This window comes from Salvia hispanica, chromosome 4 (assembly GCF_029641045.1).
Source record: "Salvia hispanica isolate PSC_SH4W2 chromosome 4, Shi_PSC_v1, whole genome shotgun sequence".
In the NCBI taxonomy this organism is placed as follows: domain Eukaryota; kingdom Viridiplantae; phylum Streptophyta; class Magnoliopsida; order Lamiales; family Lamiaceae; genus Salvia; species Salvia hispanica.
Window position 1 is genome coordinate 22,623,416 of NC_142695.1, and position 62,567 is coordinate 22,685,982.

Genomic DNA, 62,567 nt, shown 5'->3' on the forward strand with positions numbered 1-62,567 from the left:
ATTGCAAATTACTAATGTAAATATATTTTATTTTTCGATAATTTGAATTAACACTAATTTGAATGTAAATATATTTTATCTATACAGCCAAGAAAAAAACTATATTTACGTGTTAGAAAAACAAATAGAATAATAGGCTCAATGAGTTTGCGACTTAGTAAAATGTGTGGTCCATTATGAATATTAGTAAAATAACAAATGTGATATTTGTTGGTGGACGAACGAAAATGACCAAATGAGACAATTATTGGTGGACAGAGACAATATATATGTATATTAGTAGTATATAATCAAAGGTGCGAAGGCAAAAAAAAATAAAGTAAGCTGCAGCAACTAAGAAGGTAAGGTTGTGCAATTCAATATCATCTTGCTTGCACTTCATCAGAGAAGTGAAGATTTTCGTACCTCGCAAGATGATCATCTTTTGGTTTTTACAGCTTATATATCAAATATATTTTCTGTATATATCGTTCGTAGCAGGTTTCCTTGCCTCTTTTCTCTAACACTAGAGTGTTATAAACGAACTAGCTTTAGTTTAAAGCTGTGGTGCATCAATATGATTGGAGTTTTACTATCGCGTAGGTGAACCCTGCCGATGTTATTATCTTGGAAGGGATTCTTGTTCTTCATGATTCTCGTGTACGTGATCTTATGAACATGAAGATCTTTGTTGATACAGGTTCTTTGCTTTCTGCTTTTTGTAGCTTTCATCCTCTTCAAAATTTAGCTTAAACGATGTGAGATATATTATATGAAAAGGCAAATTTGTAGTTCAAATTTCATTTATTTCTCTCCAATACAATGATATTGATCTTCCAGTTATCTGATGAATAAACCTTCATCAGTGCAGATTCCGATGTTCGTCTGGGAAGGAGGCTACGTCGTGACACTGTCGAGAGGGGAAGAAACGTGGAGAATGTCCTCGATCAAGTTAGTATCGTCACACCATCTCTATTCAAGTCCAATGAGGAAAAAGAGCCATCTTAACTTGTTTGTTGCCCCCTTTGCAGTATGCTAAGTTTGTAAAGCCAAGCTTTGATGAGTTCATACTCCCATCGATGAAATACGCGGACGTTATAATTCCTCGAGGGGCAGACAATGAAGTTGCAATCGACTTGATAGTGCAACACATTCGTACAAAGCTTGGCCAACATGATCTCTGCAAATTCTATTCCAATGTTTTTGTTATATACTCGACTTTCCAGGTTGGTTCCCAATTCCCGGAGTTCATTCTTAGACATGATTATTACTCCCTACAAACAAAGCATGTTATGGCGTAGATACGAGGGATGCACACGCTTGTGAGGGATGCAAAAACTACCAAGCATGATTTCGTCTTCTATGCAGATCGCCTCATTCGTTTAGTAATATTCCGTTCTAATATAAATATTCTAGTACTATTAGTTAGAAATTGATAAATAATATAGTATCGTTTAATGTTGAAGGTTGTGGAACATGGGCTCGGGCACCTTCCATTCAGTGAAAAACAGATCACTACTCCTACAGGATCAGTGTACACTGGGGTCGTCTTCTGTGAAAGATTGTGTGGCGTCTCAATTATCAGAAGGTACATTATTGATCATCCAATACTACTAGTTAGTTTGGTTCATAATGATTCATCCATTGCATCAGTGGGGAGAGCATGGAGAACGCGTTGCGGGCGTGTTGTAAAGGCATCAAAATCGGCAAAATCCTAATCCATGGAGATGGCAACGCCGGTACAAAGGTAAGGGTAACACAGTACTATATTTGAATATATATTTTGAACGATGAGTAGAAAATTGAAAAATAAAAAATTGCAGGAGCTGATATATGAAAAGCTACCAAAAGACATCTCGACTCGGCATGTCCTATTGCTGGACCCTGTTCTGGCCTCAGGTAAGTATTTCACCAAAAAGAGAAGATAAATATAAATAAATAAATAACCATCTTGTCAAACAGGGAATTCAGCAGTGAAAGCAATATCTGTGTTGGTGAGCAAGGGTGTTCCAGAGTCCAACATAATATTCCTTAATTTAATTGCAGTGAGTTAGTTTTATGTTTTATCTATGTAGTATAAATAGAGTGGAACTGAATTGATTAATATATAGAAAAGAAAATGAATAAAATGGTGGGTGCAGTCTCCAGAAGGAATACATGCAATGTGCAAGAAATATCCAAAGGTGAAGATAGTGACGTCAGAGATAGATAGAGGGCTGAATAAAGAGCTGCGAGTGATACCAGGCATGGGAGAGTTCGGTGATCGTTATTTTGGAACCGCCAATAAACGCCCTTCTACATGACATATCTACAAATCCATCCTATTTTCATTTTTCACATAGGACTACATTTTTTTATTCTATTTAAATACGATATTTATTTTTCTATGGCCAAATAAATTACATCACTTCTTATTTTGCCGCTACTTGTAAAATTATGTTCCCTCCCTGTCTTTTTTTTTTTTTTTTTTCTCATACCATTTTATGTTTAATCATACAGTCATACTAGTAGTATTTTATCAAAATTATGCATTAACCTCATAATACTTTATTAATAATTTATACTACCTGCGTTCATAAGAATAATATTAGTAATAGACAACATGAGTTTTAATACAAAATTTGTAAATTAAGAAAAAGTAAAAAAATAAATAAAATATTATTATTAAAAAAATTAGATGCACCACTTAAAAAGTGAAACACACTATAAATAGATAAGAGACTAATTTTTGTGAATGATCCAAAATGAAAAAACATAATCCATTTTTTTATGGATAAAGATAATATAAAATTAATAAATATAACAAGATGTGCTTATAGATATATTTAGATATTAACTAAATGGAGTATTAATTATTGAATACAAAATTACAACTTGAAAATTACTGAATGAACATACTATAATAACATTCTAACTTAAATTAAATTATAGTATAAGAATACAGGATTGATATGCCGAGAGCTCCTAGTGAGCACCAGCTTAAGCGCCTAGCACATCATTAAATTTTTGTTAATTTTTTTAATTAATTTCTCTCTGCTCTTACCTACATGTACGTTCTTCTTGAAGTTTTACTCCCCTAAAATTCTACCTGAGCCCTGAATATTAACCTCTGAAAAAAATCTCTCTACTATTTCTTCAAAATCTCATTATCGCCGAATCCAATTATTCAACAATGAATTATCTGAGAAATTTCAAAATTGTTTATCAAGATTCAACAACTATTTATCGATTTCACCCAAACACGGGAGACCATAATCAGTATCTCCTCAGAATTGGGCATTGAAAAAGGAAAATGAAAAAATTCCCTAAAAATTGTGCCTTCCGATTGGCGGTAGTATCAAATAAATTGGATGGTTGGGTCCTTTTCTAGTCACTCATTTCCGGCGCTATCATCAATTTCGTTGAAGTGGGTTAGAAATTTGCTGAATGTTTATCCTTTTTGCAGTACCTTTCGATTGATAAAAACAAAAGAATTGGAAGAGGAGAAAAACTTGAAAAAAGACGAAGAGATTTTTTGCAAATTGGTTGGGCAGGGATAATATTTGGAATAGCTTTTGATTTTCATAGAACGAATCTCAAAATTGAAAAAGAGGAGCATGGAAATGTTGGCCAATTTCGTACAAGAAAAAAATTTGAGAAGAGCTGACGTGGAATGGGGAGCTCAAATATCATATCAATTCTCAAGGATACCAAATATGTATTGATATAATATTATACATTTTCCTCTTTTGGTCATTTTTTTCAGGAGATTTTTGCAAAAGAGGTTAGTAACAAATCCATCATTTCTCTAATCCTCTCAGAAAAAACAAAACTCATTTCTTGAGGGGTCAACTTGTGATCTTCTAGAATTTGTTTATGTTCTTAAGTTCTTTCGTTTGTTTATGTTTCTTATTAATAAAACTTTATTTCATCATGTTTTACACTTGAGAGAAGTTTATTCACAACACCAATAAGCTTAAATCCTGAATATATCTATCAAAGGTACTGATCATTCATAACTTAACTACTTCAAATGAACAATGCTACTATAAGCTTTTCAAGATTGATTTTTTCCTTCAAAGTAAACAAACCACATCGCCCATGTGTATAAAGAAAAGAAAACTGATTTCCCACCCATAAAAAGTAAACGGAAACGAGGAAGATCCCCCCTTCTGCCTACTTTGAAACTGAATAAAATCTCACTCACTCTATTGCTAGCATGCTTTCGTCTTTCTTTTCTTCGTCTTTGGGGCACTGCATGTTGGATCGGTATCGGGATCGGTTTCAAGCGACATTCGCTTGGTCCTGCATGGGGAAAAAATACCAGCGAGTATAATTAAGCAGGGAAGAAAGAAGCAACTCAACCATAGGAAAATCAAGGCCAAGCCGCTGGGTTCACTGCCCGTCATCAAGCTGCCTCTGTCCTTCATGTCCCGGAAGAAAAAAGATTTTGGAACGAAGGTGTTATACGTACCCATTGGATAGTTCGCTAGCTTCGTGCTCAGCCTCTTCATCTCCAGCATCTGACAAAAGAAACCACATTATAAGTTGGAAATCAAAGAATTCAGAATTTTGTACTCGTGTGAAGAATCAAACAAATTTCACAAAACACAACATTTGAGTAGTGGCTTATGTTATATTCACACAACTACTAAATCAAATAAAAATTCAAGGTTGTGTTGTGTCTTTCCAACATAGTGTATACATTTCTTATTAATTTTATGCAATGTGACATGCTTTAGGAGAGTCAACTATTAAGACTAATTCTCTCCCTCAGTAACCATCAGTAGTAGATAGCTGATGGCTAAGCTTCAAATTTCTTAAGCATTAGCTATTTTCAAATTTCAAGCATTTTTCATATCCAGAATTTCTGTCATGAAACTCTTCGATCAAATCCAAAACACTTCACATTATTAACAAAAGCCACCAACAGAAAAGGCGTACCTTCTTGAACATCATCATCATCCTCTGGTGCTGATTCCGAACCGTCGCTCCATCTATCGCCCCCGTCATCCTGGTCCCATCGTTCTCCTTCTGGAGGCATCCAAAAGTCATCTTCTTCTGAATCACTACTCTTGCCTGCAGAATCCCTCACTTCATTTACAATCTCATCAACATTTTTCTCCTCTTTCTTATTCTTTTTCTTCTTTTCCTTCTTTTTCTTCTTCTTATTCTTCTCCTTCTTCAAACTCCCATCTTCGTTCTTCTTTGTTTTTGTTCCCTCTTTATCATCATCCGGATTTCCCTCCACCCCATTCGGAATTTCTTTCTCGGACTCAAATTTCTCTGATCACATAATACACACAAACATCATTAAACCATCCAACTTTTACTAATTTCTCCCCATTTCACATATTCTCAAGAAAATATAGGTAATACACAAACCTAGCATGTTGAGAAATCGTTTCCCACTCATATGCTTCCATATATGCTCCTCCGATTTATTAATCGAAAGCCCAGTCAATTTGCACTCTAATTTAGAACTACAAAAGAAAAGAAATTTCAATTCATCAATAATTTCAGAAACCTAATCAATCAAAATTAAGTCACTTTCCCCACCATTGTCAAATTTGAGCCAATTCAGCACATAAACAAACTGATACAATTCAATTCCATCTTCCTAAGGTGAACCCTAATCCAATTCAAAATTTAGGTATTTCATCATAAAAACAATTTGATATGAAATACAAACCCACCTTCTGAGCTGAACTCTATTCCAAACAGATACACAGCTTTTTCCACCCCGAAAAATTAACAATTCAACAACAACAAAAAAACAAATCAAAATTGAAGCAGCTGAAAATAAGCTGACTAAATTGAAAAACAAAATACCTGGAAAGGGGGTCCTGTCGGAACATATTGAGCGGAGGTTTGCTGCGAGCGAGGGCGGCATTAATGAGGCCAAGCCGACAGTGCTTGGACACAGCGTAGGCTTCTCTGGCGTGGGCAGGAAGCTCATGGCCGGTCTCCACGCATTTGAAGCGGCCGTTTTCGAGCTTCTTGAACTTAGGCTTGCCGAGCAAATTGAAGCCCTCTTTCGGCTCCTCGGATTTATGGTTTTCTCCACCTTTCTTCTTCCCCATTCTTCAAAAACAAACTGTAAATTGAAATTAGGGCAAAGCAGATTATTATTTAAGTTAGGGAAACCTGAAACGCGAAAACATGTCTTTGGGCTTATTGGGCTGGATCGGGTATTCATATTGGGCTAGCAGCGCTTTTGTGTGATTATTTTTTATGTTTGAAAATTCATCATAATTACGTATTTCCATCTCTCCTTCTCCCACAAAATTTATCGCATTTCACTTTTTATTATTTTTAGCAGTGGACTTAGATTCCACTAAAAATAAAATTTCTTTCCTTTTTCGTATGCCCCTTGAAAGTATAAACATTCACTTTTTAGGAAATTTCTTTCTCTATTGAGGTGGGACCGTTTTCCACTAACACATTTTTCTTTCTATCTTTCTCTTACTTTAGCAATTTCGTATTAAAATCCATGCCGTTTCAAAAGTTCCTATTTTTATAGCATTGAAAATGAAATACATGACGTACTTGCATAATTAGTACACCATCCGTCCCTAATAATTTTCACCATTTGACCTGACACAGGTTTTAAGAATTGTAATAAAAAGTGGGTCAAAAGAGTTAGTGGAATGTGAGTTATATTTTTATATACTCCCTCCGTCCCAAGAAAGATGAACCCTTTTCTGGACGGCACGAGAATTATGCAACTTTATTTTGTGTTTGAAGTGGAGAGAGTAAAGTAAGCGAGGGGGAATAAAATAGAGACAAATGTGTTTTTAGTTTTAGTAAAGAGTCATCTTGATTTAAACAAACTAAAATGTAAAGTGGTTCATCTTGAGCAGGACAGAGGGAGTGTTAATTTTATTTTATGATAAAATGTGAATGAAAATGAGTTAGTGAAATATGGGGTCTACTACCAAAAATAGTAAAAGTGAAAAGTAATAAAAGTAAAGGGTGAAATTTTTTTTAGAATGGACAAAAATGAAAATGAAGGACAAATTTTCAAAGACCAATGGAGTATTTGCCGAAACAGGTTGTCAGTATTAGAATGTAGTACCACAGAACTGTCTTAAAATAATTTTTTGGTCCTAAGTATAAAAAAGTGAAAAATGACCTCATTCATAAATAAATTTAATGTTAGAGGTTAATGGTGCTATTTTATTTTATAGGGGTCTGTGGTGGAAGTTCAAGAAAAGTTAGGAGTTAATCATGTATTCACTCTTTTTTTTTTTTATATTATCATGTCTACTATTATCATGATTCATGAGCTAATCTCCCCTACCAAATACTATGACTTAATATTAACCATTAGGTTAGCTTAATCGAGTTTTCACAATTGAATTCTAAAAGAAGAAAAAGAAGCACTATGCTTCCAAAATCAATTACATTACTCTACAGCTAATACAAAACTGAAATCAAAGTGAATAGACCAGACCTTGTTTTAGTTACTCTCAGCTTATACATATGACGCTAAATAGATACATTAGGCGTGGCGTCTTTCTCTCACACAAACACCATACTTTACAATGATAATTATATCATATAATCACTGACGACATCCATCCGGAAGGGCAACAACCCTGTGGAACGGCACCAACCGTTTAGGCAAAGATCCATCCTCTTCATCGTCCTCGAATTGCACAACGTAACTGTCAATAGCCAAGAACAAAGTTTGATGATTCAGAATCACATTCCATCCCAAGAAGAGGGGAAAGAAGAGGTGCAGAACTACTTACTCGTCAATTTTCCTCTGTACAATCGAGAGCATTGTGTTTTGTATGTGAAAAGCAATAGTTAGTTCACTCTGTTTTATAGCTAAATAAATGTCTTCTTCAATGAGCAGCAACAAATACCTTACGAGTCTGGTATACAGTTGCTTTATATAGCGCCGTGGTCTCTGGATAAACTGCCAAAACATGTCTACCGCTAGGAAAGTCGGGGATGTTTGATAGATCGCTCCGTTTAGGGAAAGGTATGATATGTGACATAGGCAGTTTATATTTTCTGAGAGCAGAAAGCAGAAACTGTTAGCTGTCACAGAGTCATATAGTTAATGTCTCACAACTCAGTAATGAGATTCAACCAGTGATTTCGTTACTAAACAAATGAGATTTTGACTTCAATCAGTGAATAGAGTTCTTCACAAAGCAGTTGATGGGGGTTATTTGCATATGTAAAAAATTTAGTCAGCAAATGCAATATTAGTCTTCAGAAGTAATTACAACCTTCACAATTTTATTATGAAGTAATGGTCAAATTATACAGTAATTAGGGATATTGGTCTCTAAATTAACTAATCTATATTTTTAGAGATTTCCTAAGAGAAGAAATTTCAAAAATATCAGTTCTCATGTTAAAATCAACGGCAATTAGTGAGCCAATTTAACTCCTATACTAAGAAGAGAAATCTAAAATAAAACTAAATTATAAAAGAAAAGATGTTATGCAGAAATTTTCCAATTGTCATGTAGAGTATACACTGTAAAATTAGGAAGGCATTTACCTCTGCACGGTACTCTCTTCATCTTCACCTGGGTCCTCGTCCAGCACTTCGAATCTACATGAATTAAATTATGACATGCAAACAGAATATAAATTAATGTACTTTCTCAAAAAAGGCAAACTTCCTTTGAACCCAGTAAATTAATGATAAAGAAGAGCTGTGCAAAGGTGGACACTTACTCTCTTGTTTCCTTGTCAAAATGGATTACTTTAACCACAAACCACTCATCCTTTCCAGAATTCTCTTGAGTGATCCTGGCTGCCACCTAAATCAATCGGAGGCAAGAAGAGTCATTAGCATGTCGAGACCATAGTAATAATAATACCATGAGAATAGCAAGACTGGAAAGGGCAATAATCATCCAAAATCGATAAGGAAAATTAACAAGATAATGAGGATGGAGAGTGTAAGCTGGGCACGTACTTGTTCACCCTTCAAACTCGCCAAAGACTCCAGGTGACTTCTCCTTGAAGGAGATAGCCTCGGGACTTCCGAATCAGCCTTTACCCTCTTCTTTTTCTGCTCACTACCTTCTGTGATACATGAAGTTCTTAAGTTATATTGATGGGTATAGGATGTCTGAATGGACAAAAATATACAAATATGAAATGTGAGTTAACGTTCTCTCTATTACTTGTGTTTATTTCTTCTACCAATTGATAAAAATCTATGATATGCCTAGCTTTGTCCGACTAGTTACAGCTTTCGCAATCATCACATCTTGAATGACAAAGAGATATTATTGAGATTATGTTTTGGAGGGGTACAAACCTATCCGTCTCCGATGCTGTCCTTGAGTTCCAGAAGGCATTAATGCATCCAGTTGTCCTAACAATTGACTGGAAATACTGCAAGAACAACGATAGATGAGCTGAGATATCTAGAGTTTTTAGATAAGCGGTTAGTTATTATCTGTACAAATGCCAAAAAAAGTCATTGCTCATGGGTTAGGCGTATAGCTGCAGAATACTCTTACAAGATGAAATTACTAACTTTAGAAGCATCTTTGGCTTAAGCCATTATGTTCATATAAACTTTTGGAACTGAAACTATAAACTTGGAAAATGAGAACGTCGCTTTACCATTCAAACGTACCTCACTTCACTCTCTGACAACTCTTTGGCTTGGATATACAACATCTTAAGCTTTGATAGGGAAGAGTCACCAGCCTTTTCAACCACCTCCGGACCTGCTTGCATAACATAAAAGTGGAAAAAGGTCAATGCAGGGTTACTGGATGATAATCAACTATAAATAATGTTTTTCTCCCTATAGACATTCGTATGTGGAAATTATCATTCTCTTTTATCAGATTGTATGCTAAAAATTTGATAAGCTTCTTCCTCGACATTATCACAATTCATACCCATGTGTTCACCTTATTCACTGTGAACTAAAATAAGGCATGGAATACACAAGGAACCACATTAGAATCAGTCACCAAAACAAGTGCATCCTCTGAAAGCTGGTACTGCAACTTAGAATCAGATTTTGTGCATAATCCAACATATAGAACATAATTGGGGATCAGCTGTATAAATAATAATTTTCCACATAAACATACACAAGCTTTAACATAATAACTCCCTCTTTCCTTATACACATGACACTCACCACATGCAGAAGGGCATTTCATTACACAAAAACAACGGATCATATCCATCTGAAAAACCTTCGACCACTATCCACACAACATAAATTAAGTAATCATTTCATAGTTTGAAACAACCCAAGCTCTTAATCAAGATCAAAGCTCATGTGAACTCAACTCATTGCCTTATCAGATCAAGCTCTCCCCTTAAATATGATAGCTCAACTTGATCTAACTCATAATCAAACAACAGTTAAACAAAGCACACGTAAAAACAAGTTCAACATTTCACGCCTTAACCCAATACCAATCCATCCAAAAATCCTTCGACCACTATTCACACAACATAAATTAAGTAATCATTTCAAACTTTTATAGTTAGAACTACCCAAGCTCTCAATCCAGATCAAAGCTCATCTGTACTAAACTCATTGCCTTATCAGATCAAGCTCTCCCCTTAAAAATGTTAGCTCAACTTGAGCTAACCGATAATCAAGCAACAGTTAAACAAAGCAGGCGCAAAAAAAGTTCCAACATTTCACGCCTGAACTCAATACCAATCCAATCCCAAAACAAGCTATTTAGCTAAAAATTTCGAACTCAACACCATTCTGGGCTTATCTGCTACCCACACAGCCAAAATTCACCAAACAGAAAAGCTCGACAAGTGTCAGCAACTTCCAAATCAAAGAAAAAACACGCATGTAACCGAAACGATAAACAATACAATTATAATCATCATTAACTCCCACAGTCCACGCTTAATTGTGCTAATCAAAATCTCTAATTAAAGATAAACCAGTAAAAAAGGTTCTGATCAAAATTAACGGTCCAATCGAGAATGACTAAAAACAAATTACTACTATCAAAATGCAAACGATAATTCCGAACTCCTAGAAGACTCACAAGAAATCAGCTTCTTGTGCATCTTATTGATCTCGATAAGCACTTCCTCCTGCTCTTTCCTCAGCCGATCGAGCTCCTTCGAGCTATCGAGTATTCCGGCAATGTCCGGCGACGACATCGTTCCGAGTAAACACGGAGATCGCGCTTAATGAGTAAATCTGACGAATGCAATGCAAGCAATCTGATTTTTGATCAGCTTCCACAGATTTTTGAGGAATGCAAGCAATCTGACGAATTTCAGCTGCTCGAGAAATTCTGGAATTTATTTTTTTTTGAAAAAGCAATTTTAAAATTCTCCCTAAATGAGTAAATTTTTAATTTATGAATTTGGGAGATTTTGTTTGGGTTAGAGTTCAAGACTTTAAGTAATTAATTTGAGGGAATCGTCAAACATCAATGTGTAAGAGGCTACCACGTGGCACCTCGCTTGACGTTGACTAGTCAAACCAATTTTAATTATGTCTTGTGGATATACAAAATTTATTTAATCCATACATCGAGAATGTAGTGTAACATCGATCTGACATATTGCATTTTAAGAATATTTAGTGAATGTATATTCAACGAATAGAATAATTAAAAAGGGTCACTCTATATAAAAATGTGTGATTTTTAAGAAATAAAAAGTTTTAATTTCACAATCCATATGTTAAATTCCAAATTAGTAGGTACATAATTGATGTTATAAACAATTACGGTATTAGTATAATAGGAGTATTTTGTTACATGGAAGTACTACTATACTGGAAGTATGATTTGAATAATGTGGTCTTTCATTGAACATGTTCAATAATCTCAAATAAATGTCAAATTTGAAATTGTTTTTCCGATGTACTAACTTGTAATAAATATAAAATAAGCCAGCAGGTAGGGGTTGGAATACGGGTATATGTGGATACCCGATCCAAAAAATACCGGGTATCCAAACCCGAAAATCATCAAAATGTCTATCCAAAACCCGCCTTGATATATTTTCGGGTACTCCAATACCCACCCCGGGTATCCATATCCGACGTATCGGGTATCCAAATACCCGACTATTTACATGTGTTAATAATTAATAAAAAAATTAAATTTTATATATTAATAGAAATATAGAAATATCTAAATTGACTAATATCTTTAATGTTTCATTTATTTTGTAGTATAAAACTAAAAAAAAATGGATCACTTTTATTTTAAAGTATAAGATTATATTTAATGCAAAATGGCTAAACCTAATTTAAAATATGCTTTAAATAATAAATTGGATATTCAGGTAATACCCGATACCCATTCGGGTTATCCAATACCCGATTTATCTCATATTTCAATACTCAATCCCACACCCAATCCCATAAAATTGGATATTGGGTATCCAAATCCGGCAGATATTGGGTCGGGTACGGGTAAATCCAATACCCGATATCCGTATTCCCACCCCTACCAGCAGGGGCAGCACAAATCACAATTGACAACGGAAGGGCAGATCTTGCTACAATGAGTCTGAGTTCAAATCTCAATGCGGTCGTGTAGTTACTTCCATTTCTCATGCACAAGGTGAGGCCTTGAGAGATGGGCTTCTGGTAGCCAGTGAGTTAAGGTCTCCTCCTTAACAGACTACTGCGTACCCTGATTAACCCCCTCACATGATGTCGGGTCGGAGTGTGGGGGGCCGCTAAGGCGATAGAAACGCTTTTTTGCTGCAATAGATGTAAAATACAAAGAGAATGGCGCCGGTATTAGTATTCAATAGGAGTGTTAACAAATGTGTACATAATCCTATACTTCGTGCAAGAAGCGAGTAAAGAAGATTGTTATAGGTACTCCGTGTCCAAAAGTTATGTACCAACATAGTTGGGACAGAGGGAGTATAATATTTAAGAATAGATATTTACTGAGTTAAATGGAGAAAATATAATAATCGACGAAAGAGGAACAATAAGATAAATAAAGAGAAAAAGAAATAAAATTATAAGAATAACTAATGTGCAAAATATATTACTATAAGTTTGTATTGGGGTTATTAATGGGAATGTAAGCTAGAGTATTAAATTGAAAGTTGAGTATGTTAAAATTAATAAATATTTTATTATTTTGAACTCAAATCCTTTGCAGTTGTAATGCCCCGAACTCTTTAAAACGGGTGACGCTACCAAAATACTAAAATTCTAATTTCTTTTATTTTTAAAATTCAGAATTTAAATGAAAATAAGAAAAATGGAAACGATTTTATAAACTTAAAAGAAAAATTATCATTGACATATTTTTTTTATATATATAAAACAATTAAAAGAACATTAATAAGAATATACTACAACATCGGAAATATGTGTATATAGATATCTATGCCAAAATGTATCACTATGTTAAAAATATAGATATTTCATCTGTCAATGATGATTTTTCTTTTAAGTTTATAAAATCGTTTCCATTTTTCTTATTTCCATTTAAATTCTGAATTTTAAAAGTAAAAGAAATTAGAATTTTAGTATTTTGGTAGCGTCATCCGTTTTAAAGAGTTCTGGGCGTTACAACAGTGCTACCAATCACGCCATAAACCATACTAATCAAAACAATAAAATTATGTATCAAATGACATTAATATGATATAGAATACATAATAATAAATTGATCATATCTGTAAAAAAAAATATATGTTCAAATATAGAAATTATAGTATTTATTAATAATTAAATGATGATCAATAACATGATAAGAACTTAAAAATTATGAAGTAACATATAACAAAACAAAATAATTTGATACGCAATAATGTAGAACAAACAATATCATTTTGATGAAATTCTTTATTAATACCATTTGATCAATATAATAAATGACTTGAAGGCTAGTATTAAAATTGAATAAATCAATACAATGCCGGGCTCAACATTAATGATTTCATTGACAATAATATAAAGAATCCACTCCTTTTCACCTACCAATCAATAAAAGCATCAATCACTACAACTACACAAAACCAATTACTCAATTTCATCTTCTCCAAAACCAACTCCATTTGTCAAACATTCTCTTTGTCGAGAACAACAAGAAAACAATGGCTAAATCAACAAAGAATGTATCCTTATATGATGAGATTCCAGAATTCTTCACAGTATTTCCCTAACATGAGCAATTAAAAATGGTAGTATGTATTTGTTAATCATCAATATATTCTAAGAAAGATCTTTTGAGATAGCATATTATTTTTATTGCAATTTGTTTTGTACTTCAATTTTTTTTCTCTAATAAATTCCTTGTATAATCTGGATGCACAAAATATAATTACTTTTATGTTGAATGATAGAACAGATCTTTCCAAGATGCTTTCAAAGATTATTTGGATACAAGATTGGACCAACATGCACATTAGAAGATAGATTTGCAAATCTTGGGAAACAAAAAGTCACATCAACTTCAACCGGAAAATTATGTTTGGATGATGAATGTGAGAAGTTTCAATTGCTAGAAAATAAGAATGATGTTTTTTGGTATACTCATATTTGCATTTAATTGGATTTTAATTGTTGCATTTTTGTAATTTTAGACTTGATAAATTATCACACCCGATCCCTCTGACGTAAACTCTTTTACTGAATAAATTTAAAATTTAAAACAACCAACCCACATGGCAAATACATAAAACACCAATATTAGATAAATTCAAAAATCAACATTTATATATTTCATATTTCAAAATATTTTGAAGTAGTAGTGGGATCCTCTCACCACTCTATATTCCATGCATTCATATAAATGCAAAATGATGAGAAAAAGGTTGCCACAACATGCTAACCATCGACCAAGAAATTACGTGGAGTTTGTATAACTCACGTCAATCAAAACATCACTAATATCATACTACTAAATTTATTAGTGGTTAATATGAGTCACGACTCAGTATAGATAAACTCTTATTATTCTATGATAGATCAAGTCTGGTATCTGTTCAGGATACCTCAGTAATTTCACTCATAGATCCATCTGTAACTTAATCAAAAGGTCCCCGTGTAATTTTGACCCGTAGGTTCCCCTGTAATTTTGACCCGTAGTTCTCTTCGTATTTTGTCTCATATGCAACAATACTAGTTTTTCATTTCATCAATTCCAAATTAAACTTTTTTATTTATTGAAAAATTTTAACCACAAACATCACGGGATAATCAAATTTATTTAGTAGCTTCAATTATATTTTATATTCCTCTCACGAGAGAATTGACAAGTATGCATGTAATATATCCCCCATCTTTCTGGATTTATCACTTTGGTATTAGTTAGCAATACGGCAATACCTCCCACAAAATATTCGTATTCTTGAACTTTAACGAGTAACTTGGAAAAAATAAGGATACTCATTATTATACAACCAAAATTTATATAAGTCAGAAACTAGGAGACTATGTTATTAGAGTTTATATACTAGTATATGTGTATATGAGTAATTTATGTAAATTTTTTAATTTTAACTATATATCTTTACAATTGTTAATTATGTAAAATTTTATATGTTAATGAAATTCACATTGCCATTGAGTAAGTATAGTACAGTATATAATAAAATTAATTTAAAAAATAAAAAATTGAAAGGAAGGATATAAGACTGAACTTATGTTGCGCATCAAAAGTTCAGTCATATAACCTTTCTTTGAATTTTTATCGTCATTAGTGCATATTGAAATGATAAGTGAGAATTTTTATGGACCATGAATATTTTAAAAGAAATAAAAAGATCCAGTCTCTTTTATGCATGCTATGAGAAATGCTACTAACATCACATTCTCAATTATGTCGTGTGAAATTTACTATTGGTTATGATTAAGATGTCTGTGTACACATGATCAATATGTTACCATTTCTTTTATGAGGCAAGCTATGTTTAATTTACAAAATATATTAAAATTATAAATTTGATTATTCATTACTAATTAAATAGTAGCAGTAACTTATTTAATTTTATGCTATTTATGAAGTTAACAATTTGGAATGTATATTAAAATAAACATAAATACATATAACAAAAATAATAAAATAAATTTAATGTGAAAATGCTTATCGTATTTGTACATGAAGCAGCAAGGAAGATGAGCAACATTAATCAGATCCATTACTAAAAGAGATATTGGTCTCTAAAACCATACTTTGCCTAAAATTTAATATTTTTCATAAACTTTGACATTGGTTTTAATATCACAAACTTTGCATTTTGTTTGGTACTTCCCAAACTCACTCAAATAAGATATTTTCATCAAAATCTTATTTTACGTAGGCAATCGTGATACGTTTTATGATATTTTAAACCATTTTTTAAGTTCATAACATGTACGATAAACACGTTGAAAACCACGTTGATTTAACTGAATATGATAAAAAAAGCCTCGTAAGTTAGTCAAATATATTAATAGACATGCCGTGGAAAATACCAAACAAAGTGCAAAGTTTGTGATACTCCTATTATATACCAATTTTAAAAGTTCGTGGAAAAGAGGAATGATGTGCTGCGCGGCTTTATATGAGCGCTATTTAAGCGACTGCTGATGTGGCATTGACATAATTATTTTTTGTTTTACACTGTATTAGTAATTCTTTCGTTTTCTCCCACAACAAGGCCACAAACACGAATTCTGTTCTTCAGCCCTGGACATATTCTGAAAATTTTATTCTAATTGAGATGTTCATTCTTCTATCATTCTATGCAAAACAATTAAATTAATAAGTCATTTCGTTCCGATGAGTTTTATCTATCGGAAAATCTCGCCAAAACGAGAAACCAATTCAGTAGTACTCTTCTTCTACTTTCTCTGCAAATTCTCCATTTTCTATGCAATAAAAAAGCAATATCTCTTTCATTCTTGTTCAGAAAGAATGAGAAAATTTTCATTTTGGCAGTGAAAAATAATTGTAGAAATTTTAGGAATGATTCAATATCACCACATTCATTCTTTTTTTGTTTCTTTTTTAAATTCAGGAAAATTCGAAAATAAAAAAATTAAAAAAAATATTGTAATTTTCAAATTTTGTATTTTTCAATATGGTAATAAAAATTGAAAATTAAAAATAAAAACAAAAAATAAAAATACTCCATAGGATTTCAATTATGTATTTTTCGTATTTTCGGATGTTGTAATTTTCATGGTTTTTAATGATTTAATGAATTATTAGTATTAATTTAATGTTTCAATGAAATATTAATTGAATTTGTTGGAAATAAAAATAAAAAATAAAATTCAATGAATAGTTAATGAATGAAATGGTTAAGAGATGGAGGGATACATATGCTGTTTCTTAGATACGAGCTGAGGTGAAAGTATAGTGAAACTTATGAATAGTGAAGAGATAATAAGAGATAAGGAAGTGGATAGTCTAACCTATTTGTGGGGCTACTAATTAATTATACAAATCGCGGGGGATATATTGTAATTAACCAAACTGTTAAACCCCACCTAAAAACCCCCGAACTCCAATTCAATCGCGGCCGGTTTTCAATTCCCGGAAATTTGAATCAAAATGATGTCTGTTTATACTAGAAATCTTCGAAATCAATGTCTCAGAACCCTTTCTTCCCTCCTCCTCAATCAAAGGTAAATGAATTTTGTGTAATTTCTCCAAAAATTTCTCATTTTTTTGTTAAGAGTTGTGCATATATCCGATCAATTGAACTTTTCCATTTTGCTCAGGGTTGATGTCATCACGAGAAGCAGTTTTGCTGCAATTTCGACGCCTGGATTCAGCAATGTGAGCTGTGAATCGTCTTCGGCGCCGACAATATGGAGCAGTTTTGACGGAGCGCGGCGTTTCTCGTCGAAGAGTATGAGGAGTAAAGTGGAGAAGCGGATGCAGCGGGAGTCGGGCAAAACCCTAAGGGAAATTCGGAGGGCGAAAAAATTGAGGAAGAAATTGATGACTGATGAAGAACGCCTCATATACAATCTTAGAAGGGTATGCTATTACTACTGATTTCTACTACTAGTTTTTCTTTTTGGTCATTTTCTGTGTCAAGACTGGTTCTTTGATGGTGAAATGGGATAGCTTGCTTTAGTAGTTATTGGAATTTAGTTGATTAGTTTGAGTTCTCCTTTTTGATCCATTCATTTGGATATGTGAAATGAATCACTATTTGTAGCTGCTTAAATTGCTAGTGCAATGTTGGAGTGAAGAAACGAATGGTGAACTTGGATAACAATTACTACCTCCGTTATTGAAAAATAGAAACTTTTGAAACAACACGATTTAATCCCCAATTGGTAAAAGTAAGGGAAAAGAATTGGTAAAGTAGGAGAGAATGAGAGAAAAATGGGTACAGTAAGGGAGAGGGGGAGAAAAAGTAGTGAAAGTAATGCTAGTGGATTGTGGGGTCCACTTCCTAATATAGAAAGTTTAAAATGTTTCTGTATTTAAGAGACGGACCAAAAGGGAAATAGTTTCTATTTTTAGGAGACGGAGGTAGTATGTCTTTATATTCGATTTTCAGACACTGCACAACAATGTCTTTACATTTACTCGTATATGTTCAAAGGTGTATTAATCTTTTTTGGTGACTCGTTCTTGTTTCCGATTGGGCTTTGTTGTTGTCTCTTGTTGCTTAGCATCTTCTTCATTTAATAGAAGTGGTGCTGTTTTTTTTAATATAATTGCAAGCATTGAGTTCTCTATTTGCTGCTTGTTTTTCTCCTTTAATATTTAGAAGCTGAATATTTCACCATTTTGCTTCATGTTTTGACTAGTCCAGGCAAAGAAAAAGGTGGCTTTGCTTCTTCAGAAGCTGAAAAAGTACGAACTACCAGAGCTTCCGCTTCCTCGTCATGATCCCGAGTTGTTCACTGCAGAGCAGTTGCAGGCATACAAGAAGATTGGTTTCAGAAATAAGAACTATGTCCCTGTTGGTGTTCGCGGTGTCTTTGGAGGAGTTGTTCAGAACATGCACCTTCACTGGAAATTCCATGAGACGGTCCAAGTTTGTTGTGATAATTTCCCCAAGGAAAAGATTAAAGAGATGGCATCCATGCTCACAAGATTAAGTGGAGGGATTGTCGTGAATGTACACAATGTGAAAACCATTATCATGTTTCGTGGCAGAAACTATCGCCAACCTAAGAACTTGATACCTATCAACACCCTCACGAAAAGGAAGGTGAGGTGTAATCTTCCTCAATATTGGCATCTGCAAACAAATTTAAAGAGTGTAGAATAAATATGTTGAATCCTAATTACTCGTATTTTTTACATTGCAGGCATTATTCAAGGCACGATTTGAACAGGCCCTTGAATCTCAGAAGCTTAACATAAAAAAGATAGAACAAGAGCTCCGCAGGAAGGGTGTGAATCCTGATGACCCAGTTGCCATGGCTAGCATCCAAAGAGTGGCTTCGACTTTTTTCAATGCTATTGATAAGAGAGAGGGAAGTCCCTACGTCTTTCGAGAGGACAAGACAACACAAGTGGCATCTGAGGAGAGCTTTCAGCAGCCGCAAGATGCTGGTGGTGATAGTGATCAGGAGGAGCTCGACCGATTCATTGCAGAGATAGAAGATGCGGCTGATAAAGAATGGGCTGAGGAGGAATCAGCAGAGAAGGAAGAGCTTAACCGGATAAGATACTGGAATAGAGAAGATTTTGGTGGTAGATACCAAAGATTTGAAGGTATCAGAAATGAGTACTTGGGTAATGAAACGAAGGATAGGATGAAATACAGGGATCAAAGGCGTAGGGGGAGAGCCTCTGACAATGAGGTTGAAGGTGATGATGATGGGTTTGAATCTGATGGCATTGGAGAAGTGGTTCGTGGGAGTTATGAGGATGACTCTGATGAATCTAATGGGGAGAGATATCAGCGTAGCAACGCTGGTAGAGCCAACAGCAGGGGTTTTGGTAGAAATGAAATGAAACCCAATGGTAGGAAGAATCAACATACTGTTCAAGAACACGCATTAAGTGATTTGGAAGATATAACGTGGGATCCGGAGGGCGAAGGGCGAGACCTGAGGGATTCAAGAACATCAAATCGTCAGAGTGGGAGCATTAGTAACGTCAATAACTTTGAACAGACTGAGACGAACAGAAGATCGCATAGAGGCACTCCAGCAACGTCGAAAGGCAGTGCTTTTGATCGAGATCCATTTAGCGAATCGGAGCTAGCAGAATGGGAATCAGATGCTACATCAGGAGATGATGAAGGCAGCAAATAAACTACGATAAATTATACTACTAGAATCAGATAACTCAAGAATGTTGGGTGAAATTTGAACTTGTGGCAGCTTCTGATAACTCCTCATGATGCAAGGTTAAAGGATATTTTGAACTTCTTATTTTCCTTGTCGAAAAGGAACAAACTGATTGGAGGTTCATGATATGCCAGCGGTGGAGAAGGGCGGTGGCTCGCCGTTGCAGTGGACAATTTGTTCGTTGTTGCTGCTTCTCAACAGGTAGGAATTGGGGATGAGTGGAACTGTTGATGTGGAATTTTTATTTATCAAATATTTTTCTGGATTTTACCACATGTTAATTAACCGAAGCCTAGCAAGATGGAGCTTAATGCTCCATGTGCTATCTTTTATGTGGTGAAATAGTTTCAAAAAACTTTAGTGGGCGTTAAGATTCACTTTGTCTAAATAGATTCAATCTTTTACTCCCTAGTATCTTTTCTTAGTTTTGTTTATCCAACAAAAGTATATGCTTATTTAGTTTTTGGGTTCTATATAACAAGTACCTCCTTCATTATCAATCGCAATTTATACAGAGAATATTCGCACAAGTATTCCTTCAAATATAACCATATGGGATATTTGATGGTGACCGCATGGAATATATTTTTCTCACAGCACATGAACATTAAATATGGGATATTTAATGGTTATGTCATGGAAACATTTGGAAATGAGAACATCAATGAAAGCACCAATTGTTAGACGCCTTCAAAACTGAGAAGAAAGCGAAAAAACTAAACTCAAGGAGGCATTTCTAACTTCCAATTCATACATAATAACTAGACTCAATGAAGATAAAGATTGCATAAAAAATAGTTAACTAAATTAAATACTCCTATATGCTAACTAAAACAAAATTAAGAAGATATGTTGGAGACTATCTTGGGCGAGATTTCTAGCTCGAGGGTCCTATCATCTACCCTCAACCACTCTCCCTTACACAGTTCCCGGGCAAGAGGTACTTGTACTCCTCCGCATTCTCGAGAAGGAAAGTGGGCAGATGAACGGCCGAGTGTGAGTGAGGAATCGGGCCCATCTTCCCGATGATCTCCCTAAACGTGTACTCCTCCGGTAGCATATCATACAAATCAGCCCCTTTGCATATCAGTTCCTGAATCCTTTTATGGCTGAGGTAGTGCGAAAATCTCACTCGATCCGTGTGGCTATAAGCCTTCATCTTGAACACGAAATCGCTTATGTAACGAAAGCAGAAGCTGCAGTGCCACCCAGCGTCCGCCAGGAGGAGGTCCGCCTGGCGGTAATGAGCATACCTCGTCTCCCCCCTCCGGTACCTATGCACCGAGGCCCTCCAGCTCCGGAGATCATACAAAAATTCATATGAATAGACATAGTTTTTCAACTGGAGGTGGAGAACTTGAGGAATGTCATCACACCATCTCAGTAGATCAATGGTGTGCCTGCTCGGAATCTCATCAACGTCCGACATGATGAGGAGGTCGTCATCTCCTATCCCCGCGAGCCTCAGGAGCTGGTCGAGCGCCAGCCTTTGGTACGCCTCCTCAACGAAGGGGTTCTCGCCTCTCATGAACCTTCCCCCAATCATGTTGTAGTTGAGCCGGGGCTCAACAAATTTGAACTTGTCCCGGTTCAAGGCGAAGTTGAGGGGCTTGGGGAGGGCTGTGAAGGTGGAGTTGGACTCGAGCAGGACGAATTGTGACACATACGGATGCAACTCCTTCCATCGGATCATGAGCATGTCGACCTCGTTGCTGAAGAGGACAGCATCGTATACGCGCCTAGGGAAGTCCCGGATGCCCCAGCCGTGGAGCTTGCATAGAGTCTCCATGGAGACGTTGTCGGTGTAGTAGTGAGTTAGGGTTGTGAAGGGCTTGGGAGGGGAGTCCCACAATGGCCGGACGAAGTAGGTTAGCTTTTGGCCGTGGATGTATATGCCAATCATGCCGGAGGGGATCACTAGACATAGCAACAGCACTACAAATATCCACCGGATTCTTGACATGATCAACACTACTTCTTGATGAATACACAACACATTTAACAATATAAATGCAACTTGTTGATTCTTAAATATCAAGAGATTGGTAATGCTGAGCTCCTTATATGACCACACACCCTCGTCATTAATTTTTCTACATTATTTTGTACTAATAAAGTGGTCGAGTGGTATGGGTCAGTCCATCCTAAACTAAATGGTCAGAGGATCTGTCACTGTCTTTGGGCATGAAGCAGTCTTAAATCCTTGGACTAACTGTCCTATCCATCGAGATGACTACAAATTAGCGCAGAAAATAGGCACTGAGCCTGCCAGTGGATATCCTTGGTAATTACCAAAAATAAATCTATTGAGCTTACATCAAGATTATATGTTCTCATAAAGATCGAATGTATAATTATTCGCACAATTTTTTGCAGCATGAAATTTTCTGGTGAACGAATAAGCATTCAATTAAATCTCATACTTAAACTATTGCCCAATCTTAATGCTTATGTGGTGAAATAGTTTTGGAAAAACATTAGTCAATTGGTCAACTGGTCTAATTAAGTAAATTGAATATATTATTCCCTCCACGAAAATTGTATCTCCTTCACTGTCAATCGCAATTTATACAAATATGAAATATTCGCACAAATACTATTCTTCGGTATAACAGGATTTTGTGGACCTGCATTTCACCCAATTGTGGCCTAAGATAATATTACGTGGTGGAGTATTTATGTCAGATATAAGAACTAACATATATTGGTTTAAGACAATAATATTGTGGTGGACTATTTTTAACGTTGTACAAGAATGCGATATATTTGAATGATTATTTCATAGATTTTTTTTAAAAAAAAAAAGTGAACTACGTTTAGTTCCTATGGAATATAGTTCTCACCCAACACATTCCTATAGGAAAATATCATCCACCGGTAGTATTTAATTTAATCACGAATGAGTTTATTTGGGTCTACAACACACTCCTAGCTCCTGAAGAGCATTTTTGTCCGTCACTATTTTTATTGTTTCGGCTTTTGCTTCTATTTTTCTTTTGCTTAGCTAGATACTTTATTTATAATTAAATTAATTTTTACTATGATTTCGGTATTTATCTCATGAACTCTTATTCGGTTGTCAATCCATGTATTACTAGTATATTCCTTTATCAATACATAGTTAAATTTAGCTACAAGTCGTTTTGCATTATAAATCCATTCACTCACGTTATTTTTTTTATATTATTCATTCGGGTGGAACTTTATTCTATAGTTTATTAATCTTCACTCACTCTGGCATATTATTGTTGATGCGTGTTCGCAATTTTTGTACAATATTAAATATCTAAAAGATTTTAATCAACATTTATGGGCTTTTTTTAAAAAAGAAATTTTTATATTTTTTGTTTATCATGCGTATTAATTTGATGTTATATAACCTAAAATAAATACCATGAATCGTGCATCACAAGTGAAACAATAGTTTATAAATAAAAGAAAAGTAGAGGAGCAGCCACCAACTTTATTTGCATATCAGAAATCCTAGGCCAAGGTAAAATATCATGCCTTGATAAATAGACTCACTCTACAATGTAAGCATCAAAGATTCAATAAAACAAATGAACAGAAACATCGTTGATGAAAGCAAGCAAACCACACCATCCACAGCCCGAATCCGGCCACATCGTTAAACGAGAGAGGTCTTCCAAATCAGAGCAAAGATGGATATGTCTAGCTCTTCTCTAAAGATCATCCACCTACACTAGTCCCCTTCTCGTCTCCCTTGCCCCGTTGCACAGTCAGTGCTCGCCCTCTTCAAGAATCCGAGGCTTCCACCCTCAACCACTCTCCCTTATGCAGTTCCCGGGCAAAAGGTACTTGTACTCGTCTGCATTCTCCAGCAGGAACGCGGGGAGATGAACAGCTGAGTAAGAGTGAGGAATCGGGCCCATTTTCCCGATGATCTCTCTAAACGTGTACTCCTCCGGTAGCATATCATACAAATCAGCACCTTTGCATATCAGTTCTTGAATCCTTCTGGGGCTGAGGAAGTGAGAGAATCTCACTCGATCCGTGTGGCTATAAGCCTTCATCTTGAACACGAAATCGCTTATGTAACGAAAGCAGAAGCTGCAGTGCCACCCAGAGTCCGCCAAGAGGAGGTCCCCTTGGCGGTAATGAGCATACCTCGTCTTCCCCCTTTGGTACCTATGGACTGAGGCCCTCCAGCTCCGGAGATCATACAAGAACTCGAACGAGTAGACATAATTCTTCAACTGGAGGTGGAGAACCGGAGGAATGTTGTCACACCATCTCAGTAGATCTATGGTGTGCCTGCTAGGGATCTCATCAACGTCCGACATGACAAGGAGGTCGTCGTCTTCTATCCCAGCAATCCTCAGCAGCTGGTCTAGGGCCAGCCTCTGGTATGCCTCCTCAATGAAGGGGTTCTCGCCTTTCTTGAACCTCCCACCAATCATGCCATAAGTCAGCCTAGGCTTAACGAATTTGAACTTGTCCCGGTTCAAGTCAAAGTTGAGGGGCTTCGGGAGGGCTGTGAAGGTGGAGTTCGACTCGAGCAGCACAAATTGTGATATGTAAGGATGCATCTCCTTCCACCGGATCTTGAGCATGTCGACCTCGTTGCTGAAGAGGACAGCATCATAGACGCGCCTAGGGAAGTCCCGAACGCCCCACCCGTGAAGCCTGCATAGAGTCTCCATCGACACATTCTCGTGGTAGTAGTGAGTTAAGGTTATGAAGGGCTTCGGAGGGGACTCCCACAACGGCCGGAGGAAATAGGTTATCTTTTGGCCGTGGAGGTATATGCCAATTATGCCGGAGGGAATGACTAGACATAGGAAGAGCAAGGCCCTCAAATCGAGCCCTAGAAATGACCACCGGACTCTCGACATGCTCAAAAGTGCAGGCTGCATATTGAAAAGCAAGAATTTCTTGATGAATTCGGGAGATTAGTGCACAACACTTTATTTGTTAACAATATGCACAATTGTGGATTCTTTTCTACAGGAAAAATGAAAACATATACTCATATAATCAAGTAAGCCACAAAGCATATAAAAATGCAAATCATGATATTGCATTGCACATTTGCTTATTTCTTAACAATTTGAATTATTTATGGATTCTCCCCAATAGCAACAATGCCATCCTATATATTCATTATAATCAGCAACAAAAACAAAGCATTTATGTTTATAATAGGGGATGATGTTGATATTGCACAACACATTTGTATGCCATCATATATTCATAATTTCATATAACCAACAAAACAAGCCACCTCTTTTTGTTAAAAGGGCACATCTTGAAGATTATATTGCACAACACATTTGCTTATTTCCCAACAGCAAAAATGCCATTTTCAGCAATGTACACTCATAAAGCTAATTCAAGAACAGTTGTACCTCAAAATATCATTGAAAAAACACATAAAGATTGCACCCACAAGAAACAAAATCAAATCAAATAAGTAGAAAATGAGCAAGAGCACAATCTTGATTAAACATGAAACCTTAAATCAATAGAAGCAAAAAACAAGAAATGTGACTAACCTGGTAACAACAGCAAAAGAAGAGAGAGAAGAGAGCCCAAAAATCCTTTTTTCTTTCTCAAAATCTCTCCCTCTCTCTGTACAAATGCCTCTTCCACACCAAAAATCGTGATCATAAATAAGCGAAGAGAAAAGAAAAAAAAAGTTTATACAAAATTAAATAATAATGGTGAAAAAAGACACAATTTTGGAGAGAGAAAACAGGGGGAATTTGATTTCCTTTAAACGGGCAATCGTCGTCGACAAAGGGCTGGTTGTATATATAACCAGTTTCCTCATTCTCTCTCTCCTCTCATATAAAAGAAGAATCTTTTTTCGCAAATTTTCTTGAGAGGGAATGGAATGCTGAAATAATGAGCAATTAAATGGGAAGAAAATGGCGTTTGGGGAATTGGGATTAATACTATAATTAACGATTGGGGGAAAATGAAATCAGAAATGGACAATCGAATTGAATTGATAGCGAACAAGGAAGGATGGAAAGGTGTAAGGTGGAGGCTGCATGCCTATTATTTCTAGTATTTTATATTTTTCACATAAATTTGGTTAAAATGTAAAAGCAGCAAAACTTGATTAACTGTATTTATGCTGGATTATGACTAACTAAATTTACGCAATTTTTTGGATAATAATTGGGTTTATATTATTTCTATTTAAATATCATATGAGCAATGGAAAATGTGGATGTGATTGGTTGCATATTTAATTCTAGTTACTTCTAATGTTTTTGTGTTATAAACTTATACTCCCTCCGTCTCGGCTAAGATGACACATTCCTTAGCCGGCATGGGGTTTTAGGAGCAATTGGTTAATGTGTTTAATTAGAGAGAGAAAAGGTGAGTGGAAGTATTAAAAGAGAGAGAGAGAAAGAAAGGTGAATATTTTAATATGGATGGGAAAAAGTGGTTGAGTGTATTAATTAGAGAGAGAAAGTTTCCAAAAAAGGATATGTGTCATCTTGATTGAGACAAACTAAAAAGAAAAATGTGTCTGGAGAGGAAAAGAAATCTTGAATAATTGGTTTTTGGAGGAAAATTAATATAAGCATCCTATTATTTGACATATAGTACTACTGCACTAGTATATTCGAATTATCCAAATAGCAATGACTATGATAGGCATGAAGAATCCAAGTATATTGTTTTATGTGATAATAAATTACTACCATTAATTGGTTTTCGGAGGAAAATTAATAAAGCATCCTATAATTTGACATATAGTACTATTGCACTAGTATATTCGAATAATCCAAAATAGCAATGATTATGATATGAATGAAGAATCTAAGTATTTTGTTTTATGTGATAATAAATTACTACTACTATTAATTATTCACGCCGTTTCATGACACGAGTCATATTTGATTTGAGCACGAATTTAAAAAAATATACTTCCTCCTTCTCATAAAAGATGTCACATTTGTAGAACGATACGGAATTTTAAGAAATTTTGTTTTGTGTGTTAAATGGAGAGAGAAAATATAATTTTTATATTCATGTGAGAGAGAACTTTTTTCAAAAAGTGAAATGTGACATTTTTTGTGGGACAAACTAAAAAGGAAAGTGTGATATATTTTATGGGATGAGGGGAGTAAAAAAAGATGGATTAAATAAGTTAATGTCATATAAGTCTCATTTAAATATATTAATTTTATAATAAAATGTGAGAGAAATAAATTAGTAAAATATAGAGCTTAAATACTATTAAAAATGAAATATGACTCTTATTATTGGACGGACGTAAATAAATAACCAGACAAGACTCTTGTTATGGAACAGATGGGGACTATTTAAAATTGAGTAAAAATGAAGCATCCATTTAGTCATTTTATGGAAGTGGAATATTATTAAATATGAAAATTATATCATATGATGAATTGGCTTTTAGATAAAACACATCCATCTTATAAATTAACAATATTTTCGGAGCATAAGAATATTTCATCTTTTTATTTTTTATATTCTTGTTTTAAAAATTTCTTGATAAGATATTTATTGGAAATTGTAAAAAAAGAAAAGAAATAAGATTCATTTAATTATGATATTAACAAAAACAACATAATATTGTTAACAATCATAATTAATAAATTATGTTACATTTATAAAAAATAATTGGGTGAAAACAATGACTATAAAATTGAAATATTATTAGGCAAAAATTTCATACTCCGTATCATATTGTGAGTTAAATCATGGGGAAAAATATAACTTAAGTTACTTACTGACACAAACTATTCATAATTAGAGAGAGAATAAAATGAATTATTAGACCTATCATCAATACATTAATATAAAAATTAATTTTAGAAATATATAATAGGCCACCACAAAATAACAAACTTATAGCAAATGGGCATTTATGTACACATATAATTTATACCATAAATTATAAAACTTACTAAAACATACCATTATGAAATGATTAAATCTATACATTAACATAATACTTACAACACAAATAAACTAAATCATCCGTTCCCGCTCCATATAAATCCTAGATAAGAATCCAGCGCCTTCGTCCAAATTGCCATAAAATTCGCCAACTGCGAATGAGAAACAAAAATGCAAAACTTCACACCACCAACACCACTCATCATCAACCAGAATTATTAAAAGGATTCTCGAAAACCGACTACCCTACAGCCTCTGACGCCATACAACAGAACTTTATCAAAATCGAGAACATTCTCTCACCTATAGATCCCTGCATCTATATATTTACACACGACATCTCTATGGTACAAAGAAGAAATCCTAACAAAACTGACGACTACGAGATAATTAAACATAAAAATAAAAAGGACCTGTTTGATAAGAAAATGAGAAGATAAGTAAAACAATATATATGGGCTTCATGACAAAATAGACAGAGATAAGATTTTTTCGTTGTTTGATAGAAAAGAAATTATCTAAATTTGTGTAGTGTATTAATAATAGTGGTTTAATTTGACAAATTGGTGGATTACATAAACATGGTTAAAGATAATATTGGCAAGATTAAGGCGGGCCCTTGTCTTATTTTAAGTTTTGAGTTAAACTTAAAATATGATATCATACAATTAAAAATATCCACATATAATTCTATATTTTGGTATTACTATCTTATCAAACGTCCTCAGTCCATCTACACACATTCTCAATTGTTCATATTTAAAAAATTCTTACACATTAAATTGCGTGTTGGAGTTGAGCGACGAAAATGTCATAAATTTTTAAAAGTTAGTAGATGGTCAATGAATGGATAAATTAATTGAAGTCAGTATTTTTTCTCTCTTTATTTAAATAAAGTAAACAACATTACATAAAAAAAATGGTATTAGTACTTGCTTTATATGAGTTTGAAATCTAATGGTGACATTTTTTTTTTCAGTAAATTATACATTGATTTCAAATGGGACTCCAAGAGAAATATAATGAGAATATGTACAAACTCAGCTGTATGAACTTAAGCAAAAAAGGTTACAGTTCCCATTCAATTAGTGTACATGTAAGCACTAGAAGACGAAGAAGCACGGTTGATTCATACATACAGAAAAACCATCGAAACTAGTATGCCTAACGACTAGCTGTGGAGTTAGGAGGATCGATGCCCATGGCCTGAAAATACGCTTTCTCAGCTGCATTCAGCCGATCTTGAAACATAGTCCATTCGTTCCTACACCTCTCCCTCACCTAAGTCAACAAAACAAAATCACGTTTAACAACTTTTTCGTAAACACATGTTTGGGGCAGGTCACACGTGGTTTCTTACCCCTTCCCACGGCGCCTTGCCTTGATCCGCTTGACCCTGCATACGGAAAAAAAATATCCTTTTTAGGTTGTCCCATTAAAATTAAAACGTTTCCTGAAATGAAAACAACACCATCTCAACCTTTTCATCTGTCTTACTTTATTCTCATCATTAACTCACAAAACAACAATACAAAAAATCCCGTGCCGAAAAGCAAATGTTTCATTTCTAATGGGACGGAGGGAATATAAGATTAAGCATGTTTACCTGATTCCCTAGTGAAGGAACTGTTTGATGCACTATCCATTGAGCATCCACAACTCCTATTTTCTCATGAGCAGGCTATTTTACAGAGAAAGAGTTAGAGGAGAGAGAAATGAAGTGTGTTTACATGATATACAAAGTGATAGCTGACCTCTACACATTTTCTAAGAGCAAAATCAAGACCCCATCCATGGACCAAGTCATTCTGCGCCATTACAATTTCGAAACATCAAAAATTGAGATGGAGGAGCGTGTTCAAGAAATGTTGCGTAAAATACCTGGATCATATGCCATACACAACGCCAGGCATCCCGAGAGAAAACGGGGGCCATGATCTCCACAAATCTGTGCACAAAAATATCTCAATAAGTTGAATGTTTGAATTATAATATGAGTAAAAGTGGATCTTCGAACAAATGCTTCTCTTGTCTCATTCACATACGCTGCACAGGGTGGTAGATGAGGATCTGTGCACCAGCCAGGCCTTTCCTCTGTGTCCCTGTAAGTAAAAGAGTAATCTTTAGATTGACAAAACATGACACTCATTACACAGCTTATTTTCGGATGAAGCTTTTAATGGTGCGTACTTATGGACTTCGGTATCCTCACGCATTCTTGTCATCTCCCACGTCATACCACTACCGGGGGATAAACCGGGCTGTGAAATATCGAGCTTGTGCTTCCTCACTAGCTTTATATATCTGTCATGTGGAAGAAAGCATCAGCGAATAATTTGGTTCGAGCTTCATAAAATGAAAGGTGAAGCGACCATTTCTGACTCACTCCTCTGGGTTGAAGTTCTCAACTCCTAGATCTTCATCCCAGATGAAGATATAGTCGTATGGAGCCACAATGTCGGGGTGCAAGAATCTCTTCGCATACCACCTAGTATGATGAACACAACATAGTCCACGTTTTATTTTCACCATAAGCCAGTAAAGCGTGCATTCTTACAAATTTTGATGCCTCTGTCTGGTTTTGCACAAACTAAAAAATATGTCTCCAAACACACAAAGGTCGGAAGGAATTCAAGGAATTGCTTTACAAATTACCATTTGGTTTGCTTCATTGCGCTCACATGTATAGCCCGTTTCGACCACTCAAATTCATCCCATTCGCTTGTCCGGCCATCATAGTGAAACAACAGAACTTGGAAATTCTCTGTCAACTGCACAACTTTTGTCAGGAATTTGCATAAAATGCCTGTTTAGTAGAGCGAGCACGGGATGGCTTCGAGTTTACCTTCTTTACAGCAGCATCGATGTTGTTTTTCTGGTCATAACCAACAGTAAAGGCCATGAGATATCTTGGTTTAACAATTAGGTCCTGCAATGTCAAGCCTTCTTATCAGACAATGAAACATAATTCACATGGAAACGAGCATGCTGGTATAAGTGTAACACAACTTGTTTTCATTCTCAAGAAGTTGATAGTTACACACACGATTAAGTTTGGCAGAAGAATACACACCTCGCTAGGAACACCCCATAATCTGCGAGTGTAAAAGTCAGAGTCGGCTACGAGAATACCAGGTGGTAGTCTCTCTGCACCTCGAGGATTGGTTGGAACCCAGATCTGCAAAGAATCACCCACACTAAGATAATGAAAAGGCTTGAAATTTGTTCAAGTCGGACACCAGAGGTAGCATAGTTTTTAAGAGGAATACACATGTTTCTGCCTTTTCGTCTTCAGGACAAGGCTGAGAAAGAAGTCAATTCAGACATACATAAAGAGTTCAATTCAAGATTAAGTCATGTCGATTACGAGCCTAAAAGTGTTGAAATCATATGAATACTTTGGTATGAATTATTCGAATAATTCATACCAAACACATAACTTAATCAAGATATAGAAGTATTTGCAAAAATCCCTCCATATAACATTATTTCAGATTCACTGCTAAGTAGAAGCTGCAGCTTTTTTACCATTGCAACTAAAACTGTGTGATAAATATTTATGACGAGGCAAGCTCTGCTTTAGAGTAAATTTTATGAAACCATGTCCAAAATGGAATTACATACCTTAGTGTCGTTATATTTGCGCGAGATGACTCTCCTTCCTTTAAGAGCCGACCATACATTCAAAAGTGCCTGAGTCGAGAGACCCGAGTACTTGTCCTCAATGTAGGTGAGATCAACAGAAGGAAATATGTTTGATGATAAGTTAACCTACAAAGCATACAACACAAACCATCTCACCAAAATGCAAACACTGAGTGTAAGAAATTGAAAGGAAGCAAACAAGTAAAGGAATTGAGATGAGTAAAAGCCCAGTCTCCCTGCCTTTGTTAATGAAAGTGTAGGAAAGGATACACCTAAAAAGAAGCCAAATACAATCCCCACAAAAGTTGTGATAATCAGCCTCATTGTTTCATTTGTTCTTCTCAAATGCCACCCACTGCAAAAGCCAGGGACTGCGTCACCATTTACTCACAATCGGGCCCAACAAATTGAGCATTTTTTTTTAATCTTAAACGGGCGATTCTTGAGCTAAAAAATTACCTAGAATTCGCGGTCCTTCGTATAGGGGTGCCCATTCTGCTCACAATCTTTGCAGCAGATGAGCAGCCAATGCACCAAATTTCACACACCACTATCTTTCAAGATTCCATTCCTTAAAGAAATAAAGAATCCATTTTCAGGAAAAAAAAAACATTCAATCCAACACCATATTCCATTCCTTCAAGAATTACATACTCGATTTAGGAAATTCCAACACCACAAAAGCTGATCACAGAAAATCAATATGCCCAAAAATATCATCATTCACAACCAATAGGGTCAATAACAGCCCATCAACAAAAGACAAAAACACATAACAGAATTTTATGGCTCATTTGAAATATGCACAAATATCCCATTTACACAAAATCCCTCCTTCCAGAAAAAAAGGAAACACAACAACAAAACAAAAAGATTCAATCTTCAAACGAAATGGGCAAGAATTAAAATGTAGGGCATTTGGGTGTCACCTTTTTGCAGGAATCTTGAATCTGATAGGGGGCCCGACTGAGTCCGAGGTTTTCAGGAATCTGGAATGCTGAAATTGAGCTACAAAAGGCACAAATTCGAAGGTGGGAAATGCAGAAAAATGACAAAAAATGACAATGATAGGAAATCCGCCAGAGCAAAAGGGGGGATTGTTATTATGAAATGAATGAGATGGTATTAACAGAGCCCACTGCAATTATTGCGATTTATTATGATTTTCCATTTTGATTACTCTGTAGACATATTAGTTTGTGGGGCCTATCGGCTTTATCGTTCAGTTCTAAAATTTAAATTAAAACCATCTTATAAAAAATTAGTAGTACTCCATAAGTTTAGAATAGCTATCATTATTTTTATTTATTCATAAATTATACACTCCCTACCCTACGTTTACTAAAAATAAAAATTCTTCTTTTTTAGTTTGTTTCCTAAAAATAAAAACTCTCAATTTCAAGAAATGTACCCTACAATCAACTACTCCCTCCGTCCCGGCTAAGATGACACATTGCTTAGCCGGCACGGGATTTTAGGAGCTATTGGTTAAAGTATTTAATTGGAGAGAGAAGGTGAGTGTAAGTATTAAAGTAGAGAGATGAAGAAAGATGAATATTTTAATAGGAGTGAGAAAAAGTGGTTGAGTGTATTAATTGGAGAGAGAAAGTTACCAAAAAAAGGAAATGTGTCATCTTAGTTGGGACAAACTAAAAAGTAAAACGTGTCATCTTAAGCGGGACGGAGAGAGTAACATTGTTTCCACTACTTTGGTCTCTTCATCTTTCTTACTAATTTTTTTCTCTTAATATCTCTTACTTTACCAATCTTGCATTAGAGCATGAATAACGCCGCGGGCCGGACTGCACCTGGGTCCTGACCCGCGGCCTGCAGCGTTGGAGGGGAGGGAGTTGCGGCTCAGGCCGCGCCTGAGGACGCTGGAGAGTCCTGGGGCCGTGCCCGGTTGCGGCCCGAACTAGGGTTATGGGGTGTTCGGGCCTGACCCGAACCCCCAAATTCTTTTCTTTTTTAATTTCAAATTTTTGCCTATTTATATATCATTTGTTCAACATTCTTCCACCAATTTCTCACTTTAGGACTTATAATTTTTTTAGTACTTGTAATTTTTAATTTCTAGAGTTTTTAATTTGTATTTTTGACTGAACAATGAATTTTTTGTCTTTTAATTGTACAACATTTTCTATTTTACGAATAAAATAGTTTGTAATTGTGAATAGTGCAATTTAATAGTCGAGGCATGAATAGGGCTTGAAGGGTTATAGGAGTTGTGGTCTGATCCAAAATATTAGAGTAGTGATGACGTGGAGGGGACTTAGGGCCTGGATCCGGGCCGGGGTTAATTATGCTCTTAAAACTCGTGCCATTTTCAAAGTTTATACTTTTAGAAAACGAAGGAAGTATCACTACAAAAAAATAGCAATTTAGTGGCGGAATATTCCGTTGGTAAAGTTGATATTTCCGCTGGTAAAACGATTTACCGACAGATCAGCGGCGGAATGAAGTTGCCTCTATTTTTGCGTTGCTAAACAATTTGCTGCAGAATATTTTCTGCCGCTAATTGTTAACGGCAGATTAGCGGCCAGTAATTATCGCCGGTAAAATTCTGCCGGTAACTGTTTGACTTTAGCGGCGGTTTAATGGCATAATTTGTCGCCGCTAATACCAGCGGATAGTTTTCCGTCACTGAAAAACTGGACCGATGAGTTTAGATTTAGCGGCGGAATATAATCCGCCATTAATATTTTCGAGGGTAATTCGCTGCTAATTATTTCTTCATATTATGATTTTAATTATTTGTTTGTTTACCTAGTTACAACTACCTTTTACTTCGATTACCTGTTTCCAATAAACCAACAAATTAACAACCTTTAACGCAAAAACAAAATGGATAAACCAATAATGAACTTTTCAAATAACATAAATGTTTGATAATATTATTCGAATTTTGAAACTAATACTTAGTTAATATAAAAATAAGGGATGCATCAAGTCTATCTTTTTTAGAGTCATAGTTAGGTCGAGCAATAGATAAACTCGTCTGGTGGGACTAACGTTGGCTCCTGAGTTCCCCCACTATCATTTGCATGCTCTTGAAATCATCTTCTAGCTTCATTCTTTTCTCACGCTCAGCTTCCAACTCAATCTTCCACTCGACATCAGCTTGACTGCTGGTCGAACCCGTGGTCTTTGTAGCGAAACTCTCCAAGAGGGTTGGTCCAAGGATACCAGTTCCAAGCATCATCTTCTTCTTGTCCATGTCTTTCATAACCTCTTGCAGGAAGATCTCATTTAAATTTGCTCCCTCGCCTTGTTCAGCAGCAATCCTTCTCACTTTTTCCTAATAAATATAAATGATACCAATGTTAAATGATAAATCAATTGAATATATGTATAACATAGTATATAAACTTACATCCAAGTCAGCAGCCTTCTTGTAGGTATATTATCCATTCTTGTGGTGTAGTATCAGGAATGCTTCATGCATACACTCATCAATTGGAATATTCCTTTCTTTCGCCTATTAATCAAAAGACAATAAAACAAACATTAGTATATACCATAAGTTTGATAGATGTATATATGACACTTACAATCTTTTGAGCTATTACAGCCACAGACACTGATCCTCCATAATGTCTGACATATCCAGTACCAGGTCCATTAGGCTCTGCAAATCTGGCCCTTCGTGCAGCCTCCGACTTAGCTTTAATTGTGGGTTTATTCCAGTGTTCAACTAACCCATTCCACATTTCTTCTGGAACATAACTCGGCCTCCCACATTGTTATTTTTCATCTTCTTTAGAGCTGAAATGAAGCCAGAGAATCTTTTTGCTGCCCTATTTTTCCAAAGTTTATAAACATCGTGCTCCCAGGAGTTAGGCCAGGAATAAGCTTTCTATAGAAAATTAAAAACTCGTTAAAATCAAATCCTTTGACAAAACAAAGTATATTGCACACGCATTTTTTAATAATGCAACAAAGAACACTTTTAAAAATTATACTTACTTGAAATTCTTGATAATAATCATCCTTAATCTCCTTTGGTGTCAACTTCCAAGTAAAGCCAGTGATATTTCGAATGCGCTTAAATGTTGTGGTTGTTAAAATTAGTGCTAAACTTTAGGAACTAACAGATATGTTTAGTGGTTGTTTTTAATTAGTTTGTTCTGTTATTTTCTATTCTAGAATTTAGGAGTCACTAGTAGAGTGATTTAGTAGTCAATTTAATTCTGTTATTCTGTTTTGTTAGTGGCAGATAGTGCTAGAGAGATTTTAGGAAGTTGTTGAGCAGCTTGCCTATAAATAAGTTGTATCTGGAAGTATTTTATATACACACTGATTTTCTGCCATCGTATAGCTTTCTTTTCTGCTTTCCTTTTATTTGTTTTATGGTACCAGAGCCAGGTTGTACTCTTGGGAAAGCTCTTGTCGTCAATACGATGGAAGCTTCAAATGGTGGAAATAATCAGTTCGGGATGGAGAAACTTGTAGGCCATAACAACTACAAGTTCGGGAGGATGTGTATGGAGGCATATCTTCAAGGTCAGGATCTGTGGGAGCTAGTCGCCGGTGCCGAAACGGAGGTCCCCAGAGATGTTCCTGAAAATGCCGAATCACGAAGGAAGTGGAAGATCAAGTGCGGTAAGGCACTCTTTGCGCTGAGGACATCTATCGGTAAGGAGTTCATTGATCATGTTCGTGATGTGAGCTCTCCAAAAGAAGTTTGGCAAACACTTGAAAGTGTTTGTACCAAGAAAAACACCGCAAGGCTGCAACTTTTGGAGAATGAGTTAGCAATGTTAACTCAAGGAGGTATGTCAGTTTCCGAATACTTTTTACGGATTAAAAGTTGTTGTGCTGAAATATCAGAGATAGACACGAATGAAAAGATCAGCGAAGCACGTCTGCGTCGCTATCTTATTCGTGGTCTGAGGAAGGAGTATGGGCCCTTCGTTACCTCGATCCAAGGATGGTCAAATCAGCCTTCAGTAGAGGAGCTAGAGAATCTGCTTTGTAATCAAGAAGCCTTGGCGAAACAAATGGCGAAAAATCTTGATTCTGATGCTGTTCTTTTCTCAAAAGGGAAATCAAACAAGAAGAATGCTTGGACTTCGAACAAGGGCAAGGATGAAGACACGAGTGCAGACAAAGGCAAATCTCCAAGTAAGAAACCTATCACGTGTTTCAGGTGTGGAAAACTTGGGCATATTAAGAAGAATTGTCGTGTTAAGCTTACTAAAGCTAACGTTGCCTGCACAAATGATGGAGATGATAAAATTGAATGGGACCAGTGCTTCACCGTTGAAGAAATCAAAGGAAAGGCAGGTGATGTCCATGTTAACTACATCAACGACAAGGAGGAATGGATCATCGATTCTGGTTGTTCTCATCATGCAACCGGAAATGCCACTTTGTTCTCAGAGATGCGTGATCACCATGGAGAGAGAGTTGTTGTCACTGCAGACAACTCAGCTCATCCAGTAGCCAAAGAAGGTGACGTGACCATTGACGTTGTCGGAAATCCATCAGCCAAAAGTGTCAAGCTTCATGATGTTTACCACGTTCCAGGTTTGAAACGAAATCTAGTTTCGGTCACTCAAATTACAGAATCTGGAAAGTATGTCTTGTTTGGTCCTAATGATGTGAAGGTGCTTGATAATGTGAAGAATATTTCTGCTGATATAACGTATATTGGAGAGAAGAAGGGTTCTTTGTTTGTTATGTCAGCTGGTGAAGCTTATGTTAAGAAAACTAGTCAAACCGACAATACATCGATATGGCATGCTCGGTTAGGGCATGTAGGCTATCAGCTACTGCAGCAAATGTCGTCTAAGAAGCTGATCGCTGGTATGCCTACTCTGGTGAATGTGCGCGAAGATGTAATTTGTCAAGGATGTCAATATGGTAAATCACATAGACTTCCTTTTAAAAAGTCCTTGAATCGTAGATCTACATTGTTCGAGTTAGTTCACACAGATTTGATGGGGCCGACTAAAACACCAAGCTGCAGCAGTCATCGCTATGTTATGGTGTTGGTGGATGATCACTCAAGGTTCACTTGGGTGAAATTTTTGAAAGAAAAGAGTGAGGCTCTGTCCAAGTTTGTGGAGTTCAGAAATGCTGTTGAAAAGGAGTTTGGGAAGAAGATAAAGTGCCTCCGCAGTATGGTGGAGAATATATGTCAGATGCTTTCTTCAAATATTGCGAAGACAATGGCATTCAACGGCAAATGACTTGTCCCGACACTCCTCAGCAGAACGGAGTGGCGGAAAGAAAGCTAGCTCATCTCACCTCAGTTTGTCTTTCATGGCTGCATGAAAAGAATCTTCCTCGAGAACTTTGGGCTGAAGCTGTTAAATGTGCCTGTCATGTGACGAACAGGCTGCCTCCCTGGCCAGGTACTCAAAAATCACCTTTTGAGATTTTATATGGTGACGTTCCAGATGTCAGTTACTTTCGGGTCTTTGGTTCTATTTGCTACGTACATGTTCCTAAGTCTAATAGAACTAAGCTTGACCCGAAAGCGAAGAAGTGTATATTTGTTGGATATGACTGTTATAGAAAGGGCTGGAGGTGCATGGATCCAAAGACGATGAAGTATACTACGTCTAGAGATGTGGTATTTGATGAAGTGTCGTCTCTTTATGCTGTTCGAGAATTCGCAGCTCTTGATGGGGATCAAGATTGTTTGGAGCCACTATTTCCTGACGTAGATGAACAAGTCTCTAACCGTGAAGAGGCTGAAAATGGTTCACCAGCTTCAGCTTCTGAACAGATTGCTGATGCTTATGGAAGTGCAGAAAGTAGTGATGTGCAACAAGTTTCTGGAAGGCCGAGAAGAGAGATACGACAACCAGATTATCTCAAACATTATGAGGTAGATATCAATCATTGTTCGGTTGTATCGTGTTTCTTTACAGGAGAGATGAATGCTGAAGATCCAATAAGCTATGAAGAAGCAAAGGGCTGTCCAAATTGGGAAAAAGCTATGCGAGAGGAGATCGAAGCCTTAGACAGAAACGAGACATGGGAGCTGGTGTGCAGGCCTGAAAACTGTCAAATCGTCTCGTGCAAATGGTATTCCGCATCAAAAAGAAGTCGGATGGAACCATTGACAGGTTTAAAGCTCGTTTAGTTGCTCGCGGGTTTTCTCAAAGCTATGGAATTGACTATGAGGAGACTTTCAGTCCAGTAGCAAAAATGGTGACAGTAAGATCTATTTTCTCTATTGCTGCGCTCAAAGGTTGGAAGTTGTGGCAACTCGATGTAAAGAATGCATTTCTTTATGGTGAGCTGGATCGTCCGGTGTTTATGGAACAGCCCGAAGGCTTCGTCTCAACAAAGTTTCCAGCCTATGTGTGTCGTTTGATGAAGGCGTTATATGGCTTGAAGCAAGCACCTCGAGCTTGGTATGGTAAAGTTGCTCAATACCTTCTCTTTTGTGGTTTTAGAGTATCTACCTCAGATTCCAGTTTGTTCGTCAAAATAGAACCACATGTGCATCTTCTAGTATTATTGTATGTTGATGATATGATAATAACGGGAGGAAATGAGTCAGAAATCGTTGAGTTGATGGCTGATCTATCTGTTCGCTTTGAGATGAAAAATTTGGGAGAGGTTGAATGTTTCCTTGGCTTAGAAGTGGAGAGAGCAGATCAAGGATATTTTGTCTCTCAAAGAGGCTATGCAAGGAGTCTCTTGGAGCGCTTCAACATGGGGGAGTCGAAAGAAATGGCTACACCCATGGAATCAAATCTCAAGTTGAAGAAAGATGAAGGAAAGCCACTGAAAGATGCTAAGAAGTTTCGACAGCTTGTTGGGAGTCTGATTTACTTGACCATCACAAAGCCCGAGATCTCTTACTGTGTTGGTGTTGTTGCACAATTTATGCAAAATCCAAGGAGTTATCATTTAGATGTTGCGAAGAGAATCCTACGCTATGTGAAAGGAACTATAAGCCACGGGCTACTATATAAGAATTGTGATAAATTCTTGTTGAGTGGATTTGTTGATGCAGATTGGGCTGGAGACTCAAATGATCGTCGGTTAACTACGGGCTACTGTTTTGATATTGGTTCAGCGGTCGTTTCATGGTGTTCGAAGAAACAAGATACTGTGGCCTTGTCAAGTAGTGAAGCAGAGTATGTTGCAGCAACCATGGCTGCACAAGAATGTGTTTGGCTGAAGAGATTGATTGGAGATATGCTAAGCAATGTCGACTATCCTGTGCAGATCAAGTGCGACAATGAAAGTGCTATAAAGTTGGCTTCAAATCCAGTTTTTCATGCTCTTACGAAGCACATTGAAGTTCGACATCACTTTATTCGTGAGAAGGTTCTTAATCAAGAAGTCAAGCTAGAGGGAGTCTGCACCAACGATCAAGTGGCTGATATTTTCACTAAGGCCTTGGCGAAGTCTAAATTCAAGCTTTTCCGTGCTGCCTTAGGTGTTGTTGATCGGGAGTTTGCACTAAGGGGGAGTGTTAAAATTAGTGCTAAACTTTAGGAACTAACAGATATGTTTAGTGGTTGTTTTTAATTAGTTTGTTCTGTTATTTTCTATTCTAGAATTTAGGAGTCACTAGTAGAGTGATTTAGTAGTCAATTTAATTCTGTTATTCTGTTTTGTTAGTGGCAGATAGTGCTAGAGAGATTTTAGGAAGTTGTTGAGCAGCTTGCCTATAAATAAGTTGTATCTGGAAGTATTTTATATACACACTGATTTTCTGCCATCGTATAGCTTTCTTTTCTGCTTTCCTTTTATTTGTGGTTATCTCCCTCGACATCGAAGGATGTATCATTAATGCCCTATAACATTCAAATAATATTGACTAATTAATAAATAAAGCCCCATTAATAATAAATAATCAATTACAAACCGGTATATGGATGCCTCTGAAACTGTTTCCTCCCATCAGGCAGTAAGGGTCCATCATCACCATCAAGTCCATCCTCATCGAGATCCACATCATCAGAAGATTGTTCATGCACATTTTCTCGAACTGGTTCTGCACGAGGGGACGGGCTAGGTTGGCTGCAACCACCACGACGATGATGATACATATTGAATAGTACACTGCACACATTGAAAGTCAGAATCTAAAAATTAAGTGCACATGTATAAAGTCAGTTGTTAATTACATGTTTAGAATGATCACCACTAATCACTACTTAATTCAAAAAAATCATTATAAAACCAATAATTCCAAAAACAATGAAAATATAATAATAATAATAATAATAATAATAATAAAAAAAGTGGTACAGTATATTTATTTGGAATAATCTAGTAATACGATGAATTGCATACTAGAATGGTAGGCTAAATATAATAATAGTAAAAATTAGTAATGATTATATGATTTAATAATAGTAAAAATTAGAGAGAAACGTTAACATGCCCTGACACACGTTTTTTATGTAGTTCTAGTAATGATTTACTTTTTGTCTTTAAGCCCTAAATCCTAGTTGTTCTTCTTCCTCAAGTATACGTCTTTTTCAAAAAATTCAATATGAAACAAAAGTGAGTACAACAAAAGTGAGGGCAGGCTTTGTTAATGATTTTAAAGTTTATATACAATATCAAATTCAGCCACTACCTAGAATACGAAACAAAAGTGAGTACAACAAAAAGTTAATCGGCAATATAGATTATAAAGGAAAAATTACAAAATTGGTGGAACGGGGAAGCAAGGTGCGCCGGCGTCGGGATAGGAGGCGGGGCGGACAGTGGAGGAGGAGACGACAGAAGTGGCGGAATGTGGGCTAGCAGCGACAGGAGTGAAAGTGAGAGAGTAGAGACGGTAAAATTGTGAAATGGTGAAATATTATTTAAGTTAGGGTTTAGGGTCCATTTTAAGAAAATTTAATTAGTTTTTAAGAAATATTTGTCGGTCCATTTTTCAGCTGGTATTATGCCACTATTTTAATATTTTATTATTTTAATAATGTGAAAAATATTCAGCTGCGGAATATATTCCGCCGCAATTACTGGCGGACAAAACAACCGCAAGTAAATATGACGGTAATGTTACCGCGCAAAATTGCCTCCGAAATTCGCCGTAAATCCGCAGGTGATCCGTAGGTAATTTTACTAGAGGAATTTTCGCCGGCAATCTGCCGCAAATACCGCCATATATTTTCTGCTGGTGAATTCCGCAGCTAATTAACACTTTTTTTGTAGTGTATAAAAAATAATATGGAGTATTTAAAATTTGTGATGTTTTAGATGCAAAATAATATAAGTACTATAGAATATGTCATGGACTTATTTAAACTAGACGTTGATGTTGTTGTTGATGCTCTATAATTATGAGTTTTAGAGCATCTACAACAGTGCTCTTGCCAAGAGCACCCGTTGTACAAACATGTAAGTCTTGGATTTATTATATAAAAATCAATAATTATAAGTTTGGTTGTGTTTTAAATAACACTCCAATTAAGACAGTAATTAATACTCCCTCCGTCCCATAAAAATATGGACAATGAGCAACCGAACCGACCGAATACCCGATTAACCGAAATAAAACAGAACCGAAATAGAAGCACCAAACCGGAACCGAATTGGCTTCGGTTCGGTTCGGTTCCTAACCGAATAGGGACGGTTCGGTTCCGGTTAACCGAACCGGAACCGAATTTGAAAAAAAAAAAAAAAACTGTAGGTTGCAGGTATTGATCCTTGGACGTAGCACACGAAAAATTACCCTCTTGGCCACCACATGAGCTGCATTGCATTTATAGTACATAAACTTGTAAAAAATGCATGTAGGTATTTTTGTATTAGAAATTATAAAAACAAAAACAACCCCTTTCTTCTTAAAGCTAAGTCTTAAGTTTCAGTTCTCATTTACGTTTAATAACAAAATTCTAGATTAGGAACCCATGGGTAATTTTATATACTTTGCTGCCATCATATATATAACAAATTTTGGGACTTGGAGTATTACTTTAAAACAAGGATATTACTTTAAAACAAGCCATCATATAGTACTAAAAACACCAAATCAACTCAAAATTGCAATTCAAGAAAAGTTCCAACATTGAAAAAAATCATTTGAAACAATCACAATTAGAACAAGAAGAACTACATTGCTCATTAATCCAGATAGACAAAAGTTTGGAGCAAGATTGAATCCATGACTCATCTTCACTCTAAGATCATGTTCCCACCATTCCTTATATCAGCAAATACTCTGTAGTGACTCCTATGGTCAAGCACTCCAAATTTTGGATGCATTCCTCCACAAAATCCTCTGAGCTGCCAATTTTCAAAGTAGAAAACACAATCTTACTATTGGAAGCCTAAATTATTAGTAACTTTTAAGAATATAATTCAAGCAATTAAGCTCACCAGCTGAGCAAATGCCTCGACAATCCTCTGCTTGACAAAATTTAACTTTCATCATGATCACTTGAACAAGTTCTTTCCAATTCTCCCAATTCTGCATTGTCCAATGGCCACGTCACTTTGCCATCTTTACGGAGTTCCCCAACCACTATTAAAAAATAATGAATTAAAGAAAATGAGTTCAAAATGAAGAATAAATAAATATATTAGTAAATAGCAATGAATACTCACTTTCATGGTATTGCTTTTGCAAAAATGGAATTGGTTCTCCTTCTTCTTCCATGAGATCGGCAGAACTAGAACTGCACCTCAACCAATCCTCAGAGCATATCAAAGCTTCTACCATTTCCGGTGCCAAAGAGTTTCTAAATATCGACAGCACACGCCCCCCCATGCTGAATGCCAACTCAGAAGCAACGCTTGATATAGGAATAGCAAGGATATCTCTAGCCATCTCTGATAGAATAGGATAGGAAATACCGTATGTCTTCCACCACATAAGAATGTCAAAATCATGATCTTTATTTGCCGGGTATTGCCTCTCTTCGAAGTAACGAGAGAGCTCTGAGCTTCCATCTTCATCATCATCATCCTCACTAGCAACACAGAGAATGTTACAAGAACTTTTACCAAGAAATCGAAGATTAGTCGATCTATTCGACATTTGGCTAGCTGAAGCTGTTCGTGGTTGTGTTTGGTTAGCCACTGGAGTGAATTCTTTCTTGTACAACTCAAATAAGTCAAAGACTGACTTTCTCAACTCCTCTGCCAACTCATTTCTCCGTGCGTCACCATACAACGTCTTCAAACAATGATGCACATGCTTCATCTTCTGTCTAGGATCTAGCATTGCAGCAATGTACAAAATTTTGTTCATGTTTGGATTAAGCTCATCTTCCTCCAACCAATACTTACCAAGCTTTTCCATCATCTTCTTGGCCATGTATCTAATCTCAGAATCTTCATCATCCTCCAACAATTTTATGATAAGAAATATGTCACACATCTCCATTAAAAATGAATGTGATGTGGCATACGTGGTGCCAGAGACCAGACGAGTCATAACATAAAACGATCGGAGAAAGCTACACATCTTCTTCACTTCAATCCAATCTTCTTCTCCAGGTATACCAACTGTGAGGCCGTTGTGTTTCAGGTTTCTCAAATCCCTACCAAACTGAGGAGTGACGTTGTTGTACAGCTTCATAGCCGGCTCATATGGTAATGCCGCCTCGAGCATTAGGTAAGTCGAGTTCCATCTAGTAGGTACATCTTGACACAAGAATTTTTTGGTATCAACCTTACATACCTTGGCAATATCCTTGAAGTCCTTAGACCTTGTGGATGAACCCCTTATCCATTTCACGGCTTCTCTAACTCGTACAACTGCCATGCCTATTTATTTCATGCCTTCTTCGACAATCAAATTAAGTATGTGTGCAACACACCTCTGATGAAAATATTGCCCATTGGCAACAAGTATGCCTCTTGCACTGAAGGTGGACTTCATTTCCTTGATTGCCACACCATTGTTTTTAGCGTTATCCATGGTGCAACAAAATAGCCTCTGAATGCCCCAGTTCGTAAGGGCCTTTATCAACACCTTAGCAATGTCATCCCCCTTATGACTAGTAATGTCAAAGAAGCTGATTATTTTCTTGTGCAACCTCCATTCCTTGTCGATGAAATGTGATGTAACACAAATAAAACTTGTGTTATTGACTCCAGTCCAACAGTCGGTGGTGATTGATACTCTACTCATGCCTGGTCTGGAGAAAACCACTTTCACTAGTTCCCTCTCCTCTAGAAACATCTTAACACAATCCGATCTTACCGTGTATCTGCTCGGGATAATAAAGTTTGGTACCATATCACGGCAGAATAAACGAAATCCCTCTCGTTCCACCAATCTGAATGGTTGTTCATCAAGAACAATCATTCTGCATAATGCGTATCTGCCCCTTTCTTGGATGTCTTGCCTCAATTCATCTTGGCTGAGTGGTGTTTGATTCTTTTCCGCTTCATTTTTCTTCAAACACGAAGCATGATGCTTCCACATAGCGGATGTGCCATTGTGCTTCGGATCAGCAAGTATACACGTTCCACACAGTTTGCATTTTCCTTTCTGAATAGAATCTTCAAAGACTTAATCAAATTTTTTCCATATAGCCGATCTTTCTACTGCTTTACGCTTTTTTGATGCCGGCAGCACCATTTCCTCTTCCTCTTTCTCTTCCTCTTCTTCTCCCTCGAGCCCTAGTTCTCCAACTTCAATATCTTCAAGTGTATCATCGTGGATTGGCTGATTGCTCCCTAAGTCTTGAGTGCAAGACTCTGAATTTGACATTTTAAGATCTGCATAAAGAATTAGGACAAGTATCAAGTAGAGCATGAAGTGAAGATAAGCAGGGGTCCGATGAGACTAATTGGTCAGAGAGGAGTACAAACAGATAAGCTCCCTTCAAACTAAAAGGCTTTATTAATCACAAAGATACATATTACACAACAAAAAACTAGAAATCAAATTAGCACACGAGGGCCTATCTGAAATCAATTACCTACTACTACTTGTAGAAACTAAAATACATTTTTCAACTAGTGACTTTGACCATTCTCTCGTTTGATTTATACAATCAAAGAATTAATTCTCTCTCTATGAAAAAACTTATAAACTTGATTCAAACTTCAAACGCTAACCAATAAACCCCCCTAAAAACACACACGTAAATTCTGAAAATACCACAATTTCATACAATGTTTCAAGAATGCAAACAATTAATAAGTCCCATAATTAGTCCAAATCAAGTCCTACTATTCTCGGCCCCTTTTCAATTACCAAACTTAGGATTCAATTTCATTAACCAGGTCCAAATACCAAACTTAGGATTCAATTCAATTTCATTAACATCTCGGCCCCTTATTGCATGCTAAATCTGAACCAATAAAACAAAATAATCAAGAGAATTGGGGGTGAATCAATTTCTTACCTTAGAATTTTGCTAGAACTGAATTTTGTGGATAGTGAAGCAGAAGGAATGAATGAGGGCACACCGCAGCAGTCGATGACGGTCTCTGCTCAACGGGCGCCGACCTTTTCCGGTCGTGGGGAAGGAGGAGCGCCGACGACCGTGCGTGGCGGTGCGTGGCGGAGGAGTTGCGAAAAGAGAATTGAAAGAGGGTTGAGAAAAGAGTTGGCGGAGGCGCAGAGCAATGAAAAGAGATTTAGGGGTCCCGATTATTAGGATTTAGGGCTCATTAGTATTTAAAAAAAAATAGTAAATCCTATTTAATCGGTTAATCGGTTATTAACTTCGGTTATCGGTTCCAGAACTGAGAACCGATCAACGCCTAAAGTCCGGAACCGAAACCGACCCGAAACCGAACTTGGCGGTTCTCGGTTAACCGAAATTGCTGTTTTTCGGTTCGGTCATCGGTTAACCGACTAACCGATGACCGAATACCCAGCGCTAGCAATGAGTATGACACAAGATTTAAGACACAATTGGTAAAATAAGAGAGAGGAGAAGAATGATATGGTTAAGTAAGAGAGGGGGAGAATGGTTGTTAAAGTAGTGTTAGTGGATAGTGAGACCTATATTATTAAATTAATATAACTTTCCAAAAATGAAATGCACATATTTTTGTGGGACGGACAAAAATGGAAAGTGCACATATTTTTATGGGACGGAGGGAGTAGATGTGAATAGTAACTGCAACTTCAAAACTCGTATATTGAGGGGGATGAATGATATGCTACATACCTTATGTGAGCATCACTCTCGATTGATGCACGTTTAACATTGTTCGTTTTGATTTATGTATTTAGTTTGATTCTAATACATTAAAAAATGTTATTGAAATTTTTAATTTCACAAAACTCATAAAAAATCAAAGCATGATTTGTTATTTTTATTAATTATTTAAAATTATTGAGAAAATGAGCAAATCGAGTTTGATTTTTATGGATTTTGTGAAATTAAAATTTTCAATAATATTTTTTAATGTATTAGAATCAAACTAAATATATAAATCGAAACGAACAACACTAAACGTGTACCGAAGGAGAGTGATGCTCACGTAAAAAGCTTTTATAAGATATATAGCATATCATTACTCTGAAATGGAGTGAAATCCAAATTCCTTCACGCTTATTCCACCGTTTGGTACGCCGAACACCAAACGGCCGACCCGGGAATCATCCGCCGGGTTTCAGCCTTTCACATACTACTATCAGTGAATCTGTGTCAAGTCTATCAAGGTGATGAGCTGGTATTAGTTTTGGGGGTCCGTCGATTAGGCTGAAAACTGCACAATTATACCAATTTGCCCTCCGAAGTCGTTAATTCCTTTCATTTTGTTTACCGTTGGCCGCTAAAATTCCGTCGTCGCGAGTGTGCCGCTCTACATTCGCCGGTGTCCGACTCATTTCAGTTCTGGTTCCGTCGCATTACCTTCGTCCGGGTATGTCGATTTGTAGTGTTTTGGCGTTCGATCTGTTTGCAGTGAATATTTATTTGGTGTTGATGTTTGAATTTGGGTCCGATTTGAACCAATTAGTTTATGCATCTATAGCTTACAAATTTGGACGGTCGAATAGCATTTTTTGGAAGGGCGATCTGTTAGTTTATGTTTTGAATATAGATTTAGTCTGGCTGTGATGTTGCATTCGTTCTGCATTTGTGCCAATTTTGCGAATTTGTCTTCGATAAGTCTGGGTTGCAGAGTTGATTTCGTCCTGCATCCTCCATTGTTACTCATTTTGGGATAGATTGTTGTGCATCTACCAAAAACGATTTGAATATGGAATTGGTCTGGCTGTTTTCTTGCATTCGTTCTGTTTTTTGAGCAAAGTTTGTAAAGATGCATCTTCGATGAGAGGGTAATTTAGTTAGATGGCATTTTGTTTCCTTCACTTCCTTGTTGAACCAAACGCTTGAAATAAGCCCAATCATCCTACATGGTTTGAACCAAACAACCTACTGTCCTATCCACCAATTAAAGAAAGTCCATTAACCATGGAAACATGTTAAAAATTGTGGTGGCTACCAGACGCATCCTTAAAAACTCAAAAAAGTATATAGTATACGTATTCTTGTAATTTTCCTTTTAAAATTCCACAAGCTATAATTGTTTTTGGAAATTTAATATACTTATTTGATAATAAAAAAATTATTCGTTTCACAATATAACACATATTCTTGTAATTTTCCTCTTAAAATTCGTTCACTATAACAAAATTTAGTTTTTTTTCTTCTAATTGTCTATGAATTTTATCTTTTACTAACTAGACTCGCATTGTATCCAAATGCCACCTTTAAATACTTTTGTTTGGATTGGATAGATATTTGTTTTACCAATGCAAATTGGTCCTTTAAATCATAAACTTTGCTTAAAATTTGGTATTTCCCCGAGAGTTTTGATCTGCTGAGCGACTCTTGAGCGACAATGCCAGATCACCACTCATACACTCCTCATTTTATTTTTCTTCTGAATTTCTCTCCCCTCTCTCCTTCGAATACCTACCTCTCTGCAAAATTGAAAAAAACTTCAGATCTCTACCTGTCTTCCACAAATTTCACCGCCTGATTCTTGTTTTTTTTATCAGTCATTAGAGCATCTCCATCCGTGCTCTTAGCTAAGAGCGCGGAAGTGGACCCGGACCCAATTTTACTCCTTGTCCTTAGCTAAGAGCACAACACCCACATCCGTGCTCTTAGCTAAGGACAAGCTCAAGGGTCTCACCATTCTATTATTCAATTTAAATACTCCAAATATTAAAAATATTTCTACATTATAAAAATACATTAAAAAATAAAATTACATAATTAAAATCCTAAAATATAAAAATTATATAATTAAAATCTTAAAAAATAATCCATAATTAAAATCCTAGAAAATAAAAAAATACATAATTAAAATTATACAAATTAAAAATTACACACGTGGAAGACTAGTCCACTATCCCCAATTGCCTCTTGAGACCCCGGATCATTCTCTCATGTGTTGCAAGTTGATCCGGGGGTGGAGGAGCACAAAGGGAGTGGGAGCGTGAGCGGGGGCGGGGGCGGATGGAGTCGGGGCGCGACGGCGGGTGGCCGTCGCCTTCTTCTTTCCTTGCGGCCGGCGGGAACTGCTCGGTCCAGCGTCGAGGCTACCCAAGTTAGTTCCGGCAAGATGGGTAGCCATATCATCGGAGGCGCCATTGGATATGGCTACCGACCCCGACCGTTTGCTAGAGGAGCTGGAGGAGGATGCTACTACGCCGCCCCTATACTTCGGATGAAGGCGCCCCTCCTGCCAACAAGCGAGGTACTTGAACGCTTTGAACTCCAAGCTTTGGTAGGTCGCCAAGGCGGCAATGATGATGTCGAGCTCGCTCTTGCCGCTCCCCGCCGCCCGCTCTTCCTATTGGAAGTACCTCTGGAACTTACCAATTGCCTCGTTGCATCTGTAGATGCAATTGCACACCATACTATCATTGCGATAGATGGTTCCCCCAGGCCGGGTTTCATTGTAAAGCCGAGTGATGCGCCACCAATACGTATCCCCGGTTTGGTTCGTGCCAACGTCCGGATCTTCGGAGACTGCCAAGTAGTCTTTGAACATCGCCATCATCTCACTCGGAGTGTACGGGGTGCGGGTACCACGAGTAGGAGGAGTAGGAGTAGGAGTAGGAATAGAAGTAGGAGTGGGAGTAGAGCTGCTGCTCCCTCTCGATCCGGGTTTGGGTGCCCACCCGAACCCGGAAGCATTTTGGTCGTTCACCGGGTAAGTACGGTAGCCACCTGGAAATTGCGAACCTTGGGTTTGAGGAGGGGCCGTAAATTGCGTTTCCGGACTAGGGATTGAGTCGGAGTCAAACCAATCGTGGTTCCAACCGCGATTGCCGGAGGGGTGATCGCGGGAGCCGGACATTGTGTCGTGTGGTGGGAATTTAGATGAGAGAATATGAGAAAAAATATGAGAGAATGTAGATGATAGAATAGATGAGAATACGATTTTTTTGTGTTAAAGTGGGGGTATTTATAGATGAAACTGTGAATTTTGGAGAAAAAAATTGAAAATTAAATTAAAAGTGGATAGAAAACGGATATAATTTTTTGGAAGTGGGAAAATAATTTTTTATTTAAAAACATTTTTTAAAATAAATTTTGACTTTTTTTTTAGAAAAAATTAAATTTTCCAACCGCTATGCCGTTGGCCAATCAGAACACGCCACGTAGGGCTTCTTGATATGCTCGGATTTTGCACGGATAGCCGTTGGCCAGTCAGAACACGCCACGTAGGGCTTCTTGATACGCTCGGATTTTGCACGATTTTAAGGCCGTTATTTGGTCCGTTTTTTTATGTCAAAGTCACTCTACACGTCCATTATCTGCATATTTTATCTATTTTGGTATTTTGACGTGTTTTGTGAGAAATGTGCATAAGTGAGCCAAAAAAGGGAGCCAAAACGCAAAGTCTGGAAATCTGGAGTCAGATGGCGACCAGCGACCGCCGCGAAGTTGTACGGCGACCGCCGGCACCTGGCGGGCAGAGCAGTGCAGCGGTCCGCCTCGGAAAATTGCACTTTGAAGAGATATCTCGCCCGGCGACCGCCAGAAGTCATGCGGCGGTCCGCCGCCAAAGGAACAGAGTGTCTGGACTCCAACACGGCGTTCGCCGGCCAGGGTGCGGCGGCCCGCCGGAGAATGGCGGCGAATCCAAGATGCCCTAGATTTGCTCCAAGATTTACCATATTTTGAAGATCTTTTCCTTCTACAACAAGGATTGGCTTTTCCCTATAAATAGGACCTCAAGCTTCATCAAACTAGATAGCATCTACTTGCAAAATAATTCACAGAGATCAAAAGCTAGAGTACTTCAATTGTGCAAGGAGTTGGAGAAGGATTTCAAGAACATCAAGAACGACAAGGATTCAACCTACGGGTTTTATTTGCTTTAGTTTTATGTTCAAATTGTTTTCCCTTCAATCTATGTGTTTAGCTTATTTCATTATGTGTAACTAAACTCATAGGATTCTAGGGATATGTTAGTAACGACTTTGGTTATACAATTCCTTTTTCTATTTAATATCCGTTTTGTTTTTACTTTGTTTCTTTCCTAAGTAATTCTGATGCTGCATGATTGAGTGATACAATCTTGCATGATTTAATATAGCTTGCTTCATAACTATGAGAGAGTTCTAGCGAGTCAGATTCACTTAGTAGACGCTACAGTTAGCTTCCCTTAAAACGACACTGTTTATTGAGAGTGAGGACTTTTCAAGGGTCTTAGGAGCTTTATGGAGTTACGTGTTAGGATTGACAACCCTAATTTTGTAATCAACGTTTGTATCGCATGAGCATAAGCTAGGCGACTCGTCCTATCAAAGTAATAACTGTGCTAGGGTATTGTAGTTTGGAATTTGTATAACCATAACAGTGAACGCACATCCCTGGGATTCCCTTATCTCTATCGATTGTCTCCGTGTTTTATTCGCATTTAGTGTTAATTGTTTTTAATTATTTCCTATTTTCAAAAAGTTTTCAAAACCTTTCGTTCTTCCAGATAGTAATTGAGTTCAAGTCGAGGATAGACACTTTGTGTTTGCCTTCCCCGTGTTCGATATCCCGGTATTGACCTTTAGCTATACTATACATACTCTGTATACTTGTAGGTTTATTTAGTGCTAATAAAAAGTGCATCACTGCTCAGCGGCACGGACGGACGGCTCGCAGCGGCGGACGAGCTCGTCCTTGCCGCTGGCACGGACGGACGGACGGCCTTTTTTCAACCGCTGCGGATGCTCTTAGCTATCGATACATTCAACATTTTTCTAATCTTCTTCCTATCTCTCTTCTGTTAGTTTAATGCATCAAGACTTCCAAGAAGCATATTAAGGGTTTCGAGAAGTAGACTGTTACTTAACTTGTTTCAAAATATGTCTAGTTCCTAGAATGTATTAATTGTGGAATCCTAACCGTCACCAATACTCCTATAAATTCATGGAGTTTGGTTATCTTCAATTATCAATAAAAATACAAATCCTTCCAGTCTCAATATGGCATCCAGAGAAAATTTTCGGTCCTGATTCCTTTAAGAACTCAGAGAAGTTCTCATCATCGTTCAAATACCCCTCAACCCCTTGACTAAATCAAGGAAAAAATCAGCCTTACCACCACCTATTCCAGAACCTGAAAATCAGCCAAAACCAAGTGAATATCAACAAAACACAAAATGTCCAAACAAATTGAATCTGTATCTTTAGGATTCAAGTTAGATGGAAAAAACTTCCAAGTTTGGTCTCGCCTCATGCGAGTTGTTATCGGCAGTAGAGAGAAACTTGAACACATCGAAGTAGAGCAGGATCCCCCAAAAGCTACCAACCCAGAATTCAACAAATGGAAAGCTATCGACTTCAATGTATTCACATGGCTCATCCAAAACATGGAGCCGAAACTCGTCTTGCAATTTGCTCAACACGAAACTGCCAAAGCATTATGGAGGAGCCTTGCAACAACGTTCGGAGTCAGAGCCGACCTCGTCCAAGTATACGATCTAGAAACTAGAACCAACCAACTCAAACAGGGGAATGAATCCCTTAAAAAATATTGGGGCGACCTTCAAAACGGATGCCGAAAACCTTGCCCCTACACGTGCTGCGAGAAAGGCCTCAACATCTACAGAAAGGAGACGGAAATCAAAAGACTGTACTAATTTCTCTCCGGCTTGGATGATAAATACAATACCCTCCGCCGAGAACTCCTCAAACAAATCCCCGAGCCCTCTGCGGAAGATGCTTTTGGAATAGTCAAACAAGAAGAAATGCGCACTGGGATATGGAAGCCCCCAACCCCAGCGTCTGATTCCGAAATTGGGGCAGGATTTGGAGGCAAGTCAGGCGGACCACTGCCGCCACGTCGGAGCAACAACAGACCACCGCCGTCTCCGAGAGATCGAAGTCAGCTCACGCCAGACTCCAATCGATCTTGGATTGACAAATCGAAACTCCTTTGCAGCCACTATGGAAAACAAAAACATACAAAAGAGACGTGCTTCGAGATTGTCGGCTATCCGGAGTGATGGGAGGACGGCCACAAAAATAATCAGAATCCAGTGGCCATTGGAAGAGCTGAAGGAGGGGAAACTTTCTCCGCCCCGATGGCCAACCACACAGCCACCAGCACCAGAAGCGCCAGAGCATCCCTGTCGAGCAGCGTCAGTCCAGCAACATCGGGAGGAGGATGGTTAGCGACGAGAGTCGAAATTGGAGAACAAGCGGCGGCTAGAGCTCAATTTGCGAAAGGGAACATCATTGAAGGTAAAGGGTTTGGGGATGTATCCCCAAACCCTTCCATCTTTTCAAATTATACAATGACCCCCAACCATTTTAACAACACACCTCTAGGAACCCCGAAATTACATATTGACCCCAGTACTTAAACTTTTTCACAAAAGACCTTCATTTCTTATGAAAAATATTTTAATACCCCAAAAATCTTGTGCAAAAATCGTTTTTCGGCCCTAGAGGATGAATTTGAAATTTCTACTGCATGCAATGCCAAATTAGGGAATGTTTAAAATGATAGAGGTTGGATTTTTGACTGTGGGGCCACTGATACTATGTCCTATGATAGATCGGACTTTGGTGAGTTATCAAAGGCAAAAAGAACATATGTTGAAACAGATGGTGGGGATTTTGCTCCGGTTGAAGGGGCTGGCACTGTTCAAATTTCACCTACACTAAAAATTTCAAACTGCCTTTATGTGCCGTCTTTGTCACAAAAACTGATGTCTATCAGTCATGTAACACGGGAGCTCAATTGCGCTCTTCTAATGCATCCTAAATTTTGTTTTCTTCAGGATATTCGGACGGGGATGATCATTGGGCATGGCACTGAACGCCGTGGGTTGTACTATGTGGACGAGATAGCTCAAACTGGCAGGGCAATGTTGGCTCACGGGTCTTCAGAATGGGAATCATGGCTATGGCATAGGCGGTTAGGGCATCCATTCACTAGTTATTTAAAACTTTTGTTTCCGCATCTTGTGACAGATTCTGTTTTTGGGTGTGAAACCTGTGTTTTGGCTAAAAGCCACAGACAATCCTTTAAATCCAGCAATTTATGGGGTCCTTGTCCAATTTATGGGGGTAACGGTTTGAAATACTTTGTCTCATTCATTGATGATTGCACTCGCATGACATGGGTGTATTTTTTTAAAAATAAATCTGATGTCTTCTCGAAATTTTCTGAATTCTATACAATGATCCTCACCCAATTTCAGACAAAAATCAAAATTCTTCGATCCGACAATGGGGGGAGTTTGTTAACACAAAAATGAAAAATTTTTGTTTTGAGAAAGGTCTGATCCACCAAACTTCTTGTGCCTACACACTTGAGCAAAATGGGGTGGCTGAACGCAAAAACCGAATTATCCTAGAAATGACTAGGGCAATTCTTTTTTAGTCTAAAGTACCAAAACATTTTTGGCTCAAGGCTATTGCTACGTCAATTTACCTTATTAATCGCCTCCCTACTAGAATCCTTAACCTAAAAACCTCCTTTCATGTTTTATCTACTTTCACTGATGTCCCTCAAGCCCTATCCCTCAAACCTCGAATTTTTGGATGTTCTGTGTTTGTTCATGCCCCAAAACACGAATGAACGAAATTGGCCCCATGTGCAATAAAGTGTGTTTTCATTGGGTATGGGAGAAATAAAAAAGGATACAGGTGCTACGATCCACAAAATAGACAGGTCATCACCACGATGAACTGTACTTTTCTTGAAACAGAATTCTTCTACAACACCCAACTTACCAGTCAGGGGGAGAGGGAAGCAAATGTTGACATGCTAAGTTGGATGCCTATTTTGTTGGGACTACCGCAGCGGAAGACACAGAAAACAAACAGATCCTTAACGGATCTATTTAGGTGATTATGCATTCAATTCCAAATTCATGCAATAAACATAGATCTACATATCACACATCAAATATTCACATAAACATGCATATTCGACGTGAATAAAATGTTACCTCATAATCCGACATTGGATTGACGTTGCTAGCTGCACCACCCGGAGATCCTTGGTTTATCAACCACGAATCTTCCGTACTATTCCCTTGTCCTTGATCATCCATCCGTGTGGGCGGATCTTGGATAATCAACAAATAGCTTTGAAGAGATCTAGGAAAACCAAACACAAAACACGAGATTTCCTCGATCTAATCCTATGAATTAGGATAGATCAAGAACAAAATAAGAACCCTAAATCTCCCACATGCTAGGCACGAAAATCGTGCCAAGAGGGAGAGAGAGAGACGCCAAGAATGGCGGCTAGGGTTAGGGTTTAGTGTGTGTTGTGTATTGTGTGGTGTGCTAGGGTTTTCCATACTCCTCACTATTTATAATAGAATTAATGGGCTAGTAAGGGGATCCATGAAATGATTTAACTGTTGGGCTCACCCATTGGATAAATTACTAATTAAATCAAATGACCCATGATTTAATATATTATCAATGGAATATTATTTTGTTCCACTAAAGAATAATATTGCACTCCCACTTAAATCACTAAATTACAAATAACTTGGGTCCATTTTATTTTATAATATCTCCCGCGTTTAAGATTATCTTGATCCGTCAATTTAATTCTTTCGTCTGCTATGTGACTAGAATTAAATTAATTCTCCAAAGAGTTTTTCTAGTTTGAAACTTTAATAATTCATGGAATAAATTCCAACTGCGCAGTTTTCTGAATAATAAATTCCTTTTTTTCAAAACACCTCTTGGGGATCACCCTTTAGGGATTTAATCATACCACACTGGGCACGCGAATTCTCTGAAATAATATTCCAATACCTTCATGTTGTTCAATTACTACCACCCAAGATATCATGAACTTGAGTTAAATACAAACTCTCACATATTGATAAGTCAAAGTGGCGTATGACTGAATAAACAATGTTGATATTAATTCTATAGACTAGAAAATACTAAAATTTCTGAAATATATTCTTATAGTAGATAGCAATAAAGAATACATTTCATATTAGATCCTTTCAGTGCTTTACCACACCGGTGTTACTAATCTCGTCTTAGGTAAGAGAGAATTATCACAAACACCGCAACCGTACCAATAGGTAGCCAAAGCCTATCTAGGTTGTGAATACATTTTTCTTCTTACTAGATCTGGCCAAGTCCCCTACTGGAAAACTCATGAGGAGATTCATCGAATTTCCCTACTTGACCTTCTTAGTAAAAAGCCTTAGACTTGTTTATCATATTTCAATAATAAACCATATAATATTCTCATAATTAGGTAAACAAGTGGACGTTGCGTTCCTCGTATACATGCACAAGCTGACTGTACAAAGGCATGTACGCTTGAAGTATCTTTTAGTATACAAACCCCAACATATTTCCCATGATCATGATTCCAACGAAGACCAACCCGAGCCAACTACTCCTGTCGCCGAGCAGGTCTTAAACACAACTCAACCTGTGGAAAAAAATGTCACCCAATCATCTCCTAATTCGATATCTGAGGTAAACAACTCTACTCAGAACTCTGTTACTATTACTACTGACAATATAGTTGCAGAAGATGAAGTAAGAGAGATCATTGATGATGATACTGGACAATATATTTTGCCACATCGCAGCAACCGAGGAATTCCACCCAAACGATACTCTCTGGAGAAGACGGGCGGACGAAAATCAAAATATCCAATGGATAGTGTGGCAAGAGCAAACTTGACAAAACTAGCTAGAGCCTTTGAGGTGGCTTTATATGAAGAAGAAGAAATACCACAAACAGTGAAGGAAGCCTTAAAAATCAAACACTGGAGGGAAGCAATGATGATTGAATTAAAGGCCTTGGAGAGAAACAAGACTTGGAAGAAATGTCGACTGCCAAAAGGAAAACGCACTGTAGGCTGCAGATGGGTTTTTACAATCAAGCGAAGGCCCGACGGGACTATTGAGAGATATAAAGCGCGTCTTGTAGCAAAAGGATATACACAGACCTATGGAGTGGACTACTCCGACACCTTTTCACCGGTGGCAAAGATGAATACAGTTCGAGTGTTACTCTCTATTGCGCTAACAAAGACTGGCCCCTGCACCAGTTCGATGTGACTAATGCCTTTTTGCATGGAGAACTTAAGAAAGAAGTCTATATGGAAGCCCCACCGGGTTTTGAAAATGAATTCGAAGATGGAGAAGTCTGCCAATTGAAGAAGACCTTGTATGGATTAAAACAGTCTCTGAGAGCATGGTTTGGAAGGTTCACAGAAGCAATGAAGAAGTACGGCTATCACCAGAGTCATGCAGATCACACTCTATTTCTGAAGAAAAGAGGGGATAGAATCACGTGTCTGATAATCTATGTAGATGATATGATCATCACAGGGGATGATTTTGAGGAGATAGAGCAGCTTAAGAAGAATTTGGCAACGGAATTCGAAATGAAGGATTTGGGGGCTCTCAAGTATTTTTTAGGAGTTGAAGTTCTAAGGTCAAAAGAAGGGATCTTCATCAATCAGAAGAAATATACTTTGGATCTTCTATCAGAATCTGGCATGATGGAATGTAAGCCAACAGATACTCCGATTGCCATAAATCATGGTCTTCAAATAACTGAGGGAGCCCAACTAGCCGATAAAGAGAGATATCAGAGGTTAGTAGGAAAATTAATCTACTTGTCTCACACTAGACCGGATATCGCATGTGCCGTAAGTGTGATAAGTCAGTTTATGCATAGATCTCAAAAAGACCACCTTGAAGCAGCATTGAGAGTTGTTAGGTACCTCAAAGGAACTTTTGATTATGGAATTATGTTAAAAAAAATGGACATTTGGAAATTCATAGTTATACAGATGCCGACTGGACTGGAAACCCAATGGATAGGAAATCCATTTCTGGGTACTTCACATTTGTTGGAGGAAACTTAGTCACTTGGAAGAGTAAGAAACAGAAGGTTGTAGCATTATCAAGTGTAGAGGCAGAATTCAGAGGAATCCGAAATGGTTTGACAGAGGTAATATGGCTTAGAGGATTGATGGAAGAATTGAGTTTTTTTATCACAAAAACCATGTCGATTGTTTTGTGATAACAAAGCTGCAATAAGCTGTTGGGGATAATCGCAGCGGAAATTGCAAAACAAATAAATCCACATAAGAATCTATTTAGGTGATTATGTGGGTCGATTCAATTTCATGCTTGAACATGTAGAGACATATAATTGCGCAATTAATCACATAATTTAATTTAAATTATGTTGTTGAATACTTACAACAATGATTCTCCAAAGAATCGAAGTGGCTTGCTACTTCTCCACGTGTAGATCTTGAAGCTTGATTATGAATGCAAGACCAAAGATCTTCTAACCTATGACCCTTAACTCTATAGATCTAAATTCCTTGTGGGAGGAATCTCTTAGAAATTATAAGAATCTTGAAGGAGAAGACAAGAAAGCCAAGTGTGGAGGCTAGGGTTTGTGATTACATGTGTGTCTCCTCCTTACATTCTTATTTATAGAGTTTATGATGGGCTAGGTTAGGGATCTATGGGGCTTGGATTGGGCCTCCCCAATTGGACCTTCTTTACTAATTAAATTATAACCCATAATTTAATATAAGGCCAATGGAATATTTCTTGTGCCACTATAGAAGAAATATTGACCGCCCATCCAATCCGTGATTACAAGCAATCCGGGTTAACCTCTTTAATATATTATTTCCCGTGTCTAAGACTTTCTATATCCATTAATTAATTTGTAGTCTGCTATAGACTTTAAATTAATTAATATCTTTATTTCCAAGAGTTTGTCTAGTACGAGATGTATATTAAAAATATACTTTTCCTTTTCTATTTATTCTTGGATTAAATCCAAACCGGCCGGGTTTCCGAATAATAGAACTTCTCTCGAACACCTCTTGGGGATATAGTCAAACCGCGCAGGCACACGATTCAATGTAATAATAAAACTGACACCATTCTAGTTATTAATTACTACTACCTAAGATATCAGGAATATTGGGTTACGAAAAACCCGCACCTATTGATAAGTCAAAGCAGCGTATGATTAAATAACGTGTGTCCTATATTATTACAAAGATTAGGAAATATTAATTCTCCAAGACATCGTCTTACAGTAGATAGCAACAAAGACGTGTCTATACTTTAGATCCATTCAATGCTATACCACACTAGTGTCACTAGTCATTCTCAAGGTAAAGACAACTTTCGGATGGACACTGCAACCTTTCACGATAGGTAGCCAAAGCCTATCTAGGTTGTGAAAAAGTTTTACTTCTACAAGGTACCGGTTGGGCCACCTACTGTGATGACCTGTTCCACGACCCAACCTTCAATGTAGAAGACTTAGACTGATTTTACTTTCCGGCGTTTTAATTATATAATTTAATATATAATTAAATACGGTCAATACCCATTAAAGTAAAATACACAGTGTGAAGAAAACATTTATTATTCTCATTAAATGAAGAGTGTTTACAATATACAAGCAATTTATCAGATTCAAAAAACTCGAAAAATGCTTTTTAGTATATATGTTCCAACATAAGCACCGCAGAAAATCCAGTCCAACATGATCGGACAAAGCACGTTGAAGTTGACAGACACTTCATCAAAGAGAAGATCGAGGCAGAAATTGTTGAGTTCCCATTCGTTCGATCCAAAGATCACCTTGCAGATATCTTGACAAAGCAGTTGGGGTACGACACACATTCACGGGTCGGCGAGTGGGCGTCACGCATAGCCGTTGTGCGCGCCACGTGGCATGAGCGCGTGGCGAGACAGCTCGTCTCGCTGCTGTTCCACGCGAGACGCGCAACAAGATGGCTTATCGCTTCGGGACAAGATGGCTTCCGCATCGCCGTCACGATGCCATCTCGTCTCTCCGAGATGAGATAGAGACATCGACGAGATGCGATGCGGATGCCCTTAGAGTCTGTTTTTGAAATTAAAAGTGATTAAAAGAATTGAATTATAAATTAATTTTAAATTTTTTTTGATAAAATAAAATAATTGATATGAAATTATACACACAACACACAAGCTTACTAAATACACATAATACGAAATACTTATTTAATACATATATTGTGCACACACAATACATACTCCCTCCGTCCTATAAAAATAGGTCATTTAGGGTTAGCACGAGTTTTGATGCTTAATTTGGTAAAGAAAAAGAGGAGGAAAAGTAGTTAAAATTGTGTAGTGAATGGTGGGACTCATAAATGATAAAGTAAAAGAAAAAAGAAAAAAAAGGTTGTCATAAATGGATATAAACTATTTTTATGGAATGAACGAAAAAAAAATATTACCTATTTTTATAGAACGGAGGGAGTAAAATATACACGTACATGTAACTACATACATATCTTGAAATTTGAAATATACACTACATGCAAACTCATGCACAATACACAACATGCAGCTACATACATATACTGAAATATACACTACATGCATCCTCACACACAATACACGCCAACACATGGTACGAACTTACGATCACAAGTCACAGCACAAACACCACTATGCAAACATAATATTACTACAATACACTGTACACTGTACACATATAACACAACTATTGTATACACATTAAAATCTTATTTAATTTTTTCTTTTTATGTTTTTCTTTTTGTTAATTTTGTTTTATATTGTTTATATTTTCTTCTGTTATATTTATGTCCTTTTATATTTTGTTATGTTTTTTAATTTTTATCTATTTATCAATATGTGAGCCCTGAAAAACACTTAATGTATACTCTATTTCTGCCATAATAAATGTTAAAAACGATGGTCAACCAAAAAGCAAAAATACTCAAAGATGTCAAGCCTCATAGAACAAAGAGTCAACATAGGGAAATTGCACCATTCAATCAGATAATAAGATAATCTTTTGCACAAAAGCAAAATAAATTATACGAAAGAGGATTACATACTCTACATTAGTTAACAATAATAAATGGTATGTATGTTTAATTTTTGGATATTTTTTTCTCTTTATTAAGACGAATCTATTATTCACTAATAATATTATAATTATTTTTTCTTTTTCTCTTTCTTACTTTAATTATATACTCCCTCCGTCTACTCCAGATGTCCATATTTCTGTTTTAGTTTGTCGCACTCAAGATATCAACTTTCTATATTTGAAAATAAATCATTCTCTCGTTAAAATACTCAACTATTTTTTTTTCTTTACTTACTCCATATCCATCTAACTACTACTACTACTGCCGCCGGTGGTGGTGATAGTACTAGTTTCCTATAGTTTTTAGTTTCATATTGAAAACCTAAACTATTAGGCGTATTAAAACATCTAAATTTTTAATTTTAAATTAGATTGTTGTGATAATTGAATTTGTGGTGATGCAATGTTAATCCAATTTTTTGGTGTAGGGGAACGTTGATGAATTCAATGGAAATCAATTGATACAACTTTACAAATGATGTATAAAGATAAAGTTGTTAATTTTACCCTACAAATTGATTTGAAAATCCTAATGTAGACAAAAAAAAAAGAAAAATAGGTATATTTCAAAACACTACAGTCCGTCGTCGGGGGCACTTGTACTATAACACGGACTATAAGTTTCTAAATTTTTTTGTTTTTATTCCTATTTTCCATTCTATAAAAATATCGTATTTTATCTTCATTTCTCACGTTTCTAATCTCTTTCCCAACTCACTTTCCATCGAAGAAATTTGGTCATGTAACCGTTGAAATTGTATTTTTAGTATTGCGCGTTATACTTTTTTGACTTTTTAATAAAACAAAGTTTTCCATATTGTGGTCTTAAATTTATATACTATATTGAAAATCTAAGTTATGTGAGTAATTTCTGTTTCTTCTCACAAATTACAAATGTATTAAATTTTATTTTGAATAAGATATTTTTTTTTTAGATTAGGACTAGAAGATCATTGTTCTTTTTGTAAGAAGTACATATATAATAATTTTTTTTAATTATTTTATATTCATTAGCCGAAATTTATTTGGTCCGTACATAGCACGAATGCTAACACTAGTTTTTTAATAATAAGATACTAAATAATGTGGTCATAAGGCGTGTGATTATTCTCTTAACCATTTTCTAAATTCAATATTGGTTCTCCATCGTTTGTTTTAGTTTCTACTAATGTGATCATAAGGTGTGTGATTATTCTATTAACCATTTTTTATTTATTGACTCGATTTTCATATCCTATACCTTTTCGTCTTCTATTTCTTTGGAATTGTTTAGGTAATTAGGCAAAAGCTGCATAAATCTTTTTTTTGTTAACCACAAAGCTTTAAACGATACACGTGAAATAATTTATGCATTCTTTAGCTCACATGGATAAGGGCGAGGCAATATTCTAAGCCCAAAAATTAACATTTTTCTCTCTTTTGGAAAAATTTGTGAGTTTTTTACACTACGAACATTTTGATAAATTAACTCAATAATTTATGCATATTTTACATCTGCATTGTTAAGAATTGTAGCATAGTACTCCTCCCTC

General features: G+C 36.6%; 7 protein-coding genes across 12 annotated transcripts in view; 2 read left to right on the plus strand and 5 right to left on the minus strand.

The window, feature by feature from the left end:
* LOC125196917 (uridine kinase-like protein 5) overlaps positions 1–2,397 on the plus strand; it is a 4,494-nt gene extending 2,097 nt beyond the window's left edge. The window contains exons 5-13 of the mRNA XM_048095582.2: positions 583–679; positions 851–930; positions 1,011–1,205; positions 1,281–1,364; positions 1,446–1,567; positions 1,633–1,726; positions 1,803–1,878; positions 1,942–2,024; positions 2,121–2,397. Coding sequence (XP_047951539.1) covers positions 583–679; positions 851–930; positions 1,011–1,205; positions 1,281–1,364; positions 1,446–1,567; positions 1,633–1,726; positions 1,803–1,878; positions 1,942–2,024; positions 2,121–2,282 — 993 coding nt within the window. The 3' untranslated portion in view covers positions 2,283–2,397. The remainder of the gene's footprint in view (positions 1–582; positions 680–850; positions 931–1,010; positions 1,206–1,280; positions 1,365–1,445; positions 1,568–1,632; positions 1,727–1,802; positions 1,879–1,941; positions 2,025–2,120) is intronic.
* A 1,532-nt stretch (positions 2,398–3,929) lies between these two features.
* Positions 3,930–6,064, minus strand: LOC125191835 (uncharacterized). 2 transcript variants are annotated; one of them, XM_048089257.2, is made up of 6 exons: positions 5,791–6,064; positions 5,655–5,690; positions 5,344–5,441; positions 4,903–5,244; positions 4,433–4,481; positions 3,930–4,263 (listed from the first exon to the last, which is right to left on the minus strand). In XM_048089257.2, exons 1-6 carry the CDS (start codon positions 6,039–6,041, stop codon positions 4,173–4,175), a joined length of 867 nt encoding a protein of 288 aa, XP_047945214.2. In that variant the 5' UTR covers positions 6,042–6,064; the 3' UTR covers positions 3,930–4,172. The 2 variants fall into 2 exon arrangements, with proteins under 2 accessions (XP_047945214.2, XP_047945215.2); XM_048089258.2 differs by lacking the exon at positions 5,655–5,690 and having other exon boundaries at positions 5,791–6,063.
* Positions 6,065–7,320: 1,256 nt separating this feature from the next.
* LOC125193059 (SAGA-associated factor 29 homolog A-like) lies at positions 7,321–11,303 on the minus strand. 4 transcript variants are annotated; one of them, XM_048090769.2, is made up of 9 exons: positions 10,980–11,303; positions 9,578–9,671; positions 9,254–9,330; positions 8,906–9,012; positions 8,662–8,747; positions 8,483–8,536; positions 7,833–7,983; positions 7,716–7,729; positions 7,321–7,628 (listed from the first exon to the last, which is right to left on the minus strand). In XM_048090769.2, the coding sequence occupies exons 1-9, from the start codon at positions 11,095–11,097 to the stop codon at positions 7,526–7,528; spliced, it is 804 nt and encodes a 267-aa protein (XP_047946726.1). In that variant the 5' UTR covers positions 11,098–11,303; the 3' UTR covers positions 7,321–7,525. The 4 variants fall into 4 exon arrangements, with proteins under 4 accessions (XP_047946726.1, XP_047946724.1, XP_047946725.1 ...); XM_048090767.2 differs by having other exon boundaries at positions 8,906–9,015; XM_048090768.2 differs by having other exon boundaries at positions 9,578–9,674.
* Positions 11,304–17,395: 6,092 nt separating this feature from the next.
* On the plus strand, positions 17,396–20,675 carry LOC125192594 (RNA-binding CRS1 / YhbY (CRM) domain protein). The gene is made up of 4 exons (XM_048090217.2): positions 17,396–17,539; positions 17,636–17,897; positions 18,688–19,089; positions 19,190–20,675. Exons 1-4 carry the CDS (start codon positions 17,466–17,468, stop codon positions 20,141–20,143), a joined length of 1,692 nt encoding a protein of 563 aa, XP_047946174.2. The 5' UTR covers positions 17,396–17,465; the 3' UTR covers positions 20,144–20,675.
* Positions 20,676–20,896: 221 nt separating this feature from the next.
* LOC125196847 (uncharacterized) lies at positions 20,897–22,259 on the minus strand. The gene has a single exon (XM_048095507.2). The coding sequence runs from the start codon at positions 22,140–22,142 to the stop codon at positions 21,084–21,086; it is 1,059 nt and encodes a 352-aa protein (XP_047951464.1). The 5' UTR covers positions 22,143–22,259; the 3' UTR covers positions 20,897–21,083.
* Positions 22,260–23,611: 1,352 nt separating this feature from the next.
* LOC125193182 (uncharacterized) lies at positions 23,612–26,136 on the minus strand. Of its 2 annotated transcripts, XM_048090936.2 has the most exons (2): positions 25,696–26,136; positions 23,612–25,050 (listed from the first exon to the last, which is right to left on the minus strand). In XM_048090936.2, the coding sequence occupies exon 2, from the start codon at positions 25,033–25,035 to the stop codon at positions 23,959–23,961; it is 1,077 nt and encodes a 358-aa protein (XP_047946893.1). In that variant the 5' UTR covers positions 25,036–25,050; positions 25,696–26,136; the 3' UTR covers positions 23,612–23,958. The 2 variants fall into 2 exon arrangements, with proteins under 2 accessions (XP_047946893.1, XP_047946892.1); XM_048090935.2 differs by lacking the exon at positions 25,696–26,136 and having other exon boundaries at positions 23,612–25,056.
* A 2,979-nt stretch (positions 26,137–29,115) lies between these two features.
* Positions 29,116–32,854, minus strand: LOC125192517 (uncharacterized). Its single transcript, XM_048090115.2, has 15 exons — positions 32,659–32,854; positions 32,189–32,300; positions 31,970–32,084; positions 31,709–31,855; positions 31,158–31,262; positions 30,930–31,013; positions 30,740–30,855; positions 30,471–30,572; positions 30,275–30,388; positions 30,130–30,186; positions 29,966–30,032; positions 29,839–29,892; positions 29,691–29,765; positions 29,445–29,480; positions 29,116–29,365 (listed from the first exon to the last, which is right to left on the minus strand). Exons 2-15 carry the CDS (start codon positions 32,221–32,223, stop codon positions 29,249–29,251), a joined length of 1,224 nt encoding a protein of 407 aa, XP_047946072.2. The 5' UTR covers positions 32,224–32,300; positions 32,659–32,854; the 3' UTR covers positions 29,116–29,248.
* Positions 32,855–62,567: the final 29,713 nt, after the last annotated feature.

Coding starts and splice junctions, on each gene's coding strand:
- LOC125191835 (XM_048089257.2), bottom strand. CDS start 6,041: ATGGGGAAGAAGAAAGGTGGAGAAAACCATAAATCCGAGGAGCCGAAA. Junction 4,482..4,902: donor TGATGATGATGTTCAAGAAG/GTACGCCTTTTC, acceptor TTCTTTTGTCAG/ATGCTGGAGATGAAGAGGCT. Junction 4,264..4,432: donor GCTAGCGAACTATCCAATGG/GTACGTATAACA, acceptor TTCCCCATGCAG/GACCAAGCGAATGTCGCTTG.
- LOC125193059 (XM_048090766.2), bottom strand. CDS start 11,097: ATGTCGTCGCCGGACATTGCCGGAATACTCGATAGCTCGAAGGAGCTC. Junction 9,331..9,577: donor TTGTCAGAGAGTGAAGTGAG/GTACGTTTGAAT, acceptor TTGTTCTTGCAG/TATTTCCAGTCAATTGTTAG. Junction 8,748..8,905: donor CGAGTTTGAAGGGTGAACAA/GTACGTGCCCAG, acceptor CGATTGATTTAG/GTGGCAGCCAGGATCACTCA.
- LOC125192594 (XM_048090217.2), top strand. CDS start 17,466: ATGATGTCTGTTTATACTAGAAATCTTCGAAATCAATGTCTCAGAACC. Junction 17,540..17,635: donor TCCCTCCTCCTCAATCAAAG/GTAAATGAATTT, acceptor CATTTTGCTCAG/GGTTGATGTCATCACGAGAA. Junction 17,898..18,687: donor TCATATACAATCTTAGAAGG/GTATGCTATTAC, acceptor TGACTAGTCCAG/GCAAAGAAAAAGGTGGCTTT.
- LOC125196847 (XM_048095507.2), bottom strand. CDS start 22,142: ATGTCAAGAATCCGGTGGATATTTGTAGTGCTGTTGCTATGTCTAGTG.
- LOC125193182 (XM_048090935.2), bottom strand. CDS start 25,056: ATGCAGCCTGCACTTTTGAGCATGTCGAGAGTCCGGTGGTCATTTCTA.
- LOC125192517 (XM_048090115.2), bottom strand. CDS start 32,223: ATGGGCACCCCTATACGAAGGACCGCGAATTCTAG. Junction 31,014..31,157: donor TATGGGGTGTTCCTAGCGAG/GTGTGTATTCTT, acceptor TTGACATTGCAG/GACCTAATTGTTAAACCAAG. Junction 29,893..29,965: donor GTGTATGGCATATGATCCAG/GTATTTTACGCA, acceptor GTAATGGCGCAG/AATGACTTGGTCCATGGATG.